Source organism: Haemorhous mexicanus, chromosome 1, assembly GCF_027477595.1.
Source record: "Haemorhous mexicanus isolate bHaeMex1 chromosome 1, bHaeMex1.pri, whole genome shotgun sequence".
NCBI lineage: Eukaryota > Metazoa > Chordata > Aves > Passeriformes > Fringillidae > Haemorhous > Haemorhous mexicanus.
The window spans coordinates 1,435,761-1,501,026 of NC_082341.1; the positions used below are offsets into that span (position 1 = coordinate 1,435,761).

Consider the following 65,266-nt stretch of genomic DNA (forward strand, 5'->3'; position numbering starts at 1 on the left):
TATGGATGGATGGATGGATGGATGGTGGATGGATGGTGGATGGATGGAGGAATGGAGGGATCCATGGATGGGTGATTAGTGGATGGATGGATGGATCGATGGTAGATGGATGGATGGATGGATGGATGGATGGATGGATGGATGGATGGATGGATGGAGGAATGGAGGGATCCATGGATGGGTGGATAGTGGATGGATGGATGGATCAATGGTAGATGGATGGATGGATGGATGGATGGATGGATGGATGGATGGATGGATGGATGGATGGGGCAGGAGGGCTTTCTTTAAACCAGGAGTGGGAGATTTTCCCAGTGGTAGCTGAGCTGTCACATCCCAGGGCTGGGATTTGCCAGGATCTGCAGGACTCCCCCTGGATAAAACCTCCCACTATCCCAGGGTGATTCAGCCTGGCCTTGGGCACTTCCAGGGATCCAGAGGCAGCCCCAGCTGCTCTGGGAATTCCATCCCAGCCCCTCCCCACCCTCCCAGGGAAGGATTTTTCCTGGTACGAAATTTCCTTGGTTAAGTTTTATTTTGCTGCATTTTCCCTGTTTGTCCCCCTTTTTTTTTCCCTGTCACCTTTTTTTATTCCATGTCCATCCAAAAAGGAATCCTCCCACCTTGGGACTGGAGAGCTCCACAAACGGATTTATATCCAAAATGCCCAAACATCTGAGTTTTTCCATTTCCTTACATGAAAAAGAGTTGCAAACAGCTCAAAGGATGTTCTGGGAGTTTTATAGGATAACCCCGTTCTCTCCAGGCAGGAGGAACATTCCCTTCTGCTGGCTCCTTGTCCATTTTCCAATCCCGTATTTAATTGCTGGGGAGCCCAGATAAGATCAGGTGGAGCTGGGAGGGCTTGATTTTATGGGAATTTCCAAACCAGGACTGTTCTGCTTCCAGGTTTGGAAGATAAGGGATATTTCTGGACGTTTCATTCCAATCCCTGGCGTTCCGTGTGCCTGGACAGGAGCGCATGGACTGGGAGATGCTCTGCACACACTCAGAGGATTTATCTGAGCATGGGAAAATTGAGGAGTATTTTCCTCTGCCAGCACTTTGGAGGAGACATTCCCAAAGCTGGATCCCAGCTCCCCAGTGCCCCATCCAGTCTCTTTTTCCCTGGTTTAGTCCTTTTCCCATGGATCCCATCCGTGGGTGGGATTCTGGCAGCTCAGTTATGATACGGGAACAAAATGTTTTGGGACAAAGTTACCAAAAAGAAAAATTCCCTGTGCTCTTCATCATTCCCTGCTGCCATCCCAGGCTGAATTGCCCCATTCCTGAGTTTTGACAGGGACAAAGAACTTTCCAGGGATTTGGAGTTTGGGAAATTCGGACCACTATCCTCAAAGTTATTTATGGAAAGTTTATTTATTTATTCATTATTTATTCTTATATATCTATATCTATATCTAGATATAAATAAAGAAAATATTTTAAATACTATAATGTAATTATAATGATACAATTATATAACTATATTATTTTAATTATTAATTATATAATGTGATGTATAGTATATTTACATTATTTTATACTATTTCTATATATATAATTTATTTATTTGAACATTTATTTACTTATTTATTTATTAATTTATTAAATAAACACCTAATATTTCCAAGGAATGCTCCCTTCGGTTCATACCCATTCCCTACTTTTGACAAAAATAAAACCAGGGAAAATTAAGTGGAATCACTGAGGGGAATTGGGATGAGGGCAAAGGATTCAGGATCCAATCCCTCAATTCCTAAAACTGGCTAAAAGGTGCCTTTGAATTCTTCAATGTGGGAATGTCCCACAGGAATATGAGGTTTTTCACTGATTATTAACAGCTCAAACACTTGAGGATGTGAAAAATGAGGGTAGAAATCCATGGAAAACTCCCTGTTTCCAACTATCTGTGGAAAGCCACTCCAGCTTGAGCTTTTTGTTGTCCCAAAAAGGGAATATTGCACTTTTCCACCTCATTCTGAGCAGGATTTTGGGAATGCTCAGGGGAACCATGCAGACACCTTCAAATGTGATCCCAGAGCAACAATCAGCTCCTTCCTATGGGATCTGCTGGCAGATGGGAAGGAAAAACCAGGAAAGGGTCAAACTCAGCGGTTTTTCCTTTTTTTCTCCTCTTTTTCCTTTTCTCCCTGTTTTTCTTCCTCCTCAGCACTGACAGTTGGTGCTGCTGAAGGGAAAACGCTGAATTTGGGGGAATTTGATCCTGTTCTTCTCCAAGACCCAAAGCTCCACCCCCAATCCAAGGTTTCTCAAGGATTATTGGGAACAGGCCACCCTTTATGGACCAATCCCTAGAAATGTCCAAGGCCAGGCTGGACAGGGTTTGGAGCAACCTGGGATGGAGGGAGGTGTCCCTGCCCATGGCACTGGAATGAGAGAATCTTTCAAGTCCCTTCCAACCCAAAATATTCTGGAATTCTCTGCTTTTCCATGTGTTTTCTGTAAAGGCTTTGTTGGAGCGTTTTCCCGTGTTCTTTGTGCTGATGGATCTGTTGTTGCTTCCAAAGCCAAGGCAGAGTCCTGGGACTCCCGAGTTCCAAGGAATTTTCCTTTTGCCAGGAGCTGCAGTGGGAGGAAGCCAGTCAGGTTCTGACCCTCCCACTCCAATCCCCCCCGGATACCCTGGGAAAAATCCTTGGAAGTGTGACATGGAGTTTTGGAGGTCACCTCTAGATTTCTGCTCTTATGGAGTCACAAGAAGAAACAAACCCCCTGTGTTAGACACCACAAATCCATGGAAAAAGGAATTATCACCCTCAGGATCCTGCACATGCCATGGATAATTTCCCAGGTGAATTTCCACTGCTTCCCATTCACTGCTCCCTATTGGAATCTGGGCAGTTTCTTGCCTGCAAGGTCTTTAAGTGGTTTTCCTCAATAGGTTTAATGGCAAAATGTGCCAATAAAAAAGATAATTCCAAAAGATATTCCCTGTCTTTATTCCCTGTTTATTTCCACACGTTTTTTCTTTACCCTGCTCTGTAGCTCCATGGTGCCACTTGTCATCTGGGAGTCCTGCAGCCTCAGGATTTGCGGCTGGAAAAAACCAGGATCCAAACCAGGATTTAGGCAGGGAGGGAGAGAAAACAACTGTTTAATGAAATCTGGGATCTTGCAGAAGGAAAAGGAACTTCAGGATGTGTGGGCAGAGGAGGGGAGAAAAGAGAAGGAGGAAGGAAAACAGAAAGAAAACTTATTCCAGGCCCAGGTAAAATATTTTTCCTGCTGGAACTTCTTGGAAGGAACAATGCTAGGCCAGGTCCAGTTCCAAACCAGAAATTAAGGGATCAGTTAGGGATAAAACCAGAGGAATGTTGTCTGGAAAAGTCCCATGTGGCATTTCCCTGTGGATGCTCCAGGCTGACCAGGGCCAGGCCGGGTCCTGCAGGAGATGGAGGCAGGGTGACAGCCCCACGTCCCTGCCAGCCACTCACACAGGGACACTCTGTGAATTCCTGGCAGCCCTGGAATGCCCTTGGGAACTGCTCTGGCCACTCCACTCCATTTAAATCCAGGTGATGGCCTGGTTTTCCCTACCCTCATTGTTCCCGGTGTTTTCTTTCCGTGCCTGGGCTGTTTACCAGGCTTGAGGGCTTGACCAGCCCAGGGGGTGCTGGGCCAAGCAGGAGTTATTTTGGAGATCCACCCTGCTGGCTTCAGGAATCCAGAGGGAAATTCCATGCTCTGGTTTTAACTCGTCCCCGGGGATGGCTCCATTTGCACAGGTGGGACTCTGGGATTTTGGGGAGCTCAGGGGGAAAACAGGGATCACCCACCCAGGGAGCACTGAGAGGCATCAGTAGGGTCTGGGAATTCCTGGTTTTTATAAGGATTGGGATATTCTTTGGCCCTGTGCATCATGGAGGGATCTCCTCAGGATCAGTGGGATCTCTTCAGGGATTGGGAGAGCTGGAACATCTCCAAACCTTGGTGTGATCCAGGCAAGATGGCTTTGGAAATATCCATCCTTTTGTTCCTGGTTCCTCCACAACTTCTCACTCCTCTGGGGAGGAACAAGCCCTGCTCTCCTTGGAAAGAAATTCCTCTGGATTCTGCAGGACCCGGGGACAGCTAAACCCTTAAAGCCCCCGAACGCTGAGAGCTGGGAGATAAAAGATAAGAAACTGAGGACAGGAGTGATTTGTGTGGCTTAGGATGGGCACAGATTTATGGAGTGCCAGGAAAGATTCCTGAAATCCCCTCCCCAGTCTCCCCAAGCAGCGGGGATTTGGATGGGGACATTTTTATCTGGATTTGGATGGGGACGTTTCTATCTGGATTTGGATGAGGACATTTCCATTTGGATTTAGATGAGGACATTGTAGCTGGATTTGGATGAGGACACCTCTGTCTGGATTTGGACGAGGACATCTTTGTCTGGATTTGGATTGGAACATTTCCATTTGGATTTGGATAGGGACGTTTCCATTTGGATTTGGATGGGGACATCTTTATCTGGATTTGGATTGGGACATTTCCATCTGAATTTGGATGAGGACGTTTTTATCTGGATTTGGATAAGGACACTTGTACCTGGATTTGGATGAGGACACCTCTGTCTGGATTTGGATTGGAACATTTCCATTTGGATTTGGATTGGGACATTTCCATCTGAATTTGGATGAGGATATCTTTATCTGGATTTGGATTGGAACATTTCCATTTGGATTTGGATTGGGACATTTCCATCTGAATTTGGATGAGGACACCTCTGTCTGGATTTGGATGAGGACATTTTTATCTGGATTTGGATGCGGACATTTCCATTTGGATTTGGACTGGGACATTTCTATTTTGAGCTTGGCCCAGCCCAGGTAAAAACCCTTTGAATTCCCCTTTATGTGATGGAATTTTTGAGACTCCCTGGCTGGGAATAACCCTGAAGTGAGGAGAGAGTTTATCCAACCTGGAATGAGGAGGGAAGGCCCCAGGCTGGCTCCGAAGTCAGGTTCTGTTCCTTCCCACTGCTCTTTCTGGAATGCCTTGGAATAGTCCCAGCTTGGGCCAAAATAATGTGTGAGTCTCAACTCCCCTGAGGCTGGGAGAAGGATTCGGGGGAGCCTGGAGGAAGGCAGGAAAATCCAACACAATCCTCCTTGAAAAAAATAATCCTGAGTGGATTTGTGCATAATAAAGAAATCTAAATATAACAAATAAGAAATATCAGAAATGTAGCAGGAGAAGCGAATTAAAAAAAATAAACATAAATTAAAAATATAAATAATAAAAATGTAAGTAAAAATGTAAATAATAAAAATTTTAAAAATCACAAAATACAAATGCAAATACAAATAATTTTAAAAAATATAAATCATGTAAAGGGTTTTTAGATGTTGCACCAAAGAATGTCCCTGTTTTATTTATGGCTTTCCAGCTGCTGGGGCATGGAGCAGAGGATTTATCTGCTCTAAATTTAGCCCCCCAAATGTTGGCCAGCCGGAATCCCAGCTATTCCAGGGATTAGCCTGGATAAATTGTGTTTGATATGTGCTTGAGACAAGCAAAATATTCCCAGAGATAATTCCTAATCATAATGGAGGATCTGGAGGCTCAGACTTGACTTCAGAAGAGCAAAGGGAGAAATAAATCCCTGTGGCAGAACGTTCCTTGCCACCCAAGGGTCTGGGAAAGGAGCTTGTTCCATGCCTGGGTTCATTTCCCACCAACATTCCCAGAGAGGCAACCAAGAAATGTCCTGGTTTTTCACTCAAAGGGAGAAAACTTCATGCTCTTTCCACACGGCAGCAGAACAGGAAAGAAATCCTTGGATCAAAATTCAAAGCCTGAGGAACTGAGGTTATGCAAAAGCCTTTGGTTGACATCTGTTGGAAAGGGTCTGGAAAATCCAGATCCAACTGGGAATGGTGTCTGATCAAACTGGGATGTGGCCACTGGTGAGGGCAGGATATTAACAGGGATCTCTTTTCTTTTCCAAGGGCCTCCACCCACACTGGGACAATCCCTGGAATCAGCATGACCAGGGGGATGAAGGGATTGGGAAAAACCCCTGGAGAAGGGCTGGGACTGCTGGTGGGGGAGGGATGAACACGCCCTGACCTTGGGCTCCAGCAGTCCCAAAATCTGGAGGTGTCATGGGCTGATCCCACAGTTTGGGAAGCAGGAAAAGGGGAATTCTGTCCCTCTGCCCCTCAGGTGAGACCCCACCTGCAGAGCTGCCCCTGATCCAACAGCACAGGGACCTGGAGCTGCTGCAGGGCTGGAGCCAGGCTGGCAGAGCTGGGAATGTTCCCGTGGAGAGGAGAAGGCTCCAGGGAGAGCTCAGAGCCCTGGCAGGGCCTGAAGGGGCTCCAGGAGAGCTGGAGAGGGACTGGGGACAAGGCATGGAGGGACAGGACACAGGGAATGGCTCCCACTACCAGAGGGCAGGGATGGATGGGAGATTGGGAATTGGGAATTGTTCTCTGGCAGGGTGGGGAGGGGCTGGGATGGAATTCCCAGAGCAGCTGTGGCTGTTCCTGGATCCTGGGAGTGTCCAAGGCCAGGCTGGAGCAGCCTGGGACAGTGGGAAGTGTCCCTGCCATGGCAGGGGTGGCACTGGATGGGCTTTAGGATCTTTTCCAGCCCAAACCATTCCATGATTCCTTGTCATTTCTATCCCTTAAAGTGCCTCAGTGGCCACATTCCCAAAGCAGGAAGGAGAAGCTCTGAAATTCCAGAGTTCCATGGGAATATCTGTGAGACCAAAGGTGAACCAAAGCCTGGGGAGCTGCTGGGGCTTTTCTGGAAGATTCTCCTCATTTGTCATATCCAGACTTCGTATTCAGCCCAGGAGGGTGCTCTGGCATGCCCAATATTTGGGATTTAGGAATTATATCCATCTCACCATTCCTGGTGCCTCAGGGAGTGGAAGGATCTCAAGGGCAGCACAGGGATCTCATTCCTGCTTTATGGACAGCACCTGGAATTTCACTTTTCCCATCTGTTGTATCCATACCATGGAGGCCCCAGTCATGTTTTTCAATTTTCTTCCCTTTAGGAAAGCCCCAATTCCAAGAATTCCCTTTTCTCCTATGGAAGAATAGTCAATAAATAAAACTTGCCCACTTTCTCCTTGTTTTTGTGGAACTTGGATTCTTATTCCAGCATTATCCATGCTCTCTCATCCTGATAATGCAACTTTTAATTAAAATTGCTTAATTAAAGTCTCCTCCACAGATACGAAAATGGGGTGTTTGGCCTTTATTAATGTGTTCTATTCCCAGGAAATGCCGAGGGAGGGAATCCTTCACCTTCCCACAAGGAATCCTGGATAGACTTCATGAAAATATCTCCCATCCCATCATTCCCTTACGGACTGTGCAGGCAACTTGGAAATTAACGGGAATTCTCCGAGATTTTCTGGAAATCCAAACGGATTTCCCTTCATCCTGAGGTGTTTCCATCTTCATCCCTGTCCTCCACCCCCCTGATTCCTTTTAGAGTTTCCTGGTTTGTGTCCTAAAAAAGGATCCACCTCGGCTTTTCCCAACGTTTCAGTGGGGTTTGAGGCATCCCAAGGAAGGGAAGATGGGGGAAATTCAGGGAAGGGAAGATGGAACAATCCAGGGATGGGAAGATGGGGAATTCAGGGAAAGGAGGATGGGGAAATTCAGGGATGGGAAGATATAGGGGGAATCCAGGGATGGGAAGGTATAGGGGGGAATTCAGGGATGGTAAGATGGAACAGTCCAGGGATGGGAAGATGGGGAATTCAGGGATGGGAAAACAGAGGAATTTAGGGATGGGAAGATATAGGAGGTATCCAGGGAAGGCAAGATGGGGGAAATTCAGGGATGAGAAGATACAGGGGGGATCCAGGGATGGGAAGATATAGGGGGGAATTCAGGGATGGGAAGATGGGGGGAATTCAGGGATGGGAAGATATAGGAGGGATCCAGGGATGGGAAGATGGGGGGAATTCAGGGATGGGAAGATATAGGGGGGATTCAGGGATGGGAAGATATAGGAGGTATCCAGGGAAGGGAAGGGAATACGGGGGAAATTCAGGGATGGGAAGATGGGGGGATTCAGGGATAGGAAGATGGGGAATTTAGGGATGGGAAGATGGGGGAATTGAGGGAAGGGAAGATGGGGGAAATTCAGGAATGAGGAGGTGGGGGGATTCAGGGATGGGAAGATGGGATTCAGGCAAGGGAAGATGGGGGGAATTCAGGGAAGGGAAGACAGGGGGATCCAGGGATGGGAAGATACAGGGGGGATGCAGGGAAGGGAAAATGGGAAATTCAGGGAACCAATATGGGGGAAATTCAGGGCAGGGAATATGAGGGGAATTCCGGGAAGATCAGGGTCTGATCCCTCAGTTTCACCCTTCCATTTCCCATCCCCAGGGCTTTATCCCGAGTTCGTTGATTATCAGGAGCCAATCCCAGGGAACATCCATCGGCTTGTCCCCTTGAGACAGGCACGGCTGAGCTTTGTTCCTTGACAGCTCAGCCTGGATTAAGGAGCCGTTAATCCTGCGGGGGGGATTTGTGAGCAGAGCCCCAGGACGTGATCCCTTGTAAACAGCTCATTAAGGACTTTACATCTCCCAGGTTTTTTTCCCTCTGGCTTTTCCCTCCCACACTCCCAGCACGGGTAATTCCCTCCATCCCAGGCGTTGTAAGAGGATCCCGAGGGCATGCCCGGGATATTTTTAAGCCTCCACAGCTGCCAGCCCATTTTAAAGTCCTGTTTTAAGGCTGGTTCATCCTTGGCCTTCATAACTTTGCATAACCTGTGGCCGGAATTCTCTGCTGTTCCCTCTGGGATATGAGAGAGACACGGAACTGATCCAAGGGCTGGAGCCCCTCTGCTCTGGAGCCAGGCTGGCAGAGCTGGGAATGTTCCCCTGGAGAGGAGAAGGCTCCAGGGAGAGCTCAGAGCCCTGCCAGGGCCTGAAGGGGCTCCAGGAGAGCTGGAGAGGGACTGGGGACAAGGGATGGAGGGACAGGACACAGGGAATGGCTCCCACTGCCAGAGGGCAGGGATGGATGGGAGACTGGGAATTGGGAATTCCTGCCTGGCAGGGTGGGGAGGGGCTGGGATGGAATTCCCAGAGCAGCTGTGGCTGCCCCTGGATCCCTGGGAGTGCCCAAGGCCAGGCTGGATCACCCTGGGACAGTGGGAGTGTCCCTGTTGTTCTGATCCGTGGTTGGAACCAGCTGACTTTTGACCTTCCAAGCCAAACCATTCCCTGGTTCCACAATAAAATCCCACAATGAAATGGATAATCCAGCAATTCTCACTCATTCCTCTGGTGGTGTCACTCTGGGGTCACACCAGGGCTGGGAATTTTGTCCTTGCCCAGCTGGACTTTTCCATCCCTGGATTTTCCTCTCTTGGAAGGAGCTGCTGAGCTTTTCTAGGCACAACCAGGCTGCCTGCAGCGGGAATAACGTGTTTTATGGAAGTTAACTGCCTTAAATAAACACTCCCTGGGATCCAGGAGCTCCCAGCAGAGTCTCTTTCCCAAAAAACAACACTGAGGCAAAAAGAGAGCAGGAAACACTCTGGAAAAATGGGATAAACACTGTGAAAATTGATTTTCCTCCTGTTTGATTGAGGGAATGGGTGGGGATATTGCCCAGCTCAAACTGCTTCCCATCCCTCCCCTCCATTTTTCTGCAGCTGGGATTTCCTTCCACGGGATTCTGGGGAATTCCTGCTATGCTAAGTGCTCTCCTGGAGTAGAAAAGAGGAATCCCAGGGGGATTTTTGTTTGCAAACATTCCCAGGCTGTTGGAATAACGTTACAGTGATGGATTTCTGCCAGGTGTGAAAAAATGCCTGGCACAGCTGGAATTCCATGTGGAACTCCACGTGTTTCTCCCTGCCTTGGACTATTCCAGCACAAGCTGAAAGGATGATTTTTAAATATTTTTTTTTCAGGAATATCCTCTGGAATAACCCAGGCCTTCACCAGGAATTTTAATGGCTTTGCCTGGATAATGCCAACGTTATCCCAGCCGTGATGCAGGGAGGTGAACTTCAAAGTGGGGACAGAAACAGCTGGATGCACTTTTATCCCAAAGGAATTCCAGTCCCACCGACAGCCAAACTCTCCCAGGACGTGGTGACTCTCCAGGGCTTCCTCTTGTTGGAGCCCTGGTTACTGAGAATTTTAGTTTAAATACTAAAATTTCTGGAATTTTAAACTTTCGGTGCTCACAGATGCTGACCCTCAAGAAAACAGAAAATTTACCTTAAAGTTGTAAATAAACCTTCCAAAATTAAATAAAGAACTAAGATTGTAAGTGTGGAGTTTAAATTAAAGTATATCATATCACATAGCAGCAGAAAACTTAAAATTTGAAGTTTTAGGATATGGTAATATATATAAACCAAGAGAGAAGTTTAAAAACAGAATCTAGTACTTCTTCACAAGTTTAAATTGTATTATATAATTAAATAAAAAAGTCCACATTAAGAACCACAAGTAGTTAGTTATTAAGTTAAAAGTAAAAATAATTGAAGTATCAGTTCTTAATTAGATAATTTATCCTTAAAAAACTTTATAAAGAAAAAAGTACATCTCCATTCTTTAATTAGTTAAAGTACTATAAAACTCCCAATTTGTAAAACTGTAACATAAGTAAAAACTAATAAACATCCAAGTCCAAACCAAAAATACCAAAACCGCAACCAAAAAACCACACATACTCTAAAAAACTGACCCAAAGAGAGGCCACGCAAAATAATTCCTAAAATATGCAAACTGATTTCCAGAAAAATATGAATGTACTTAAAAGTCTATGAATATGCAGCAAGATAATGTCATAAAAGAAATATTTAAAGAATATCTCCAAAGATCCCAGCGTGCTCCTGGCTGAATGCCGAGCACCCGGCCCTCTTAACCCTTTGCTTTAGTTTTGTCTCCTGCTGCCTTTTCATTCAACTTTTTAAATCTTACCGAGGAAATAAATCTCGTTTTTCACACTTGCATAGTGTGAATGCAGCATCATGCAGATTGTTGGGAAAATTAATCCCCAAACACCAGAGGCTGATGTCCAAAAGGGAGACAGAAAAGTCCTGGAATTCTATTCCAATCAAGGCAGAGGCCATGGGGCATTCCCTGGGGTCTCTCACATTTTTGGAGGTTGCAGCCTCCTTTTTATCCCAATTTCCAGCCACATTTCCCTTCTCTCTTTCCCCATTCCTGAGGTACTGGACAGGTTCAGACTTCCCAGAACACCTGATCCCAAAGATTCCCCTCTAATGTACAACCCTCCCTTTTCATTTTTAATTCTTATGGAATTCAGGGGTTCTTCTTCCCCATTGTTTCTTTCATCCTTCAATGTCTAATTTCATTTATCAGCAAACCCAAAGTTTATTTGTAAAAGCAAATCTTTTTTTCCATCCATCACTCAGTGGAGTCCTTCCCATGGTTTCTTTTCTCTCCCAGAGCTGGTTTTATCCCCCAGCAGCCCCACAGCTGGTTTGGAAAGACAAATCCCCCGCTCCTCTCAAGGTCAATGCCACTCCAAAGGTACAAACGGGGAGCCCCTGCAGAGAAACTTCCAGAGAGGCACCAGCAGTGGCAGTGACTCAACCGCCCAAAATCTCTGCAAAGACAAAACACTCCAAGTGTCAGAGCCCAGGACATCCCTCTGGCTGCCCTGGGTGATTCCAGACCCTGGCAGGGGGCTCAGAGACCTTGGCACGGAGTCAGAAACACCTGAGCCTTGGATTTTAGCCATGGAAACAATTCCCAACTTTGTGTGAGGAGGTACAAGGCACAAGGGTTTGAGTAGAATGACAGTGAATTTGTCACAGGGTGAAAAAGTAGAATTTTGGGGATTTAGAATGGGGGTTCAAGAGGCGAGATGGAGCAATCTGGGCGTGTCCTGTCCTTCTCTTTCTTCTTCTTGTCCTCCATCTTCTGGTGATGGTGGCACTTCTGGATTGGTTTAGAGCAGAGACAGACTGTCTAACACAGGGGATGGGGATTGGGAAATCATTGTAAATAGAGCACAGGTGGTTTTTAGTATAAAAAGCCAACAGCACCCCAAGGGTGGTCAGTGTGCCACAACCCGACCTGCTGGGCAGACCTCAGCAGGGCAGAGACAGAATGTTATAAATAACACAGAATAAACAGCCTTGAAAAGCAGAACCAACCAATCTCGACTTCTTCTTCTTGGGAAAAAGAGACTTTCAAACACCTCGGGAGCCATTCCAGTCACAGAAACCCAAGGTCCAAGAGCTTCAATCGGATCCGCACACCCGAGCCCAGCTCGGTTTCAGGATCACCAGATCCTCGGGATCAGATGGCAAGAGCTGCCCCCACTGCATCCCAAACTCTGCCTCTCATCAGAGGGAAATGTCTGGAACGCTCCATCCTCGTGCTCCACAGGGATGGGATTGCACTGCAGGGATCCAATAAACCCGGATGTGTCACAGTCACATTTTCTGAACAATCCCTTTGTCCAGGATTTTTCTCCTGGGAAGCTGAGAAACCTCAGAGAAAAAGGAAAACAATTCTTATCTCATTGCTTCTCCTGTGTTTTGGTGCTTTGGAATGTGCTTGGAGATTGTTTATCCAACAGGTGATTGTTTAATTTGAGAGGAATGGGGAATTTGTCTTTCCAAACCAGCTCTGGGAGAGAAAAGAAACAATGGGAAGGATTCCACTGATTGATGAATGGAAAAAGAGATTTGCTTTTATTAATGAACTTTGGGTTTGCTGATAAATGAAATTAGACATTGAAGGATGAAAGAAACAATGGGGGAGAAAACCCGCTGAATTCCATAAGAATTAAAAATTAAAAAAGAGGGTTGTACATTGGAGGGGAATCTTTGGGATCAGGTGTTCTGGGAAGTCTGAACCTGTCCAGTACCTCAGGAATGGGGAAAGAGAGAAGGGAAATGTGGCTGGAAATTGGGATAAAAAGGAGGCTGCAACCTCCAAAAATGTGAGAGACCCCAGGGAATGCCCCATGGCCTCTGCCTTGGTTGGAATAGAGTTCCAGGACTTTTCTGTCTCCTTTTTGGACATCAGCCTCTGGTGTTTGGGGGTTAATTTCCCTAACACATTGGTTTTTGGTGTGAGTTGTTTTCACTCTTTGGCCAATCAGGGCCAGGCTGTGTTGGACTCTGGAGAGAGTCACAAGTTTCATTATTATCCTTTTAGCCCTCTGCCTGTATCCTGTCTGCATTCTTTAGTAGAGTTTAGTATTGTTTAATATAATATAGAATCATCAAACACTAAATGAGCCTTCTGAGCACACGGAGTCAGATCCATCATCCCCTCCTTCATCTGGGAACCCCACAAATACATTAGGGACGGATTTTGGCAGCTCCGTGGCCCCTGCCAGAAATCCCTGCTCCGATTCCTTTGGGATGGCTGCCTTGGGACAATGCTAATTAAACCCAGCTGGCCCTGACTATATTTAGGGATATTATTTTGGGGGGTTTTGTGCTTTTTGGGTTTTTTCCCTTCTGTTTCATCCATACGGCTGTAAGGAATTTCCAGCCAAGGAGCAACAGGTGTGTTTGGATCAGGTAATGGGAACAAGGGCTGGAAAATCAATGGAAGGGGCTGAAATCCCAAAAAACTGACCAGGGCAATGTGGGGATTTATCTGTTGTAGGGCTGTGACTGGAAAGGAAAGCCCCAAATTTTCACAGCTGTGGGAATGAGAGGTGGGATTAGTTCTGACTCCTAGTGGGAATTTTAACATCCTGAGTGTCCATCCAATCCCAAGGCGGGAATAACGACATCCCTGCTTCTCCTGACAGCAGTTTATGTAAACCCAGCTTAAAGCTTTCCAGCAGGCCCAAGTTTTCCATCAGACAGATTCCAGCAGCCGGGATTCATCCCAACACGGAGTTTTCCCAAACATTTCAGCAGGAAGATGAAGTGCAGGTTAAGCTCTTCTCACAACCACTGGGAACGGAGTTTTGTGCGCTTTGAGCCACAGAGAGGGAATTTTTATAGGGATAGGCAGTGATGGGATAGGAAGGGATGGCTTCAAACAGAAGGAGAGTGGGTTTGGATGGATATTGGGAAGGAATTCCTTACTCTGAGGGTGGTGAGGGTCTGGCACAGTTTTCCAGAGAAGATCTGATGCTCTTTCCCAGCCATCCAGCTGGGCCAAATGATGGCATTGCAGTTTCCTTGGCAAAGCCAGAGGGGCACGATTGGTGGATCCATTGGAAAAGAGCCCCTGGGATCGTTGATTCCAGGTAAATCAAAAAACTCCATCCATCTGGGAATAACAGTGAGGATTGTGGGGATGAGGGAAGAGTCCTGGAGATGTGTTCTCCGGGTGAGGGGTGTCCATGGTTATCCCTGCTGTCCTCGGGCCAAAGGAAAAGGTTTAAATGATCCCTGGAGAGGGCAGGGATCCTCCCTGGCTTCCCTGGGGAAAATGCACATCAAGAATGGAATCAGAGAATTCCAGGATGGTTTGGGTTGGAAAAGAACTTAAGGATCATCCAATTCCATCCCCTGCCATGGGTAGGGACAGCTTTCACCATCCCAGGTTGCTCCAAGCCCTGTCCAACCTCGCCTTGGGCACTTCCAGGGGGCATCCAGAGCTGCTCTGGGAATTCCATCCCAGCCAGAAACCCCTTCCCAACCTCCCATCCATCCCTGCCCTCTGGCAGTGGGAGCCATTCCCTGCGTCCTGTCCCTCCATGCCTTGTCCCCAGTCCCTCTCCAGCTCTCCTGGAGCCCCTTCGGGCCCTGGCAGGGCTCTGAGCTCTCCCTGGAGCTTTTCTCCAGGTGAACATTCCCAATTTTCCCAGCTTTTCCTTATGGGGAAGCTGCTCCCTCCCTGGGATCACCCAGAACTGGCTCACAACAAGCAGCTTTCCAGCTCCCATGAATCTCTGCCCTTCTCGTCCCAAATGAAATTCCATGGATGTTAAAGGTGGATCAGCTGAGCTGTCACAGACCTCATGCAGTCCTCAGTCCTTGGACATGTATCCAAATCTTGTTCCAGCTCCTGGAGTCTGGATGTGGGAAATCTCTCCTGGAAGAAAGGGGAAAGAGAGGGGGAAAATCTATTTAAAAAGGGGGAAAGGATGGGTTTGAAGGACAATGAAATTTTAATTGGATGTCAAGACTAAAATGCTGGGTTTGGCGAGAGCCTTGTTAAAAAAGATCCCAAAATCTTTCAGAAATGGAATAAGAGGATAAGGCGGGAACTGAGGCAGAGAAATAAAAAGTAACTTGAAGTCCAGCCTGGGGCAAATCCTGGGTGTGAATTCCCGACCGCAGGATCCCATTCCCTGCTCAGAGGCTGAGCCGTGTCTGTCCCAGACAGATCCAGGGTGCCTTTGGATGTTCCCTTTGACCCATAATCCTCTTCCAGAGCTCAGCTCTGCTCACACCTCCCAGGCTTCTCCAGCCAAGCCGGGCAGAGCATTCCCAGGATTTCAGGAGCTCAGCCCTCAGCCCTTGATCCCAGGACATTCCTGGCATTCCTACGTGTCCATTGTTCCCGAGCCGGTGGCTCGGGTTGGGTTACAGCCCCACAGGGAAGGGGGGGCAGTGTCACAACCAGAGCCCAAATTCCAGCCCGTGAAAAAGGCAGGAGAGTATTTTGGGAAGTGACATCGATGTTCCACCTGTGGCATCCCAAAAAAAGGCTCCGTGTTCCCTTTGGATCTCCTCTCTCATTGTTAAAACACGGAAGAGCATCAACACCAAGGAAAATAAGGAAATTCACTTTTAAAGCATTCCTGTGGAAGTTTTCCCCATCCTCCTTTCCTCCTCTTCCCGCTTATATTTAGGCTTCATTTTGATGTTTTATTCCTTGTTCCCTCCTAATTTGAAAATTCCTTCCCCCCCATGTCTAATTGTGATAAAAGCTGGAATTGTGGTTCCTGCTGCAACTTCAAGGGAATCCCAGGATTCAAATCCCAATAAAAAATGATGGCAAGGTGCAAATTCCTTGGATCACCACTGTGAAGGGATCCGTGTTTATGGATACAGCTGGAATTTTAAATATCTCTCAGAAAAAACAGGAGGAGGACTGGGATAATTTTCCAAAGGGAACAGAAGTCTGTCATTAACAGAAATAGATTATCATGAAGTCTGCAGAAATAATTTTTAATTATTCCTTTTAATGATTTAATTAATCCTTTTTTTTTATTTTCCAAAACCCCTGAAGGATCCTGCTGATTTTTTTTTTTTTCCCAGGCTTTTGGAATATTTTACTGGCTTTGCAGCAATGGAATGCCCAAAACCAGATCCCTTCTGCTCCTTGTCCCGTGGTGCCTCCACATCCAAGGATCCATCAGAAACTCGTTTTCCATTGAATCCCACACGGCTTCGTGAGGAAGAGCAGGTTCTCCCTTGGATTGTGCTGCTTGGGATCTTTAACGTTCCATTTTCTGTAGAAAAGATACTTTTGATTCTGATTTTTGATCCGTCTTTTCTTGTCCTAGGGAGGAGCCAACATGTGCTGTCCTGATCCCAGAAGTTGGGAGGAATGGATGGATCCTGCTCCCTATCCACAGCTGGGATAAATCAGCATTTTTCCCTTGAAGTTTTGGAAGTGGCTGACTTAGAGCAGCTGAAGAGTTGGGCCAAAAGTGGGAGTTTGCTTTTTTTGGGAGCTGGAATTCCTGTAGGAAACAGGGATAACGCTGGGCAAGGACCTCACGGGATTTGGGAGCGGGAATTTTCATCCAGGTGGAAATTCCCATTTTTCCCATATTTCTGTGCCCCCCAGCATCTTCTCAGCAGGCCAATCCCCTCTCATGGTCCCACCTCATCCCTTTTTCCGTGTGGATCCAACACCTTCCCGTCTCCCTTCCCTTCCAGCTTTATCCACTCTGGAGTTGATGGAAAACCTGGAAGATCTGGCAAAAAAATTGGGAGACAAATTGAGATTTCCTCTAAATAATTCCCCATCTGGCTTTTCTTTTTTTTTCTTTTATTTTTTTTTTTTTAATGAATAATTTTCCTTTTATTTTTAAACTGCTTTGTATTTTTCTTTCATAAATATCTTGGAAATGCCAAAGCCTTTTGGAAAGCTTGGAATTTCTGTTTTAAGCTGGGTTCGCTAAAGGGTGAGGAGCAGATGTGGTTTGGAGCTGGTTTTCCTCATCCAACATCTGTCAGGAACATCTGGGCCTGAGAAGCCCCAAAAAATTCCTCATTTTTGGGTCACAAATCTTCTAAAAACACTTTTTTAATGCTCTCCGGGGAAGGCCTCAAGCTGTGGCCATCTCCCAGTTCCAAGGGCAGAATTCCTTAGTGGGAAAAGTTGCACAACAATTTCTGGTTGGAATGGGAACATCTTTGACGCGTTTAAAGACATCTGGAGCCCTTCCAGGGATGTTTTGGAAGTGAAAATTGGAGTTTAAAATCCCAAATTTGTTTGATTTTTATTTTGAACAGAAATCCCAAAACGTTCCAGAGGGGGACAAATCACACATCTGGAAATGGATACATTTTTTCTCCCCCAAATAATTGAATTTTAACAGCCCACAACAATATTCCATGGGAATTGGTTCCTTCTCCCAGGTTTTTGTTTTCCTTGGAAAAGGGGGGTTCATGTTTCCTTTCCAGTCTCCTTTACCTGAGGGGGAATGTGGCAAAATGCAGGAAAAGGAGGGAAACTGGGAGATAACCTCGTCCAGGTCCCTTTTCCATGAAACGTGGCTCCAGATATTTTGTGTTCCCTTCCAAGCTGATTCCAGCAGACATTCCAGCATTCCATTCCATAGGACAGCCAGACTTATCAAGGATCATGAGGCACTGGGGCAGCATTCCCAAATTTCAGTCATCCAGATTTTGGCTGGAATGTTTTGTTTTCACTTCAATCCCGCTTTTCTGGTCCTTAAATCCAGTTGGTTTTGGGTTTTTGGGTTTATTTTTCGATTTTGTGGGAAATGTCTTGCTGAGTCCTGGAGAAACTTACCCTACCCTGAGAATCCAGGGAATTTTAGACAATTCCCAGCTATCCCATTTTCTCTTACGGGACTCTGGAATGACTGCTTGGCACAGAAAAGTTGAGGAGGAATCTCCACCCTCTGCCCCAAATCCATTCGTAGGAAAAGCAGTTTTTGGGCAGGTTTGGGGTTTTTGGGAGCTGCTGGGATTCCAGGGATCTTCTTGGAAGAGCTGGATGAAGGATTTAGGAAAAGATTTGGCTGTTGGCAGAAGGATTTGCAGGGCATTGGAATGTCTTGAATCCATGGAATTTTTCCAAGCAGGGGTTTGGTTCCTGCAGGGATTGAAAATCCATCAGGTGCTTCCCTGGTTTGGGTGGATTTTGGATATTTAAAATAAAGATGAACTCAAGAAATCTTGGGATCCTGGAATGGTTTGGCTTAGAAAGGACCATCAGATCATCCTCTTCCAATCTGTGGGCTCCAAGCTTTGTTCAACCTGGCTTTGGACACTTCCAGGGATCCAGGGGCAGCCTCAGCTCCTCTGGGAATTCCATCCCAGCCCCTCCCCACCCTCCCAGCCAGGAATTCCTTCCCAAAATCCCATCCATCCCTGCCCTCTGACTGTTTCCTGGAAAATCCACCTGATCTGCTCAGGGATTTTGGCCATCCACAGATCCTCACCAACGAACTCCCAAAAATCCGTGGATTTACCCTGGGTTTAGAGGAGGAGCAGGCAGGAGGAAACGGAATCAAATCCCAAAGGATTTAACTGGGATTTTAGTCCAGAATTTTCCAATCCAAGCAGAAGTGACTTCCCATAAAATGTCAGGAAACGAGAACTTTTTGATGTTCACAGAAGTGCAAAGGATCATTCCTGAATATTCCTTACCATAAATGTATAAAAATATTGTGGAGAAAATCTTGGATAATCCAGAACTTTGCCTGAAAATCCAACTGAGGTGATTTCCAGCCCTTTTTCCTGACCATTTTTTCCTGTTATTTTTTATTTTTAGTAGGAAAAAAGCTGAGGAGGAAAAGAAGAAAATCCCAAAAAACCAGCCAATTTCCCAAATGTGGCTGATTTGTGGGATTTGGGAGAGAAGGCAAATCCATCTTTCCTGGTTTTTCTGGGCTCTTCTTATCTGGCAGAGGTGGAGGCGATGATCCCAAGCTGCTGCTGAGATCCTGCTGGCATCTTAATGGCCTGATATTTTCCAGGGCTGTTTTCCATCCAGGAATGCAGCCTGGTGGCTTTGTAAATGTGTGAAACCTGCCCCTGTGGCTGCAGCTGATCCCAAATCCCAAATTAATTTTCACTGGAATTTTGCAGCTTGAAATGAGCAGAATTCAAAATTCCCTGGATCTGTGCTGATCCCAGAAATGTGGATTGAGGAATTTATAGTGAACGTGGTGAAATAAATTCCTGGGATTTCTCGGGATCTGTAAAAGCTCCCCCAGTTCTCCAGGCACGACTCATTCCAATGCAGGAATTAAAGAGGGAAAAGCTTTTCCAGAACATGAAAACAAGGAATGATTCCTGTTATTTCTGTTATTTTTCCCAGTTCCTGGGAGTTTTCCAGGCCAGGCTGGAATACCCTGATCTAATGGAAGGTGTCCATTATATAAATGGGATAAGTGGGATAAATGGGATGAATGGGATAAATGGGATGAATGGGATAAATGGGAAAAATGATCTTCCAGGTGCTTTCCAACCCAAACCATTCTATGGATTCAGTGATCCCATGGTTCTGTTTCTTCCTCGGGATATCTCCAGCGTGCAGAGTTTGTAGGGATTCCTTCTGATCCCAGAAACCTCCCTGTCCTAATTCCTGTTGGGACAGAAAATGGGGAAATGGGAAGGAGAAACCTGCAGGAAAACATTTCCAGTGGGGCTTTGCCACCTGAAGGAAATCCGGGAAGAGGGAGGATCCAGGAAAAGCATGGAAGGGGTTTGGATTGTGGATATCCAGGATGACACCAAAAGGAGCTCCAAGAGATTCATCAATCCACTGATATTTATTGGAATTCCAGCCTGGATCCCCTGACAAGTACACTGTGACTTAGTGGGTGGCTGCTTTGTTCCAGGTTTTTGGGAAAATACAAATAATCCAAGGAATGTGCAAGTGCCCCTGTGTCAAAGGGTTCTCCTGGTAAAGAAAAAATGACCTGGAAATGGAAAACATCCTGGAAAAACGACATGAATCTGGGAATTATTCCCTGCATTTTGCTTTGAGGGGAAGTGTTCTCCAAGCAAAGTGAGTCTGGGATTAGGAAAGCTCCAAAGGGACGGTCTTATCTCAGCCCTTGGGACAGGAATTTGGCACTCGAGTCCCTAAAAAGGGCTGGAAAATCCAGGGTGGGGATGCACTTCCAGCGCTGCCCCTTTCCCTGTGGGGCTGTGTTCTCCCTGCTCCTGGATGCATTTTCCTCAAAGCCATCCTGGTTTTTGGGCCCCTTCCCAGGAGAAGGGCAGTGTGTGATCCGAGACGGGAATTCTCTCTGTGCCAGCTGACACCCCGTGGATGCTTCAGCTTCCCTAAATCCCCATCCTCAGCTCTAAATATAAACCTGGGCTTATCTCTGCATGACAAAGGCCAGGGGGGCCATCCAGCCTGGAAAAGCGAGCTGGGAATGTCACTCAGGAGCTGGGAATGTCACTCGGGATGGGCCTGGCAAGCACCAAACCCATCGGAGCACCTGGATCGTAACCCAGCCTCCCCCTTGTCCCTGCCCAGGGAAAATGTTTGAGCCGGCGCCAGGCTCGGCCTAAACCCCCCAAAATCTCTTTTCCATGGAAGTGTTAATTGGGAACAATGCTGGATCCAAGGGCAGGATCCAAAATAGCCGGGGCCAGTCTTGTCCTTTTATAGCCGTGGCCCCATTGTGAGCGGTGGCATGTGACAGGTCTGGGAGGGACAATGTGGCACTTCCCGAGGGGATAAAGGCCCACTCCAGCCCGGAATTTTTCCTGCAGCAGCTCCTCTTTCCTGCCTTTCCCACCCTCTCCTTCTCTCCTTCCCAAATCAGCCATGGCTCCCAAGAAGCCCGAGCCTAAGAAGGCTGAGCCTAAGAAGGAGGAACCCAAACCAGCGCCTAAGCCAGCGGAACCAGAGCCCAAAAAAGAAGTGGAGTTTAACCCAGCTTCAGTCAAAGTAGGTGGATCGATCCTGGAGTGGCGTTGGAGCTGCTGGAGGAGTTGGATACTGGGAATTGATATCCTCAAAAATTAGCTGGGAATTGGGTTTGGGCCAAAATTTGAATGTTCCAGGAGGGATAAGCTCTGCAAGGCACAGGAGGATTTCTTCGTGGGGCTTTGTCCTTTGGGAATTGTCCTTTGGGGAAAAAGAATGTCCTTTGGGAATTGTCTTTTGGGGAAAAGGATTGTCCTTTGGGAATTGTCCTTTGGGGAAAAAGAATGTCCTTTGGGAATTGTCTTTTGGGGAAAAGGATTGTTCTTTGGGAATTGTCCTTTGGGGGAAAGGATTGTCCTTTGGATATTGTCCTTTGGGAATTGTCCTTTTGGGGAAAGGATTGTCCTTTGGGAATAGTCCTTTGGGAATTGTCCTCTGGGGGAAAGGGTTTGCCCTTTGGGAATTGTCCTTTGGGAATTATCCTTTGAGAGAGGGCATTGCCTTTGGAAAAAGAAGAGGAGCTTTGCAGGATCTCTTTTTAGTGGGAATTTGGAGCAGACAATCACAGGATCAGGGAATCCCAGAATCCTGGAATGGTTTGGATTAGGACAGACCTTCAATCCCATCCAGTCCCATTCCATAGGCAGGGACCTCCCACTGTCCCAGGTGCTCCAAGCCTCAGTGTCCAGCCTGGTCTGGGACACTGCCAGGGATCCAGGGGCAGCCACAGCTGCTCTGGGAATTCCATCCCAGCCCCTCCTCACCCTCCCAGACAGGAATCCCTTCCCAGTATCCCATCTCTCTCACTTTGAAGCCATTCCCTGTGTCCTGTCCCTCCATGCCTTGTCCCCAGTCCCTCTCCAGCTCTCCTGGAGCCCCTTCAGGCCCTGGCAGGGCTCTGAGCTCTCCCTGGAGCCTTCTCCTCTCCAGGGGAACATTCCCAACTAATAAATATCCCCGGAGGGATATTCCCTCAGGAAAACATGGGAATTATGTGAGAAAGGGAATAAGCTGCTTTGTCTCCTCATGGATCAAATCCTTCCCCTCTTCCACATGGCACCAAGTCCCACAGCTCAGGATTCGGGACAAATCCTGGAACGACGTTTTCCTGCCTTGAATCCCCAATTCCCTGTAAATCTTTATATACTGGTGAAAAGGAGCAATGATTTGTAACATACCAAGAAATCAAGTCCCAAGGAATTCGTTTTTGGGGAATTTTTGAAGGGAATAACTCCAGAACAATTCCATGACCTTGAAAGAGAGGTTTGTGATGGGATCCAGCTCCCTCCAACAGCTCCGTGCTCAACATTCCAGAGCTGGAAAAGGACAGGGACAAAGGGAATTGCTTCCCTTGGAGGCACAGGGAGCTCCAGCCAGGACACCGTGACTTTGTGGGAATATCCACTGGGATTCTGGGACATTGTGGGATCAGGGGCAGCAGGGATGAGTTGTCATTAAAAAAAACCCCAAACCCAAATTGGCATCACTCATAAAATCTTTATTGTTTAATCAAAACAATTCCACACTCCACATGTATTTTTTATCTTGGAAAAAAAAAAATTAATTCCTGCATTTTTTTTTAATTACTCTGCACAGTGGTTTGGGAAAATTCTTATTTTTCATGGAAATGTTTATTTTTCCTTTTGGCACAATTTGGAATTTTGAAGGTTACATATATGATAAATATTAAATAAATTACAGAGTTCTTATCCCATTTTGAAGGTGCTAAAAAATTGTCTGGAATTCCCAAATAATAAACAAATCCCAATTTCTGCAGGGAATATCCCATTCCCAAATACTGGATCAGGGAAATTGGGAAATACAGAGTTGGAGTCTGGGGCATTTTTTTCCCAACCTCATAGGAAGGGGAGGGGATATTTCCCAGAGAAGTTTTCCTGGGAATTCTTTAATTTGATCAGGAATACCCTTGTCTGTTGGTGCAAATTCCTGCTCCATAAATCCAGCTCTCCTGGAGCCCAGAATCCCTTCCCAATGTTTGGGAAAAATGCTTTAATAAGGGCTGGAATTCTCCAAATATCCCAATTTCTACACTGCAGGATGAAATCCATTCCATTTCCACAAACTGTGGATAAAAAAAAAAAAGTGGGAAAAACAACCTTGTATCCAAACAAAATGTTCAAAGTTCTTCCTTTTATGGGAATGTCTCAAATTATTTCTATTTATTCCCAGATTTTATTGGTTGTGTTTGGAATTTTGAGAGGTTTTTTTTTTTTAACCACTAAAAAGTCTCAAAACCAAAATATTCCTGTGGTAGGGCAAGGTGCTCCTTGTTGGAATTTTCCCACCTCTCCCAGTCCTGATAATGATCCCAGGATCTTATTTGGCACCTGGAATTATGCCAGATTTTCCCTTTTTTTTTTTCCTCTCACCTTTGGATGCTCCTGGTCTGGTTTTTGGTGTGTGTTGGGATGCCAGTTCCAGGGGCCTAAATGTGGGATCCATCCCTTACCTGTAACCATGATCCCAAATTTCTGGAGTTTCTCTCATGCACGTTCCCATTGGATTTGAGCCAACGCTCCGAAATTTTCGACGTTCCAAAGATTCCCCAAATTTCCAAGAGTGGGTGCAATTGGATGCTGTTTACAGCCCATCCAAAAGAGGTTCTGGGGGATTTATTTTCCAGAAGAGTTGGGCTCATTCCTTGGAAAATATATTTTTAAGGAAGTGTTTTTCTGTGATGATCCCTGAACTTTTTATTTTGAGGAATAAATTGTCCTACAAAGATTTGGTAGCAAAAAATTGTCATTTCCTTACATTTAATTAATTCCCACCCGGAAGCTTTTTAATAGGGAGGTGCATTTTCCCAGGAATATGTTTTGCTTCCATGAAAAATAATCAGAAAAATTGGATTAATTTATGATTTTTGAGGACATGGAAAGTGGAAATGGCTCCTAGAGCTTTAACCATGGGAAAATGGATCATTGGATTTAAATCCTCAATAATGGACAGGGAGAAAATCTCTGGAAGTCCATCCTTTGGGATGGTGCCAAATTCCTATATCTGGCTGGGCTGAGTCACCCTTGGGAGACGCTGAGCTGGGATAAAGGGAGATGAGAGGGGAATTTGGGAATCTGGGGGCCGGCATTCCAGTGGCTAAAGTTGGATGAGGTGACGTTGCTCCAGGTCTGGTGACTGGGATCAAAATCCACGTGGAGACAGCTGGGATACGTGAGGACCTGGAAGGGACACGGTTTTCCATAGAGAGTTTTCCATGTTTTCCATGTTTTCCATGCTTTCCCGGGGGAAAAGCAGCCAGGAATTATTTTTGGGGGAGCTCTGGGATCTCAAGGCCGTGTGGAATCCATTGTCCCTGCAAGGCCCTGCTGGGATACTGGAATGAAAAAAGTTTTTTCCCTTTTTCTGCATGGAAAAGCATCCAGGGTGGGAGCAGCCAGGGAAAACAGGGATAGTGCAGCGCCAGGAATGGGGAATCCTGCTGGATTTGCCTGTTCAGCTCCAGAGCTTGGAGTGTTCCATAGGCAGAGGGGCTGCACGTGAGGCTGGGAAAAGGGAAACTTCCCTTGGGATGAAGGGGCTGATTCTGGGAGAGATGGAATGAACTATTCAGTTTAATCCCACCCCAGGGATGGGACAATTCCAACTGCTCGGCCCCAGCAAGTCCTTCCATCCTTGGGCACTTCCAGCTCCTTAAATATCCAGCTCCGGGAGCTGGAGCTCTTTGAAATGTCCCGGCCTTTGCCCTGGAACTGTCCTGGAAAATGAACAGGAATGAGCTGCCCAGGAGGCACTGGGATACCAGGATAGTGGGATAACGGGATAATGTGGTGACAGGAGAGCTCTGCTTTTGTTTCCCATCTCTGGCAGGCTCAGCATTCCCAAAATAATCCCTCTCTAACCCAGGCCCACTTCCAAAGGGGCCAAAAACTTCCCTGTGGCAAGTGAGAGAATCCCAGAAGTTTTGGGTTGGAAGGGACCTTAGGGATCATCCCAATCCACCCCTGCCATGGGCAGGGACACCTCCCACTGTCCCAGGCTGCTCCAAACCCCAATATCCAGCCTGGCCTTGGACACTTCCAGGGATCCAGGGGCAGCCACAGCTTCCCTGGGAAATCCTTTCCAGTTCCTCCCCACCCCCCCCAGCCAGGAATTCTTTCCCAATCTCCCATCCATCCTTGCCCTCCGGAATTTTAAGAGCAAACAGGAAAAAAAAGGGAATAATTTTGTGGGGATTTCATGCAGCAGCAACCTCTGCATGACCTTGACAGAGATTCTGCTTCGTATTCCTGTTCCTGAAGTGGAATTTTGCTGTGGAATTAAAGCTGGAATTAAGGGTTGGTTCCTGTTTTTGCTTCCCTTTCCTTCGGAGGGCTGGAGCTGTTGGAGACCGGATCAATGTTGGTCCCAGGGCACTGGAGGAGTTTATATCCATCATAATTACTGTGGAAAGTGATGGGAGAGGGGATGATGGGAATGTTGTGCATTAACAGGATTAAAAAGGTTTTAGTGGAAGAAAAAGCCCCACATGATGGTGAAATCCAAATGTAACCTCAACCCCAGGATGCTGATCTTGATGGTTTTCCTGGCCTCTTTCCAGCTCCTGCATTTCTGTCTCCTGAAGCAGTGTCCCACAGGAACAGTAAAAAAACCCCAAAACAACAACAACCAAAAAACCCCAAACAAACAACTGCTCGTCAAAAACCCCCCAAAAAACCCCAAGCACCCCCAAAACCCCAGTGAAATAAATAAATTTTAAAAAACCTGAAATCCAACCTCCTCTTCCTCCCAAACTATCCTGCAAGTCCTGCTGTTCATCCCCGGATTCCTCGGTGTCCTATGAAAAACCAGGAATGTTGTTTCACTCTTGGAAGGGCTCCATTGTCTGAATGCTTCCCCCGGCTCAGCTCCTGACTGCTGGGTGACAGCAGATTTATTCATAGGACTGATGTCAGGCTTAGCTGTGCCTGGCTTAGTGCGGAGTGACGGGGTTTATTTGGATTGATAAAAATTCCAGGAGATTGGAAGCTGTGAATGGCGTCAGCAGGGCCAAGGGTGGAGTTAATCTCTCCTGGAGCCTCCAGGACAAAACCAGGGAAAGAATCCAGCAGGATCAGGATGCAGCTGATGCCATCAGGTGATGATTCCCTGAAGCCAGGAGTGCTGGAGATGAGGAAAGCTGGAATCACGCTGGTGGAAAGGTTTGGATTTGGAGGTTTGATATCCTCATGGAATGTGTAGCCTTGTCTACACGTCGGGGCAGGACAAAAATGGGAACTTCTCTGTCTCCCATATGGGTTTGGAGCAAACCTCAGCACTGGGAGCCTTGTGGAGAGGGAAGCCTGGATGGGAATGTCCCGGCTTTAAAACCTCCATTTCCAATGGAAAAAATGCCAGGGAAAACTCAGTTCTGAAGAAGAAGATTCCTTTTGCCAGGATATTTCCCACAAAAAATAAATCCCAAGGGAAACCATCCTGGTGTCCTTCCAAGGAAAAGAGGAATGAGTCATGGACTCATTTAGGATGGAGATCCTCAAAGACAGTCCGATCCGACAATTAATCCAGCGCTGCCAAGGCCATCACTGTCCCCAAGTGCCACATCCACATGGATCTCAAATCCCTCCAGGAATGGGGCCTCCAGCTCTGCCATGGGCAGCTGTGCCAGGCTTTTTCTGGGAAGTTTTTTTCCCAATATCCAATCTGAACATCTCCTGTGACCAAGTGTCCCAGGCCAGGTTGGGCAGGGCTTGGAGCAACCTGGGGTAACGGGAGGTGAATCCTCCCAAACCCCCAGGATCATAAAACTGAGACTAAACCAATTTATTCTTATCTGAGTCATTTCCCCCCTTCTTATCAGTTTTCTTATCTTGTTTTTGTCTCGTCCAGGTGGAATTCAGCCCCGACCAGATCGAAGGTGAGGAAGGTTCTTCTCTTCTGGGCTCAGTAAATCCATCCCTGGGAAGTGCCGAGATGAGCAGGGCTGGGATATTGGAACAACTTTGGAAAGGCTGAGCTTTAATTCCTGACTTTTCTTCCTCTCCTTCTCAAAATCCTCCCCTCCAAAAAAAATCAGGGAATTCGTGTCCCATTTCCAGGAGTTATCCCCCCTCAAAAAAGCCCAAATACAGGTTTTGCTTTAGGGAAAAACCACCAGTACCAATCTTTTCAAAGGAAAACCCTCAACCCTGCTTCAGATAATTTTTCCTGCCTTCCATCAGAACTTAATGTGTTCCAGCTCTCCCAAATCCAGCAAATAACACCAGGCATGGAATTTCTTTATCCTTTCAAAGCCAAACATCAGCATCAGTTTCCAAACCCTTTGTCCCAGCTCAAGAAACTGATCCCAAACCCTCCTGCCTGCAGTCCTGGGAACGCTGGGACTGCAGCTGTCTCCTTTCTCCTCAAAAACCAGCCTGGCTTTTATGGGATAACTGATGGATGGAATCAAACATCTGGCAGGATTTGCCTTTGGTCTTTAAATCCTCGGGAGAGCCCCTAAAAGTCGGGATTAGGGAAGGGGTTAATTAGAGCAGGGGAAAATCAATCAGAGAGATGTTTAATTATCACCTCCCTTGGTCACTCTCTGCTGACCCTGGAGGATCCAGGGGTCTCAGGAAGATTGGATGTTTCCCAACTTGTCAGCTGATCCCAAAGCTGACAAATTCCTTTGGAATTCCGAAATTCCATCCTCTGGGTTGGATATTCCTGGTCTATCACCACCGACTGGGGTTCTGGCAGCTGATTCCAAATGGAGGTGGTGGGGAGAAACAGAAGCTGCAGCACCTCGAGGGCTTTTGGAACTCCTCAAATTCCTTCTTTTTGCCGAGGAAAAGGCTGTGTGGAGCAAAGGATTCCCTGAAAGGATCCATGGGTGGTTTGGTCCCCAGAATGTGGCTCCAGGAGAAGAACTGATGGTCTGGGGCGAAGCTTTGTGGAAAACCCCCATTTTTAGGTGTTGTGCTCCTCAGTAATGAGTGAAACCCATCCCTGGTGGCAATGTCTGCTTCGAACCCTGGGTTTGGGCCTCCTCAGCTCCCAGAATTGCTGGAAAAGGGGGAAAAGGAGCTGTTCCAGATGGGCAGAGAGGAATTAGGAATCTGAAAATATCCAGGGGGGTCCTGGCCAGAGGGAGAGCAAAGGACACCGAGGTGGTTTTGGTGCATGGGTGGGAATTTCATGGAGTCAGCAAATGCAAATGAAAAGATTAAAATAGGAGGGGAAAAAAAAACCACAAAGAAACCAAAAAAACAACCCGAAGCCTTGGAAATCTGAGCTGTCAGGAATTTTGCTGGATTGGGAATCTTCAGGAGATGGTGCTCAGCACTTGGTCCCAGGGAGTCAGAGAGAGGTGATGGAGGAGGAGCTGAGGGAGGTGGGAATAATCTCCAGTTTTCCTCACCCTCCTTGCCTGTGAGAGCCCCGGGAAAGGAGCTGGGAAGGGGTCTCTGCCCCCATTCCACGGTCAGCAAGGAGCCCAGGAAAACCCACGATTGCCCTCTGCTGGAATGAGGGGCTGGAAAGGGATCGGGGCTCTGACAGGGACAGGGGGGAAAATCAGGAGAGAGAGGTCGGGAGAGGAGGGAAGAGAGGAGAGTGGAAAAAGGAAAACGAGGGGATATTAATTAGTCCCAAATGAGGAGGTTCAGTGTTGTTTGGAAGTGCTGGATGAAGAAGGAAATGAGGAAAATTGGAGTGGAATGATCAAAATGGAAAGGGAGGGAGAAAGGAGGAGAGGAAAATCCAGCAAAAGTCAAAGAAGGAAGGGCAGAGGGAAAGAGGCAAAGGAAAAGAAAGAAAAAAAGGGGGAGATGGAATGAAGAGAAGGAATTGGGGAAGATGGAGAAAATCTGGGGTGCAGAGTGTGTGGCTGAATGTTTGAATGCATCAGGATTTAGGGAAAAGAGGAGAAATTCCCAGAGTTTGGAAATGTGGGAGGGAAATAAAGGTGGAAAAGTAACAGCAGCACCAGGGCCAGATCCAGGGATTTAAAGCCAAAGGGAATTTTGGGATCAGTTGTGGATGGTGCACTGGGAAGTCAAGGATAACAGTGAAGTTAAAGGATCAAGGATAAAGTTAAAGGATAAAAGATGAAGTTAAAAGATAAAGGATAAAATCAAAGGACAAAGGATGAAGTTAAAGGATAACAGTAAAGGATAACAGCCTGTTACTGCTGCTCCCTGGGATCCTCCTCTGACCCTGCAATTCCAGCAGGGAAAGGAGAGCCTGAGGAACTGGAGTGTCTGGGGAAGTGTCTGCTGGATCCTGCATGAGAATCATGGAACCACTCCATTTGGAAAAGATCCTTAAGACCATTGATCCCCTGCCACTGCCAATTCCCTCGAGCACCACATCCACATTAAACCAGTGGTGGAAAGGAGAACCTCTCCCACGGGAATGCTCTTACCAGGATCCTGCTCCTCACAGTAGTGAGGGATTCCATTTAGGGAGATGGGAAACCTCTGAACCTCGCAGGACATCCGGCCAGTTCCCGGTTCCTGAGGGAACAGCAAACCCTAGATCCTCTCCTGGGGGCACCTCTGGGTGCTGTGTCCAGCTCTGGATCCTCAGCACAGCAGGGACAGGAGCTCCTGGAGCTGAGCAAGGGCCTGGAGCATCTCGGTGCCCGGGAAAGGCTGAGGGAGCTGGGGCTGCTCAGCCTGGAGAGGAGCCCCAGCTGAGAGGGGCCCTCAGCCGTGGGTGTCCCTGGGTGTCCCTGGGTGTCCCTGTGTGCAGGGAGGGTCAGAGCAGGGCCAGGCTCTGCTCCGGGGCCCAGTGTTGGCACCAGAGGAATGGGCAGGGACTGATCCCAGCAATTCCCCTGGCACAGGAGGCAGAAATTCTGCCCTGGGCAGTGCCCAGCCCTGAGCAGAGACCAGAGAGGCTGTGGGATCTCCCTCACCGGGGATATTCCAGACCTGTCAGGATGCAATCCTGTGCTCTGGGATGGCCCTGCTGGAGCAGGGAAGTGCCACCAGTGACCCACTGTGGTCCCTTCCAACCCATCCTGGGATTCTGGGATAAGGTTTTCCATACACCTTCACCCTCCCCCACCAATACACAGCTTGTTGGGTGACAATCCCAGTATTTTTTTCCTGGCTTAGCTCATTTCCAGCTCCTAGAGGTGCTCCTGGAGCTCCGGGCACGGGCTCAGGGCTCTCAAAGTATCCAACGTTTAATCCAAGATCCGGTTCTCCCATCAGCAGAGCTGCTGGTGAATCCTGGGCCTTCCTGAGTGCTCCTGAGCAGCTGGGAAGCTCCCAAGGCAATGATTTCTCCTGTTTTCCAAACTTTCTGATGTTAACTGAGACGGAAATACCACGGGAGAAGCGTTTGACCTCTCCCATTCCATCCCGCGGCGGAACCGGAAAGCGCAGGGAAGGAGGAACACAAACATTGGAGATAACAAAGCTCATCCACATTTTTCCCAAACCACAAAATGAAACGGTCAGGCAGAGTTAGCAAGGGAAAGGTTTCGGCTGGATTTATCTCTCATCCGAGGGAGCATGGAATGAATGTCTCCTGACCTTTTTCCCTTCCAGAATTTAAGGAAGCGTTTTCCCTTTTCGACCGGACCCCCAAGTCGGAGATGAAAATCACCTACGCCCAATGTGGAGACGTCCTGAGGGCTTTGGGGCAGAACCCAACCCAGGCCGAGGTCATGAAACTGCTTGGCAGGCCCAAACCTGAAGGTTGGTGGCCTGCTCTGTTTGTTTTCCCAGAATTATTCCTGGAGAGGGTGAGGTCTCCATTTTCGAAGTGCGGCAAAACTCAGGATATGGAGCAGGAAATTGCCAGCAGGGAGGGAGGAAAAATTGGTCTGGGAGTCGAGATAATTGTCCCAAATTGAGGGGAATTAATTAATTTAACAGCCCTGGCCATCAGTGGGTTTTAAAAGGACAAATTTTTTGCCATTTAGAATTGCATTTATGGAGGGATTCAAGTGTTTTTCCTAAAAACACATCCAGAGAAACAAAGGGATAACCTGGATGTAAGGACATGGATTATTCCACAAAAGATGGGTGGGAAGGCCTGTAATGATTGCAGTGACATCCTTCTGTATTCCACATTTCCATGTTCTCCTCTCCCTTTTATCCAGTGTTTATCCCCACATTGTGCTGGATATCCCATGGTTATTCCCAGCTCTCCCAGAATCCCCTCAAACTTCCATTTCCAGGCTCTTTTCTCCCTTTATCCAACATTTATCACCACAGATCTTCCCCTCATGGTGGGTATCCCATCATTATTCCCATCTCTCCCAGAATCCCCCCAAAATTCCATTTCCAGGCTCTTTTCTCCCTTTATCCAACATTTTTCACCACAGATCTTCCACCCCACCGTGGGTATCCCATTGTTATTCCCAGAATCCCTCTCAAACTTCCATTTCCCCTGGGTTTTCCAGAGATGAATTCCAAGATGATCGACTTTGAGACCTTCCTGCCCATGCTCCAGCACATTGCCAAGACCAAGGACACGGGAACCTACGAGGATTTCGTGGAAGGGCTCCGGGTGTTCGACAAGGAGGGGAACGGGACCGTCATGGGGGCCGAGCTCCGCCACGTCCTGGCCACGCTGGGTGAGGAAAACCTTCCCTTGGGAATTTCCATCCCTCTTTACCCTTCATGTTTTAGTTCTTCTATAAATATCTCCTTCCCATCACCAAAAAATTATCCCAGGATTTCCAACCCCACCTATTCCCTCGGTTTGTTCCCATTTTTCTGGGCTTCCAAGGGGTGCTTCCATCCCTCCCTTCTCCTCTCCCTCCCTCCTTCCCATTGTGTTGGATTTCTCCAATGATTATTAAATTCCCATAAATCATCCCAAAATTGCCAATCCCAACAATTCCCTTGGTTTGTCTCCGTTCTGCTTCCCCAAAATGAAGACTTACAAACCAATAGGCACCAAATATTTAAATAAAAAAATTAAATTTCATTAACTCCATCACTGATCCATACCAAAGATCCCAAATTTGACCTTGGAATCTTCCGGAACCTCAAACTCAGATGGGAACTGAGTTTCCATTGAGAGTTTTTTTTTGTCAGGAAATGAGTTGTGCCCATAATATCCATAATATTTTCCCTGTCTTCCTGGATTCAGGATCAAATTTTCTCTCAAATTTGGATCCAGATTTGGGTCAAGTTTGGAATTTGGATCAAGTCCGCAACTCCAAAATGAGCTTTTCCAACAGTCAGCACCCCAAATTTCTCCCAGGAGAAATGTCCCCTTCTCCTCTCTCACTCCCATTTGTCTTCTTCAGGAGCTTCCTAAATTCCTAAACTGGGGATTTTGATCCAGGGATTTTGTTTTCCATGCAGGGGAGAGGCTGACTGAGGAGGAAGTGGATAAATTGATGGCTGGGCAGGAAGATGCCAATGGCTGCATCAACTACGAAGGTGGGTGGGACCCCTGAAAGCCTTCTTAAAATATTCCCAAGAAAGTTGGAATCCATGGAAAATCTGGAGCAAAATTTCCAAATTTTAGACAATTCTAAGTCCATAACTGATAAACCCCATCCATGAAAGGTTAATTATGTTTTCCACAGGATAACTGATCCTTCTTTCCCTCTTTTTTTCCAGCTTTTGTGAAACACATCATGGCTAACTGAGCCCAGGTGAGTCTCGTCTGCCTTTCTCCTGGATTTCCAAGTCCTCGTTCCTTTAGGATTGACTGGAAACTTCCAAGAAAAAAATATTTTCTGTGTGAATTTACAAATCCCTGCTCCCAAACTCCTAAAAAGCAAGGAAATAGAACTGAGCTAACAAGAGAGGGGGGAAAAAAATAAAAGGAAAAAAGATAAGAAGGAATCAGGAATGTTCACACCCCTGGCAGTATAATTAGTGGCTTTCCATAAATCTTGCTCCCACCATCTCCTGACAATGGATTGGGTTTCCAGGAAGAGGCTGGAGCTTTGTCCAACACATCCAAACCACGGCACCACCGAGGGCATCTCTGTCTCACCCTCACAAAGGAGCTGGGCTTTGTTTCCAGGATTTCCTGGGCAGGGTTTATCCCAGTTTTACTGGAAAAGGTGCCTGCTGCCTTTGTCTGGCATTCCCTGGGTTTTCTCCCTGCTCAGCTCTTGGAGTAGGGGTTGACCAATCCATCTAATCTGATATCCCGGGAAAAGCTGCACTCCAATTTGGTCTGGGTGTTTTGGGTTTCCTTTGTTTGTTTTTAGTCTTTTCCAGTGGCTCTGGTTTATTTTTAGGCCTGGTTTTGGTTTGGTTTTGAAGCTGACCTGGCTGTGCTGTGGTGACTTTTGTTTCTGGGTTAAGTAGGAGTCACATCCAGGTTATTCGGGAATTATGTTCCAAGATTTAATTTAACAAAATATAAACAAGCTTAAAATACCCAGATTTGGTTTGGGTTTTCTTTTTTTTTTCTCCTTTATTTCTATTTTAACCCTATTAGAATCCTTTTTTTTTTCTTTAAAGCATTTACCTTTGAACTTGGACTTTTCCAAGTGGTTCCAGGTTTTGATCCCAAAGATCAGGAGCCTTGGTGAAATCCCAATCCATGGTCCCTGCCTGCTGTTCAGGGATGTTTTCAATCCTTAATCCAAACCCACTGCCCTGGAAAATTCCCATTCCAATGGGAACCAAGGTCAGCCACCAGAAAAGACAAGTGAGCATGGAAAGCTTGGTTTGCCACAGGAAAAAAAGTTCCAGTTCCACAGGGAAGCTGGAAAACTGGAACAGGACTGGGAAGTAATTCCGAGGGTCTTTGATGGGTTTGGAAAGGGAACTGGGAGCTTGTGATTCCCAGGAAATCAACATTCCTGGGATTCGCCAGCGAGCTTTGGTGATGTCATCCAGTGGTGGCCCTCCCACCCCTGCTGTGGGGCTCTTGGAATGTTTGGGGAAAAACAAATGGAATTAATGAGTTGTTCAGGCTGAGCTAGAGCAGAGGCTGGACAGAGTCACAGAATAAAGCAGGGATTGATTCCAAGGATCTCCTCCATGGACCCACCTTGGGCAGCACCAGAGCCCAGCCAGGGCTGCACCCAAGATGACCCAAAATGGCCCCAAAATGCACGAGCGCTCCCGGGGTCTCTCCCTGGGATCAGCTCTGCTCCATTTGCACCTTGCAGTTCATTGTCCCAGCCCAGCTTTAGCCCAGGCACTCCCACCCTGCTTGTTTTTCTCTCTCCAGCCCACGGGGTTTGTGCTCCTGGGCTGAGATTGGGATCATTTGTCCTTGGTGCCCAGCTGGAGCAGGAATTGTTTTGTCTCCCTGCTCCGTGCACAGAGCTCACCATGCCCTGATGTGAAGCTCAGCCCCACACACTGAAGCAGCACAGAATCTGAAAATATAAAAGCTAAACCTGAGGCATCAGGATGTCCACCCTGGAAGGAGCAAAGATCCTTTGCCACAGGATCTGAACTCGATGGGAATCTGGAGCTGAGCCCAAAAATTCAGGAACGGCTCCGTCCCTTGGCCATTCCCGTGGGAGGGAGGGAAGATAAAGCTGCATCTCCGGATCAGGATGAAACTGGGCCTTTCCTTTTCTCCTATTTCCTGAGGGAGTTGGGACTGTTTTATATGGAATTTTCTTACCTGGATCAGCTCCAGGTGTTAGGGACTGCTTCCCGTGTTTTCTCCATCGCTGAGCATGGGATGGTGGGACTGGGATCATTCCTGGTGTTTTGGCAGCTCTTGTTGTTGATAAGATGAGAATGATTCCTGATGGAATTGTTTGTTCCTTCTTTTTTCCTCTAATTCTTAAAAAATATCTTTATCTTTCAGGACAAGATAAGCACTGAGAATTCTGGATGCAGGCCTTGGATTCCCATGTGCTGGAATTTCTCCTTGTTTTCAGCCCAGACTCCCATTCCAGAGCTCCAAAATGTGCCTAAATCACTAAAGATATTTGGATATTTTTGTTTAGTTTCCCTTCTTCCTCCGTGGGAAGAGGGTGGATCCTGTGGAAATCCAGCAGAAGAAACTGGAATGTGAATTATGAATCCCTGGGAATTTCTTTAGGAAGAAGGATATAAACAAAAATACAAAGCTGAGGAAAAGGGAGGAATTATTCCCATTAATAAATCGATCAAAAAATGATTGATCCTTTTTCCATCCCAAACTCCACATTTTCCCTGTGTTTATGGGACACCAGTATAAATCCCAAGAATGTCCTTCAGTCTATGGGAAAAACTGTGGGATTCCCAGAAATTAGCAACAAATAGAGCCTTGCTGATGTTTTTCCCTCTGCTTTGGATGATGGAAAATTAAGGATATAAAGCTAAAAATCCCAAATTAAAGCAAAATTTGCTAAAATCCATATTTTTTTTCCATGAAGATTCCTTCCCATTCCAATAATTTCCCTAGGAAACAAGGAAAAATCTTCCCCAAAGTAAAACTGGAAGTTGTTCTAATAAACACACCTTGGTCCTGGAGTTTTTGCAGTAAAAAATGGGATTTTCTGGGTCTTTGTTTCCTCGTTGTTTCTGTGTCTGTGTGAGGGAAGGGGAAAAGGGAAAGAAATCCTGAGAAAAACCTCAGCAGAGCCAAGGAAAGTTGAGAAGCATGGAAAATCCCATGGATTAGGAGGGCTCATTTTCTGGGGAATAATAATTGAAAAAGTAAGGGGAAAAAAAATCCTCTGGGGCTGGAAAAAGGAGAGGCCAGGAGCTGGAAGAGTTTTTTAGGGAATGCCAAAGAACCCGGATATGCAAAAGTCCAAGAGCAGAAGGGGTTGTTAAAACCTGGAAATTCCGATTTTGATGGAGGGAAGCTCAGTGGGGCATCAGAATTCTGGGACACAAATGGGTGGGAATGACTGAGCTGGTCAGGTCATTCCCACAGAGGATGGAAAAAAGAGCACAGACTGTCCCAGGATGTGCCAGGGAATAACCAGAAAGGAAAATCAGCAGGGAGAGCGGATTGCAATAAATAAGGAATGTCCCTTCCCTTCCCTTCCCTTCCCTTCCCTTCCCTTCCCTTCCCTTCCCTTCCCTTCCCTTCCCTTCCCTTCCCTTCCCTTCCCTTCCCTTCCCTTCCCTTCCCTTCCCTTCCCTTCCCTTCCCTTCCCTTCCCTTCCCTTCCCTTCCCTTCCCTTCCCTTCCCTTCCCTTCCCTTCCCTTCCCTTCCCTTCCCTTCCCTTCCCTTCCCTTCCCTTCCCTTCCCTTCCCTTCCCTTCCCTTCCCTTCCCTTCCCTTCCCTTCCCTTCCCTTCCCTTCCCTTCCCTTCCCTTCCCTTCCCTTCCCTTCCCTTCCCTTCCCTTCCCTTCCCTTCCCTTCCCTTCCCTTCCCTTCCCTTCCCTTCCCTTCCCTTCCCTTCCCTTCCCTTCCCTTCCCTTCCCTTCCCTTCCCTTCCCTTCCCTTCCCTTCCCTTCCCTTCCCTTCCCTTCCCTTCCCTTCCCTTCCCTTCCCTTCCCTTCCCTTCCCTTCCCTTCCCTTCCCTTCCCTTCCCTTCCCTTCCCTTCCCTTCCCTTCCCTTCCCTTCCCTTCCCTTCCCTTCCCTTCCCTTCCCTTCCCTTCCCTTCCCTTCCCTTCCCTTCCCTTCCCTTCCCTTCCCTTCCCTTCCCTTCCCTTCCCTTCCCTTCCCTTCCCTTCCCTTCCCTTCCCTTCCCTTCCCTTCCCTTCCCTTCCCTTCCCTTCCCTTCCCTTCCCTTCCCTTCCCTTCCCTTCCCTTCCCTTCCCTTCCCTTCCCTTCCCTTCCCTTCCCTTCCCTTCCCTTCCCTTCCCTTCCCTTCCCTTCCCTTCCCTTCCCTTCCCTTCCCTTCCCTTCCCTTCCCTTCCCTTCCCTTCCCTTCCCTTCCCTTCCCTTCCCTTCCCTTCCCTTCCCTTCCCTTCCCTTCCCTTCCCTTCCCTTCCCTTCCCTTCCCTTCCCTTCCCTTCCCTTCCCCTTCCCTTCCCTTCCCCTTCCCCTTCCCTTCCCTTCCCCTTCCCCTCCCCTTCCCCTTCCCCTTCCCCTTCCCCTTCCCCTTCCCCTTCCCCTTCCCCTTCCCCTTCCTTTTCCCCTTCCCCTTCCCCTTCCCCTTCCCCTTCCCCTTCCCCTTCCCCTTCCCCTTCCCCTTCCCCTTCCCCTTCCCCTTCCCCTTCCCCTTCCCCTTCCCCTTCCCCTTCCCAAACCTTCCCTTCCCAAACCTTCCCAAACCTTCCCGAACCTGAACCTTCCCAAACCTTCCCTTCCCCTCACATTCCAGCAGGAATTTCCATTCCCACCCCACTCCTGCATGGAGATGGAGCCAGGAATATTGGCTGGAATTTCATTGCCCTCTCCTTGATCCCATCCCAGCCTGGATTCCAGCAGGGAGTGAAGTTTGGGAATTTTTTTATCCAGGAGAAAGTGAATGTTTTAATATTTTTCCGGTGCTATACACAGGAAATAAATTAATTAATAAAAATCCTCAATTTAATTAATTCTTAATTAAAAATTCTTTGTCCCCAAGGTCAACATTTGTATTTATTCATCCCTTGGAAAGCTGTTTTTAATTAATTAATTAATCAACCTGCACCTCCTTGAAATTTAATATTTTAACTTTTCCAGCAGTTTCCTCTGACAGTGACATTTTTAGTAATTTTTTAAAAAAAATTATTGCCAAAATTGCCCCCGATTTTAAACCCAAATTTTCTCCAGAACTGATCTCAGGATTAATTCTTCTCAGCTGCCCTATTCCATTTTCCGTGTTTTTTTTACTCAGGGATTAATCATCCCTTAGAATCCCTCTTTTTCCCTCCACTGTGGATAAAACAACTTTAGGAATCAGCGATTTGAGCTCAATTCCCAGTTTTATTTAACACAGAAATTCCTGGAATTCCCTGAAGTTCCTTACGCAGCTCTGTCCACCTCTCCTGCTTTAAAGCAAAGTGGCAAAAAGAACTTGCCTGTATCCCATAAAATCCCATAAAACCCCATCTATCCCAGGAACTGCTGCAGGATAACAGGGTGCTGGAATTTCCCAAGGAGCTGCATAGTGGAGCAGGGACCTCCAGGCTGGATTTTCCTCCATTCCCTCCCCTTCTGCTGACTCCAGCAAGCCCCAATTCCCTGGGGGAACTTCAATTCTCACACAGATAATCCATAAATTACCCCAAAACCTCGTGAAGAGGGGAAGAGTCTGGAGCCAGGGCGGCACAGCCAAGGAAAACAGCTCCTGAAGATCCCAAAATGCTTCTCCAGCCCGTCCCCAGTGCCACCAGCAGGGCTGGGCTGGGAATTGTTGCCAGAGGGGAACGTTCTCAGCCCATCCCAACCTTCCCTGGATAATCACAGGACAGATCCCTTTCCCTGGGACTTCCCACAAATCCCTCCAGGAGCAAAAGGAACAGCAAACAATGGGGATAAACCAGGAAAAGCCCGTGGGGATGTGGTCAGAGGGACGAGCACAGAGTGTCCCCAAGGCTGGATAAACAGTCCAGACTTGGAGGGAATTTTTGCAATCCCATTTTACCTCTGGGCTTCCTTTAACGAAGAAATCCCAAAAAACCCCTCTGGAAGCCCCTCCTGGTCAGGGTTCCTGTGGGATAAACACAAACAGGAAATTCTGGTTTCATTTGTAGCTCCTACAGACAATTCCTTATTCCAGGTTTCCCCCCCAAAAAAAGTCCACGTGTGACAGTCCCAGCCAAAATATCCCAAAAAGCCCTGCCAGGTTCAGCTCCTGCCTTTCCCACCTTTAGAGCCTCATGGTCCTCTCTCTCCATGTCCATGGATTCCAAGGATCAGGTGCAGCTCCTGGGCTTCCAAGGATCCATTTCCATGTTACTGGCTCCATCTCCCAACCACTCTTGATGAGCCAGGGATTCCCAGAATTGTTTGGGTTGGAAGGGAGCCTAAAGATCCTGGAATTCAGTCACCAGGGGTGTCCCTCAGGGCTCTGTGCTGGGGCCAGCTCTGGTCGATGTCTTTATTGACCACATGGATGAGGGATTGAGGCTTTCATCAGTGAATCTGCAGATGACCGAGCTGGGAGCTGTGTCCATCTGTGGGAGGGCAGGATGGCTCTGCAGGGAGACCTGGAATGGTTTCAGGGATTGGCAGAGTCTAACAAGGTGAAGCTGAATAAGTCCAAGTGCCCAGTCCTGCATTTTGGCCTCAACAACCCCTGCAGTGCTCTAGGCTGGGGACAGTGTGGCTGGACAGTGGCACAAAGGGACCTGGGGGCACTGGTCAGCAGAGACTGACCATGAGCCAGCAGAGTGCCCTGGGCCAAGAAGGCCAATGGCTCCTGGCCTGGGTCAGCAATGGAGTGGCCAGCAGGAGCAGGGAGGTCATTCTGCCCTGCCCTGGGCACTGCTGGGGTCACACCTGGAGTGCTGTGCCCAGCTCTGGGCCCTCAGCTTGGGAAGGACCTTGGGACACTGAGCACATCCAGAGGGGACAGCGAGGCTGGAGAGGGGCTGGGAACACAAACCCTGAGAGGAACCCCTGAGGGAGCTGGGGGTGCTCAGCCTGGAGAAAAGGAGACTCAGGGGTGCCCTCATCACTCTCACAGCTCCTGAAAGGTGCCTGTGCTCAGCTGGGGCTGGGCTCTGTCTCCAGCAGCACTGACACACCCAGAGCTCACAGCCTCCAGCTGCACCAAGGGAAATACAGGCTGGATAGCAGGGAAAAGTTTTTCCCAGAAAGAGTGATAAAGTTCTGGAATGGCTGCCCAGGGAGGTGGTGGAGTCCCCATCCCTGGGTGTGTTTGACAAAGCCTGGATGTGGCACTGGGTGCCAGGGGTGAGTTGAGCTGTTGGGGCTGGGTTGGACTGGATGACCTTGAAGGTCTCTTCCAACCTGGTCATTCCGGGAATTCTGGGAATTCCAGCATCTGAGGGACACCTGCCACAATCCCAGGTTGCTCCAATCCTTGTCCAGGGATAAGGGCTGAGCTCCAGTCTGGAAATGACCCCAGGACAAAGAGGTTTGTGTATATTCCCATAAAACCCAGGCTGGAATCTGTGAATGGAGTCCTGCAGAATTCAGCCAATCCTTCCTGGATTAACAATTCCCAGAAATCCTGCAGCATCCCACAGGAGATACTTTCCCACTCTACCTCCCTGAATCTGGGACAATTCCCAGCACTGAATCCCACGGCACTGACAGAGCCCCCAGTGCAGTGGCTCAGGTGACATTTTTATGGGATCCCACATTTCCTTCCCACGGATCAGCTGCAGAATGGAATTGGATTCCAAACTTGGATATTTGCCACCCCATGGATGTGCTGAGGATTCTTTCCCTGCATCATTTGGATCCCCCCCAGCGTAAATTGAGAGCCTGAGCTGCATCCCTGAAATCCAGCTCCCATTTTTAGGGATTCAATGGAACCACCCGATTCCCCCTTCACAGCTGAGGGAGTTTTATGTCCTCTCCCAGCATTTTTTCCACATTTCCCTCCTCCTATTTTTTTTCCTAGTGGAAAATCGCTCTCAAAGTGCTCTGAGAGCAAAACCCATCAATTAAAACCCCCTCATAACCAAGGGTGGAACTCCACAGCCTCGAGTTTGCAGCTGGAGAGGAGAGGGAAAAAAAAAAGGGATTTTTGAATTCCTTGTTTTTGAAATTCCAGGGTGATCCAACTCCCAGGTTGCTCCATCCTTAACGGGCCATTAAAAGGAATGTTCAAAAAACAAAGGACATCATCCCCTCAGGAAAGTTAATGGAGCAGAACGTTCAGCTCCGAGTTTTCCTCGTGTCTGCCCCGGGAATGTTTGTTTGGAGAGGCTTTTAATGGAGAACAGGTGCTGGAGGCAGAAATTTGGGAATAAATGGAGTGGAAAAAAGGCCCAAAATGGAGCAGGCAGAGAGCAGGTTGCAAATTCCAGGGAATATTAATGCCGTTGCTTGGGTTTGAGGGAGAAATGGTGTTTTTGTGATTTCCTGAGGTTTTGAAGCTCCTGGGATTAGGCTGGGATTGGGCATGAGCATCATTCCCTGGAATCAGTGTGGGTTTTTTCCTTGCAAACGGTTCAAAAAATGAAAATGTTCTTTCCAAAGGGAGTATTTCAGTGTTCTGTGTTCACATCCTTATTTCTCTTTTTGGTCTCGAGAACAAATGGAATTTTCTTTCCCAGTTTTTTCTCCTTTCCCCACGTTTTTCTCCTCCAGTGCCAGCAAAAGAAATCGGTGGCAGGAAAGCTGGAAAAAGGCAAAAGGAGGAATATTTATTTTTTAATCTGTTATTAGATTAGTCAAAACTGATAGGGCAACATCAGGAATTGTTAAGGAATTATGAAAAACCTTCTTTATTCTGGGAAAATCCTCCATAGGATGAAATTCTGGGTAGAGCTGGAGGAATACCAAGGACAGCAAAGCAAAAAAGCTGCAGATTTTGGCCCAAAAATCCCCTCTTGTTACAAAAGCATCACCAAGGGATGGATCCTGCCTGGATCCAGAGGATCCAGACCTGTTTATTCCAGGAATTTGAGGAGCAAACCTCAGAGCACTTCTTGGAATATCTTTTTTTCCCCAACTCATTAACAGTTTGCAGACAAATTTGGGATGGTGAGAGGGCAGGGAAGAGAGACTTTGGCAAAGCAAAGCCTTGTGGATTATCTGGGATCTCTTTGCAACTTGGCTCTTTCCCGGAATATTATTAAGGACCAAATTGTTTGGAATTTAAACCAAAAAATTCAGACAGGAATTAGAAGTAATTTTCATTTTCCAGAATTTTTTGCCTTTTCTACTCCCAGGGAAGAATTAAGATAAGTTTGGGATGCACATTCTGCCTTCTCCCAGAAAACTTTGAATTTCTTGTAAATAAAAACCCCTCGGCTGTGGCGTTAATTCCCCACTCCAACCCTAAACCTTGGGAACAGCGCCAATTTTCCAAGGGTCTGGGAGGAGGAGTTTGGAGCAGAGGTTCTGGCACGGCCTCATAAATCTCCGCCTGGGAAAGAACCACAGCTCATTCCCTGAGCTCATCCCGGCCTCCCGAATTCCAAGTGTCCGTGGGTGACGTCAGCTCCGTGTGCTCGGATCCAGTTTGGCTCCCTGAGCTGCCCTGGCCCAGCAGCACCTTGGCTCCTTTGGGAATTTTCACACTTCCATGCACTTGACCTTTGCATTGCAACACTTGGCCCCAACTCTTTTATTTTTCCCTTTATTTTATTTTTTTTTTTTTTTAAGGATTTTGCTTGTTGAAGGAAAAAAAAAATCCCAATGCAAGAAAGCTGCCAGGGAAAGGATTGGGAAAAAACAAAATTATATTAAAAAAAAATATTTGTGATGAGTTGTTGACATTCCTGGGAACTCCAGAGGTTCCTCCTGTGTTGGGAAGCAGATTTTTCCCAACAGAAAACACAAGGATGTCCAAATCCCAGGAAAAGAAGGGGAGGAACAAGGGGAGAGGAGTAGGAAAAGCAATTCCTGATGGGAAGGTTTCCAGCTTGGCTGTGGAGTTGTGCTGAAGGTGGTGATGGCTCTCCTTGGATCCCCATCCCTGGAAGTGTCCAAGGCCAGGTCGGATGGGGCTTGGAGCAACCTGGGATAGTGGGAGGTGCCCCTGCCCATGGGGCTGGAATGGACGGATCCTGATTATTGGAGGATGGAGAACTGATGGAGATGGGAGCTGTGAACTGGAATAAAAGGGGATACTCATCATGAGGATTTACACAGGAGAGGTGGAATTAGGGAAGGGCAAATTCCAAATAATTCCAGCCTGGGATCGTGGAAGGTGTCCCTGCCAAGGCAGGAGTGGGAAGAATGGTCCTTAAAATCCCTTCAATCCAGCCCATTCCAGAGTTCCCTGCCCCAGGCTCAGGAGAGGTCATTTATCTCCAGGGATCACAAGGAGCCATCCCGTTTTCCAGCCACACCCTTCCCTCGCCTGCTGACGCCGAAATTCCAGGTGCAATTCCCTGCTCTCCCTACACCACAATTCCAGGTGCAATTCCCTGTTCTCCCCACAATTCCAGGCACAATTCCCTGCTCCCCCTGCAATTCCAGGTGCCATTCCAGGTGCAATTCCAGGTGCATTTCCCTCCCCACAATTCCAGGTGCAATTCCAGGTGTAATTCCAGGTGCAATTCCCTGTTCTCCCTGCAATTCCAGGTGCAATTCCAGGTGCAATTCCAGGTGCAATTCCAGGTGTAATTCCAGGTGCAATTCCCTCCTCTTCCCGCAATTCCAGGTGCAATTCCCTCCTCTTCCCACAATTCCAGGTGCAATTCCAGGTGTAATTCCAGGTACAATTCCCTCCTCTTCCCACAATTCCAGGTGTAATTCCAGATGCAATTCCCTGCTCTCCCAGCTGGCTGTTTCTTTCCTCAGACATCCACCTCAGCTAAAAATTCCTACAGGGATCAGCCAAGGGAAAATGGCCTCAAACCACGCCGGGATGCCAAAGGAGAAGTTTTGGTTTCCCCCCCTTTTTTGTATCTTTCTACCCCCGAACTGACAGCAATGGATTTTCCAACCATTCCCACTCCCTTCCATTTCCTGGATGATCCTAACACATTATTCCTGCTTCCGCAATAACCAGAGTGGGGATAATTGTCCCTCTCCATTCCCAAAAAACACACATGCAAAACTGGGGGTGTGCTTTGGGCTTGTTGTTTTTTCCGGATAAAAAAGTTTGGAATGTACTTTTCCATTATTCCCGGTGGCATCAACATCAGGATACCAGAGCAGAAATGAAGAATCCATATGGAGAAGCTTGGAATATGGAGAGGAAAACATTCCCAGCACATGCTTTGTGCAGCTCCAACAGCCGCACCAAAGGTGGAGGTGGTGACATCAAAACCCTTCGGAAGTGGGGCCTGGGATTTGAGCTTCCTGCAGGTAAAATTCCATCTAATCCTGGAATGGTTTGGGTGGAAAGGACAGTGGAAAATATCCAAGGGAGCAGGGACACCTCCCACTATCCCAGGTGGATCCAAGCCCCAATGTCCAGCCTGGCCTCGGGCACTTCCAAGGATCCAAGGGCAGCCACAGCTTCTCTTGGAATTCCATCCCAGCTTCTCCCCACCCTCCCAGGGAACAATTTCTTCCCAACATCCCATGGAAATTCCCCCTCTTTCAGTTGAAATCAGTTTCCCTTGTCCTCTCCTTCTCTTCCCACACAAAACCCACCCTCTCTCCTCAAACCCTGGAATTCGGAATGTTCTCCGCTTCCCAAACCCTCCCTTTCTGCAGTGACAGTTTGGGACCTGTGGCAAACACAGGAATTCCCGAGTGCCCCTGAATCGGGATTCTGGGACCAGCAGCTTCCGTTAAGAATGGAGAACATCAGTGGCTCCTTAAAAAATCCCTTTGGGAGGGCTGAGGAGGAGCAGGGATCAGCCTGAGCTCCTCCTTCCCGAGCTGGCCGGAGCAGCCAAGGCCTGGCTGCCCCCGGTGACTTTAATCTGTCCTATCTCGTGTTCTTGGCTGCAGCACAGGCCTAAAATAATCCAAAATTGACTCCCTGAGAGCCATAAAAACGTCGTTCCCAAAAGCACGATGGAAAAGGACCAAAGTTATTTATTCCTCACAAATATTCCTGCAATTCTTCCATTTCTGGGCTGAGGGAGAAGTTTCAGGCAGGAGAAAAATGATGGGGAATTCAAAATGTAAAGCCTGAAGGTTTAAACCCAGGTGGGATATTCCAAACGTTCCCTAAGGTGTTAAAAACACTTTGGGATGTGGGGTTTGTTTAAAAAAAAGGGTCATGAAATATTCCAGCCCCGGGACTCTCCCACTTAAAACCACTTTTCCTGTCTGATCCAAAATGTGCTGCCAAAAAAGAAAATTCTTGATTGATCCTAAATGGTCTCTGGGGTCAAATTTGAGTTTCTACAGAAAAATTGATTGAAATTAATTTATTTAAATCAGATAGGAATGGGATCCCACAATTTCTTGGGAATAAAGCTCCCATGCACAAGAGGAAAAATCTCATTTCTGTCCTGCCTAGGAAATATTTTAAAGAATATAATTAAAGAAATGAAATGGAATTAAATAAATAGTAAATATGTGAATGGGTAGAAATGATTAATTAAATAGTAAATACCTGAATGGATAGAAATAATAAATCTAAATAAAGAAACATTAAATACTTTAATGAATACAAATAATAAATTTAATGAAAGAAATATTAATTATTTTAATGAATATCATCTAATCAGACAAATTTCCAGCTTGGAGAGGTTCCCAGCAGCCTTGGCCCAGAGGGAAGGAAGAATTCCTTAGGCTGGTGAGAAATGAAAGAAAAGGAGAGGAAACTTCCAGGGGTGGAGATACTTTGGAGAACCTCCAAACACAGGGTCTGTGTTTGGGAGCTCCCAGGGAATTTTGTTTCCCTCTAAAAGTTGGGAAAGTTGAGTTTTCCAGGAAAGCCAGGCTAGTGCCACAGCTCCTGGCTGGTGGCTGGGATTCATCCAAAGTTCTGGAATGGAGAACTCTCCACAGGAGGGGAATTCTGGGAGCATCTTCTGGGGTAATTTGTTGGAGCCCTAGCTGCTGAGAGTTTCAGATTTCTGTGCTGCCAGGCACTGACCCCCAAGAGAACACTGCACTGACCTGAGGCCGTGGAGGAGCTTCCAGAATGGAATGACAGAACTGGGATTGTGGGTGTGGAGTTTGGATAGAAGTGTGTGATATCACAGGGTGGGAAACTCAGAGTTTGAGGGTTTGGAATACAGTGATGGATATAGAGCAAGGTGGGGGTTTTGGGGAGGGGGCTGGTCCTGCTTCTTCTTCTTCTTCTTCTTCTTCTTCTTCTTCTTCTTCTTCTTCTTCTTCTTCTTCTTCTTCTTCTTCTTCTTCTTCTTCTTCTTCTTCTTCTTCTCCTTCTTCTTCTTCTTCTTCTTCTTGTCCTCCTCCTCCTCCACCTCCTCCTTCTTCTCCTTCTTCTTCTCCTTCTTCTTCACCTTCTTACCTTTCTCCTTCTTCACCTCCCTCTCCACGGGTTTGGATGGTTTTGTGTCATTGGATAAAAAGTCCCCATTGCAGCCACGGGTGGTTGGTTATTGGGTTAAAAGTGAAAATAATTGAGGTGTCATTTCTTAATTGGGCAGTTGATCCTTCAAAGGCCCTTGTAGAGAGAGATGGGGCTCCATTTTTAGTTTGTGGGAGTGAAGTGCTGCAGAGCTCAGGGTCTGTGAGACTGTGACAGAGATAAGAACTGATAAACATCTGAGTCCAACAAGAAATTCCATCTCACACATTTAATCCCAACCCTGGTAAAAAAGAAGCAAAGACTTGGTAGAAATTTAGCCAGGAAGAGCGAGCAGGGCTGTGTTCCCACATCCCAATTTTCAGCTGGAACAACAGCCAATGGCCTGGTGGGCTGAGGATCCATGGACTGGGAAAAGCTTGACTTCAGTCTGTCCAAATAGCCTCAAATCCCAGGATGAGTTGGGTTGGAAGGGATCTTTAGGATCATCCCATTCCCATCCCTGCCATTCCCACCATCCCAGGCTGCTCCAAGCCCCATCCAACATTTGGACATTTCCAGGGACCCAGGGCCATTGGCACATTTTGGGGGAATAACCCCTGAAGTGGGATTGGTTGCAAACTTCCCGTTATTTCTGCCGGTCCTGTGGGTGAGGGAGGAGAACAAAACGGGAATCTCCATCCCAAACAAGCCTGGGCACCTCCTGCTCTGACAGACACTCAGCTGAGGGGACGTGGCACCAAATTCCCAAGTATTTGTGTGGATCCTGGTGTCCAGAAATGATATCCCATGGGATTGTGCCATGGCAGACAGCCTGGGGCTCCAGGACATCATTCCAGGTGTTGCTTCCAGCGGCCTCATGGAAACAAAACTGCTCTTGAGAGGAGCAGGTTTTCCTTGGCTCTGTCTGGCCTAAGGCATCCCAGGAGCCAGGCCTGGCTTAGCCATCCTTATGGGAATGCTGGGGCTGATCCAGAGCCTCCCAAGTCAAAGGGAATCTCTCCACTGACTCCAGCAAAGCTTGGATCTCAGCCCAAGTGCAGGAGCACCCTTGTCCATGTGGGAATACTGTTTTCCTTTAATTCCTTCGTGTAGAACAATTCCAAAGTTCCTGCTTTTTAATTTCTCCCTCCCCTCCACTTTTTAACTTTTCTTCCTTGTTTTTTCTCCCTCCTTTGGCAGCAGCTGCTCTGGAAAAGTCACAGAAGAAACATGATCAGGATGTTTTCCTCACTCGTGGCTGCCCTTGGCGTTATCCTGAGGAACTGGGCTGCTCCCTATTATCCATCATTCCCTATTTCATGTGGAATTGTTATCTGGAGCTCCAGGTTCATCGGGAAAGGCTTTTGATTGGATTGCTGGGATTTATTTCCCTTTTTAAAGCCGGCTGATATTGAAACCCGGGCCCAAATCACTGTAGTATTCCGCAGATTTCCATAGCTGGAAGCATCCAGGAGTTGTTATGGATAAACACGGGGTGGATTCCATCAGCATCCAGCAGGTGCTCAACGAACTCTCCTTGGTTCCACATTCCTCACCCTTCCAACAAGGAATGGGAAGCCAAGGAAGTGTTTCCTTCCCAGATCTCCTTGGGAATTAAGAGGGATTGGGAAGGGAGATCCGACCCCCTTTGGATGCTGAGCTCGGCCTCATTATTTGTGAAAAGGTGTTAAAGAAATTCCGGAGGGGAGTGGCCTCCTCTCCTCAGGTTTTTGGGAATTCTGTGGTATTCCAGGTGGGATTTAGGACCTGGGCTGGAAAACTGAGCTAAATAAAACTTCCAAGCTGCCTTGCACCTATTCAATCCAAAAATCCACTTATCCATCAGATTTCTTGGAAATCCTTGGCTTACAGCCCCTGATAATTAATGGGAATTAATTTATGGCAATTAAACAACACCCACAACCTTCTCTCCTGGAATTACCTTTCAGTATTTTATGGAAAATCAGAGATGGTTCCTTATCAAATTCTTATCCCCCGGGATGAACATCCCTGGATAAGTTCAGGCTCTGGAAATAAACCACAAATGGGTTCTTATTTATCTCAGGGAGCATCCCAAATTCTCAGCTCTGCATAGAGGAATCCTGACAAGTTTTAGGATTCACTTCTTCTTTGCTATCTTTTTCTCCCCGAAAATAATAATAATAATAATAATAATAATAATAATAATAATAATAATAATAATAATAATAATAATAGTAAAAACTGTGTTTTCTAGAATTCCAGGAGGGTTTTGGTGGGAAAGAATCTTAAAGATGATCCCATTTTACCCCTGGATGGTCAAGGACACCTTCCACTATCCCAGGTTGCTTCAAGCCCCATCCAACCTGGCCTTGGACACTTCCAGGGATCCAGGGGCACCCAAAACTTCACAGGGAAGAATTCCTTCCCTATTTCCCATCTAAACCCACTCTCCTTCAGCTTAAAGCCATTCCCTCTTTTAGTCCATGTTTACATTACAACTATTTATGGGGGAAAAGAATCCAGCCCAATTCCCATCTTTACCAAAAATTTCCTGAGATATTTGGGGGCATCAGACAGCTCCTTTCTGTTGGAAAAAGCAACAAAATAGTCCTTCCATTGTTCAGGGGGAATGGTGTGAATCCCTAGGGAAAAATCCATTCCAGCCCATGGATCACTTGGCATTATTGTCATTTAGTGACTTCTGCAGCAGAGATTTGGAAATTTCCGTCTTTTTGCTTGGAGCCACGGTCATCCCAAAACATCGAGTCTTTGCCATGTTTTTTTTTTTTTTTTGTGGGATAAAAACCATGAGGAATTCCATGAAAAATCTCCCACTGCTTTGTCTCCATAATTCACTGGAGGAGGAACATTTTAACCTCCCTGAAATTAAAATGTCCTACTTTGACTTGTTGAAATAGGGCTTTGTTCGGGGTTTTTTCCTCATCAGACTCTGGTTCTCTGATGTGGTGTGGGAGAGCCGGAGCCTCCGACGGCATTGGAATCTTGTCTCTTTTGTAGGATGAAAGTTTTATGGCCAAATTACACCTCTGGTCATGCCCCAAATCAATCCCTGTGAAAGAATCCGTGCCTTAGAATGAGCGCGTGGGGAGCAAAGGCTTCCAGGCCGCTCATCCCACAAGATTTCCACTACAATTCCCCAAAAGCTGTGAACTCATAGGACAATGCTATGGAACTGGCTGGGAATTAAATCTCTCACACCAGAGGAGCAAAGTGAAATCTTTAGGATGTGATTTAACAATTCGATATTGATAATTTCCCTCATTCCCCAAGGTAATTCAATTTTACAGAAATTTTCAGTGCAGAAATAACGTAGGTAGAAAATTCCTGAGCATTTCAATCCATTGATCCTTTGGAGCATTGAACTCCCAGGAAAACTGTCAGTGCAGGAATTACATCCAGAAGTTTAGAGAATCTATCTTGTACATATTAGACATTGGATTGTCATGGAATCATGGAATGGTTTGGGATGGATGGGACCTTAAAGCCCATCCAGGGCCACCCCTGCCATGGGCAGGGACACCTCCCACTATCCCAGGTTTCTCCAAGCCCCATCCAACCTGGCCTTGGACACTTCCAGGCATCCCAAATTTCTCTGGACAATTAAATCTGTAGGTTTGTGTTGCACCTGGCAGGAGGAGATCACAGTCCTGAGTGGAAGCCCCAAGAATCCCAGTGAAAAAATGACGGAATACTTGGAAAACCCAACTCCTTCCCCTTTCTGGCCAAGAAGTTGCTCCTTATCCAAGGAATTTGCCTTTGCACCAGGACTGGAGGTGCTTAGGCAGGAAAGATTTCCCTGGGCATGGTGGTGGGATTTGAAGGTTGGACTTTGGAGGTCTTTCCCAAGCATAAAGATCCCAGGATGGAGTCCCAGATCTCTGGGATCACCAGAGCACTGTGTGCCACGTCCAGGAATTCCTGGGACACCTCCAGGGATGGGAACTCCAAAGTTCCCTGGGCAGTTCCAAGGCCTGAGCACCCTTTCCATGCAGAAATTCCTCCTGGTGTCCAACTCTGGCACAGCCTGAGGCTGTTCCCTCTCCTCCTGTCCCTGTTCCCTGGGAGAAGAGGCCAATCCCTGCCTTGCTACAAACCTTCCTTCAGGGAGTTGTGGAGAGTGAAATTTCCATGGAACAGGATGGAAACTCTGTCCCATATTCTGGGTCTTGGATCCTTCAGTCTGTGCCTTGAAGCAGCTTTGAAAGATTTGGAAGCAGTTCTCTTTTAAAGGGAAAAGATTCCTGGTCTGAGGATGGCTACTGGAATTCAGCCTTCACTCTGGGCCGTGTGTGTGGGACAGCAGCACAGCTGGGAATTTTCTCCAGACTTTGTGTCCCAGGCTAACTCCAGCCCCTGCCAGCCTGCCAGGAGCTTGGGAAGCAGGAAAACAGCAGCTCCAGGGAAGTTCCTCTCAGGTCACTCCATGCGGAAAAAACGGGAGGCTGGGAAGGAGGACGGGGGATCCTGGTTCCAGCAGAGCCTGGAGGGTTTCTCCTCAAGCTGTGCCAGGAGCAGGAAAAGGAGCTGGGTCTTGTTCCTGTCACAGAAGTGAGAGCACAAGGCTTGGAATCCCCATGGAATTTCTTAAGGGAAAAAGTCCTGTGCACACAGAGCCGTCCGGGCCTTTTTTTAGGGACTGGAAGTGAGACTTTCATCTGGATCAGATTTCCTCTTGGCTGGAGCTCCCATCCCAACCTGCTGGCCAATGGCAACAAAACTCCAGCCTGACTCCACTCCTAATTGGGCTTCCTTGTTTTCCTGCTGCTGGCTGGGATTGGATTTGCAAACGACACCCGAAATATTCCAGGCCAGCAAATCCACACAAACAGGGCCACGCTTCCTTATGTTTGTCCAAGCCCAGGAATAATAATGATGATTACAATAATAATAAATCCTGGCTGATTTATAAATAGGAGCTGGAGAGCCCTTTGGAATTGACTCCATATCCGCTTCCAGAGGATGGATGCAGTTTATTCTTGCTGGAAGCTAAAAATTTAGGAATATTCCAGGAGCTGCAGCAAAGGAGAGGAAAATGGGAGGAAAGGGGGTCCTGGATGGGGGGAAATATTCTGGGGCTCTTCCAGCTGCTGCTGCCATAGGTGGGAACGCCTGGAAAGAGGGAATGGGGATTTACCAGGGAAGGAGAAGGAAGGAGAGGAGCAGTAGGAGAATGAGAACCCTGAGGAGGCTTCAAGGTGATGGAATCTGAAAGAAGGGGAGATATAATTCCATAATTCCCAAACATCTTGGTACAGGTCTATGCATTCATCCCATACTCAACAATTCCAGAATTCCTTCTCTTTTTAGGGGAGGGGATCTGACATGCAAATAAGGAGAAAGGAGGAGCTTTTCATGCAGAGCAAAGGGAAATGCACTTGGAGAAGAAATTTTTGGGATGTGTTGGGAGCAGGGTGATGTCTCCCAGCACGGAAGAGGGCTCAGGGCAATGGGAAAGAGGAGAAGGAGGATCCCAAAGGCTCAAGGAGGGAATGGGGTAACAACCTGCAGGGCCAGAGGGTCCAGAATTCCTCTGCACTTCCACAGGTGACCCTGGTGGAAAAGGGGAGTGGTGGGATGGCTGTGGAGCCAGGAGAATCTTGGATGCAGCAGCTGCTTCCAGGCAGGATGGACAGAGGGCTGGAAGAGAGGTCACAGGAAAGGTCAGACCTGGAGATCTGCGACCACACCAACACCAAATGCCAGGCCATGGGATTTTGTTCCCATGAAGGATCCCCTTTCCTTCCCTTTCCCAAGAAATTAGACAGCAAATCAAACACTCCAGGCCATGGATTTAGTTCCATACAAGATCCCGTCTCTTTCCCTTTCCCACCTAATTATGGAGCAAATAAAACACTCCAGGCCACGGATTTAGTTCCTACACGAGATTTCCCAATTAATCATGAAACAAATCAAACACTCCAGGCCATGAAATTAGTTCCTACACATGATCCCATCTCTTTCCCTTTTCCAATTAATCATGAAGCAAATCAAACACTCCAGGCCATGGATTTAGTTCCCATCCATGATCATTTCTCTTCCCTTATCCAATTAATTATGGAGCAAATCAAACATTCCAGGTCATGGATTTAGTTCCTACATGAGATTTCCCAATTAATTATGCAGCAAATTAAACGCTCCAGGCCATGGATTTAGTTCCCATCCATGATCCCTTCTCTTTCCCTTTCCCAATTAATCACGGAGCAAATAAAACGCTCCAGGCCATGGATTTAGTTCTCATCCATGATCCCTTCTCTTTCCCTTCCCAATTAATCACGGAGCAAATAAAACACTCCAGGCCATGGATTTAGTTCCCATCCATGATCCTTTTTCTTCCCTTCCTCAATTAATTATGGAGCAAATCAAACACTCCAGGCCATGAAATTAGTTCCCACACATGATCCCTTCTCTTCCCTTTTCCAATTAATTATGGAGCAAATCAAACACTCCAGGCCATGGATTTCCTTCCTACACATGATCCCTTCTCTTTCCCTTCCCAATTAATCATGGAGCAAATCAAACACTCTAGGCCATGGAATTAGTTCCCATCCATGATCCCTTCTCTTTCCCTTCCCAATTAATCATGGAGCAAATCAAACACTCTGGGTGCCGTGTCTGGCCCCAAGGCCCAGTCCCACGTCGTGACTCACATCCACACACAGGAACTCTTTCCCTCCCCACCCTCCTGAGGAGAAAATGTCCAAATCCCAACTTTCCTTTGGGAATTGTCCCTGGCTCCTGCTGCCTCACATTCCAGGGATCTTCCCAAGCTCCCAGGATCCTGGTTTATTTGTAATGGATCTGTGAGCATTTCTGGATTGGAAGGAGCTGGCTGAACCCTGAGACAATCTCCCAGTTATTCCAACTCAGAGGTGTTCCAGTGTTCCAAAAACAAGGAATGAAGGAATGGAATTGTCTTTATTCCATGGCTGGAATCCACCGAGGGCAGAGGGATTGAGAAACTTGAGCCAAATAAAAGGATAGTGATGGAGCAACGCTCGACTCCTGGATAAATCTTTATTTGGGAAGTGTGTAAGAACTTCTGTCAGCTCCGTGATTCCCTTCCAGCTTCAATAAATATCCAGGCTGAAATCCCAGACCTCCTCTTTTTTTTATTTTCCCTAAAAAAATGCTTCTCAGCCTACACCCCTCATATGAGTGAAGGTAAATATTCCCACATTTATATCTGGTGGAGAAAATTCCAGGCAGCAAATTCAGGATTAGCAATTTCTGACACTGCCCTAAATCTTTACTGTGTGCAGTCCGTGTAAATATTTTAAAAATCTTAAATAAAGATGAATGAATTATAAATTCATATTTAATATCATGGTTTTCTGAGGATGACCAGCCCATTCCCTAGGGATCAGATAACACTGAAGAACCTGATAAGCAGCTGGGACAAAATGCTTGATGGCGGAAAAAACATCTCCAAAGCCAGCAAGGAGTAAAGAAATCCCAGTGACCCAAAGGATCTGCAGGAAGCCAATTCTTGGAATGTCTGCAACAGGGCAGAACCACAAAGCTGTATTTTTTTTTGGAATTATGAGAGATGAGAGCGGCTCAAGAAAAGCACTGAAAGATGGATTTCTTTTGGGAGAACATCCATTGATTTTTATCTCCCCCCAGCTTGAATTTCCCTGGATTTTCCGTGGGCTGGCTGACAGCTTTGTCTGAAGCTGTGTCAGACCAGCCCCGGAGCTGTTCCTGGGCATGGAACCACAGGAAATATCCCGGGAAGAGCGTGGCCCCCCTGACACCCCCTCCTGCTGTCATTTATCTGCTGATTAAAATCTTCATGTCCTTTCCGTCTCTCCCAAAAGCTCCATGGCTCGGAGCCCGCCCCTCGCCAGGGTTCCTGAATTTTCTGTCTTTTCCTCCACATTTTAGGAGGCTCCAAACCTTGAGGGTGGGAAGGTCCTGGAGCAGTTTTCCCACAAAAGCTGTGGCTTCCCCTGGATCCCTGGAAGTGTCCAAGGCCAGGTTGGATGGGGCTTGGAGCAGCCCGGGATAGTGGGATTTCCCCTTGCCCATGGAATGGGATGATCCTGAAGGTCCTCTCCAATCCATTAACCGAGACGGAATTTCATGTCACAAAACTTTTCCTCATTTTCCTGATTTTTCCCCCCACTGGAAGTGGTTCCATTTCTCCCAAGTGCTCCCAAAATTAGGGATTGATGCCCTGGACTGTCATCCTGACCGGAGCTGGACACATTTATCACATTCCACGTGTTTCTCATGGAAAGTTTTCTCTTTGCTTGAGACCAGCAGGAGATTAAGTTTTACAAAATGCTGGGAAAATTGGGGAAATTTTCTGTCTTTTTGCCTTCTCTGGAAAGGCAGAGGGATTGGGGACAAGGCCTGGAGTGCCAGGACAAGAGGGAATGGCTTTAAACTGAAACTGAGTAGGGATAGATGGGATTTTGGAAAGGAATTCCTGCTGGGAGGGTGGGGAGGGGCTGGGATGGAATTCCCAGAGCAGCTGGGGCTGCCCCTGGATCCCTGGCAGCGTCCAAGGCCAGGCTGGACAGGGCTTGGAGCAGCCTGGGACAGTGGGAGGTGTCCCTGCCATGCCAGGGGTGGCACTGGATGGGCTGTGAGGTCTTTTCCAATCCAAACCATTCCAGGATTCTCTGGAGATAAGGAAGGGCTCCAAACGGGACCCTCCGGCTCCAGAACTGACGTTTCATTCGTTGCCTGCACTTTGACCACGTCCACCGTTCCAGGACTGCTGAAGGTCCCACTCCTGCTGCAGCCGTTCCTCTGAAGCTCTCCAGAGGAGACAGGTGAAGCAAATCATGGACATCAGGACAGCAGAGGAAAATTATTTCCCCAAAACCGCAAAGCGGGAGAGGAAAATATCAAAATCAGAGAATCTCCTGGGTTCCAGGGAAGCACAAGGATCATCCAGCTCCTATGTATCAGTTCCTCCATGGCCCAAATTTCTTTGGGGAATGGCCTTGGGATCTTCCAATCCTTCATTTAGACCTGTGAGCATCGGCTCAGCTCCAAAACAAAGCTGCTGCTGTATTTTCTCCTTTAACCACACAATTCCAGTGCTCTGGAGAAGCTGAGCAGAGCAGGAAGGGAAGAGCAGCAGGAATATCCCGGGAAATCAAGTACATGGATCTTTTTTACAGCTCTGGAGAGAAGATGATTCAAAATCCTGATATTGTCCAAAAATAAAATCATTTAAAAGGCCACTACACCCAGAGCTCTCAGCGTCCTTGCTCCAAGTCTGGGTGTGTGTCATTCCCACCTCCCTGTTTGTCTGGAAACAACAAACTCTGGAATTGGAAAGGGATGACACGATGAGGTAGAAAACCTCAATCCATGGGGAAAAGTCAGGGATAACTTTTAGCTGCTGGGGTGACGTGAGAGAATTTTATTAAGGAATACAAAAAACTTGGAGCAACCAGGAAATGCATAAGACACCAACAACAGTCCTGCAATTCCCAAACAAGGCCTGGAAAGATCCCTGATGTTCCCAGCATGGATTAGTCACCCTGCTGGGAAGGCCTTGGCAGCTCCTCTTGGTGGGCAGTCCAACAGGTGGGGCTGAAATTCCAGGGACTTTAATTCATCTGCCGCTCTGCCAACGCTGGGAACATCCTTCCTGGGAAATGGGGGGGTAAGTCACACAAATATCCAATAAATATCCCAAAATTCTGTGTCCAGGGTGTGAAAAAACCCCTCTGACCCTCCTGCAGCCTGGCAAATATTCCTTCATTTCTCTGCTTATTGGGGATTTTGGCTCCCCAACTTCTGTATTATTTTGTCAAAGAATGGATGATAATTCCCATTCTTTTGGTTGAATTCCAAATTTTTCTTACTCCTCTTATTGCCATTTGCCAGAATCCTTTTTTTTTCCCCCCTTAAAATTACTTTTAAAGATTCCATTGGGCATTCCAGCAGGGAGCAACGAGGAGACAAATTCTAAACTCTAAAACTAGAAGGCGAACACAGGGAGCCAAATTTCGTTTTTTGGGAGCAGGTGTCCAATCCGTGACTTCGTTCCCATCTTTGTGCAAAGGAGACACCAAACTCCTGCAGACCAGGAAATCCTAGGAAAAAACTGTCCTAAGACAAAAAAAAAATCCTCAAAAATTGTTAGGATGGGAAATCCTTCAGGAAAACATCACTCACAGCCTGCCTGTCCCCTGCTAATGATGTCACGACCCCTCAATTGGGATTTTCCAGGTGTTTCGTGGCAAAGAGAGATTCCGGGAGCCAAACCTCCCGAAAATAGGAACAAGCAGCGGTGTCACATTCCCAATCCGTGTTTTGGAGGAGCATCAGGTCCCTCCTGTTCCAAAGAGGGAAATTCCAGACTCCATAGGCACGGAGTTGGAACAGACCTCAGAGCCCAACCTTCGGCTTCTTGATGCAATCTGTGGAGATTCTGGAAGGAGTCAAAGGTGGAAAATCTTCTCCTCTTGTGATGGGACAGTGGGAACACCTCGGATATCCCTGTCCTATTCCAGCCAGGAATTTTGGTTTAGGACTGAGGATACTGACATTTTTCCTTCCCTCTTTGTGGCCGTGTCCATGCAGAATCCTCTGTAGTGCTTCATTTATCCAGCCAAAATCCGGGATGAACATCACCTGTCCCACAGGTTTCAGCTTTTCCTGGATTCCTAAAAAACGCCTCTTTCCTGGCCCCCCGACTTCTGTCCATTCCTGTGTTCACATCCTCCATTTTCCCTCTCCATCCTTCCCCTCCCGACCTTTGTAAAGCACAGTAATTAATGACAATTGGATTTGAGGTGCTGCCTCAGATTCCCGGGAAATTTTGCAGCCAAAGCTCCCAAAACAAGGGACAGAAAATTATATATAACTCCCCAAAACAAGGAAAAAGAACTTTACATCCTGGAACCATCCAGCCCCTGCAAACCAGAATTCCTTCATTTTCCTGCTGCTCCAAGCTCGGCCTTTCCAAATTCCAGCAGGGCCCCGTTGTTAATCCCAATCCTGGAAGCCATCAACACGCTGGGATAATTTTTCACCACATTCCATCACCTCCTCATCCATAATTTTCCTCTTTGAGAGCTTTCAAGTGCAGCAATTTCAGATCCAACCTCCTCCCCCTCCTTCCCTGGTGAGGCTCTTTGGGGGAACCTTCCCCACTCTGACATTCCCAGAGCCACTGGGAAACCTGAACTCCTGGAAAGAGCTTTGGCACCTCATGAAAATTTCACTCCATCCCATGGAATTACATCCAAGAAAACCAGAACAATCCTATGGACCTTTTTCCTGCTGCTGTAGCCAATTAAATCAGAATATTTTGAGTTTTTTCAGCTTTCCAGCTTCTGAACGGTGCCGGTGTTGTTTTTTCTCCTTTTCCCCAGTATTTTCTTTGTAATTCCAGAGCTTTTAAAATCCATTCATGGGCTTGAGGAGTTATTTTTATTCTGGGGCTTCTTCAGGGCCAAACCCTGAGAAAACAATGCTGGGCTTTGAGAGGGAATAGAAAATTGCCAGGGAAATATTCGGGTTCATTTTTTATTAGTTTAAAAATTGTTATTCTCTCTAAATATTATAGCAAGAAATATTAACAACAATAATTTATGACATGAATGAGAATCTTTTATTGCAATTAGGTACTTTCTTGGTAACAAAAAAATGCAGTTTTTAGTTATTTTACTATTTCTGACTAAAATTAGAGGTGTATTTCCTGTCCTTTCTGAACTGCTGAAGCAAGAGGAGGAAAATGTCATCCAAATCCTTTTAAAAAAGGCTCCTTTTTTCCCTCCTTTTCTCTCTCACATTGGTTTAACTCTTCCCAAATAATTGCTGATGCCATTAGTTAATTAATCACCATCACCTTTAAGGCAAATTAATTCTCATTGTATGCAAATGAGTTTTTATTCCTGTGTGTTGGATTCTAAGGAATGGCATTCCCTCCTTTTCCTCTATTTTATTCATTAATTAATTACTTTTGAAATTATAATAATTATATTTACATTTCTTATACTATTATAATTTATATTTATATTTATAATTTAGTAAATTGTTATTGTAACTATTTTAATCATGCTTTTTAAATAGTTATTTTTGGCTTGAGATCTCCAGCCTGGGAAACAGCATAAAACTTTGGAACAATTAAAGATTAATTAAATTTTAAATAAAATTAATTTCAAAGGACATTCAGAATGGGAATGAGCATCCTGATATTTTAATTCCTCCTGGTTTTCATTTTTTTGTGATTTTTGGGATACAGAAACACCCAGAGAGGAATGGATGGGCTTCAAGCAGGACTAAAAAATGCCAAAATTTTCAAGGAAGAGCCTGAAATCCCGACAGAAACTTTCCATGCTGAGAGATCCAAAGCTCCTGGAAAAAAATCTGGATCCTTGGATTTTTCCATCTGAGTCAACGCCTCCGTCCGATCCTTTGGAGATTCTGGAGCAAGAGGAGGAAAATGTCACCCAAATCCTTTAAAAAAGGCTCCTTTTCCCCTCCTTTTCTCACTCACTTCTTTTTCCCCTTCAGCACTGATTTTACTCCTCCCAAATAATTGCTGATGCCATTAATTAATTAATTAATTAACTCATCTGATTCAACACCTCTGTCTAATCCTTTGGAGATTCTGGAGCAAGAGGAGGAAAACGTCACCCAAATCCTTTAAAAAAGGCTCCTTTTCCCCCTCCTTTTCTCTCTCATTTCCCTTTCCCCTTCAGCACTGATTTTACTTCTACCAAATAATTGCTGATGCCCTTAATTAATTAATTAATTAATTAATTAATTAATTAACTCATCTGAGTCAACACCTCTGTCCAATCCTTCGGAGATTCTCCCATGTTTTGTAACAAAGTCTGCTTCAAAGGGAGCTTCCTCTTCTGGATCAATCCAAGGAATCCTACGGATCCTGCACCTCTTTCCAGCCTGGGGAACTCATCCCAGCTGGAATTCGCCCAAGGAGCTCCTTGCTGGAGGACAAGTGGTTGGCAGCGATCCCGGGAATGGCTCTGCCTGGCAGCGTTCCTTGGATGGCGGGAGCAGCAGGATAATCAGAGCACGGGAAGGAGGAGGGAGCTCCCACTGGATTGTTATTCCCTTGGAGGAAAATTAATCCCAATCCCTAGATTTCATTCTCATGGATCTGTGTCCTGTGCAAATAAACCAATAGGGAAATAAAATCTGTCTTGGTTTGGGAAGACAGGTGCCTGCTAAGGAAGGCAGGTGCCTCCCCTGGAATGGAAAATGGAAAATGCAAACACCCCCCCGGAAATTGCTATAAATTTGAAATTAAGGGGCTCTGAGGTAAAAAATATGGGAGCAGGGAACAGCAGTTCTTTAATTGCAAAGGAAATAAAAGGATAAAATAAACACTGCAGTGAACCAAACCAACCCTGCCAGAGCCAGAGCACAGCCTGACACCTGTGGGTCAGGGGGCTGGCAGCAGTCCCATTGGAATTGTGGCTCAGCCCTCCTGCAGTGCCAGAGGTGGTTCTCCTGGAACAGGGATCCTGGAGAAGGATGGAGTCTTCCTCTGAAGATCCATGGGAAGAGGCAGCTGCTGCTCCTCTGGGAAATCCAGTGGAGAAGCTGTGCTGGTGTTCCAGAATCTCCAGATTCTACCCGGGTAGGAATGCCTGGCTCCTCCCCCTGGGCTCACATCTCCCAGTGGGATGCTGCAGTTCTTATCAGCCATGCAGGGACATTCCATGGCCTGTTATCAGCAGGTGTCCCCCTGAGGGAGGATTGGGTGTGGAAGAGATAAGGAAATCTGCCCCCTGAACAGAAGACAGCTGCCACACAGATGTGATGGAATACATCTTGCCCTGCAGTCTGGGACAATATGATAAATCAATCAATAAATATCTGCCTTGCTCCATCTTTACACCTCTGCAAGACAAGCACTTCTCAAAAAAAATTTGGAAGAGAGGCAGTGAGACTACAATTAACAGGAAAATAATAGAATTTTTTTTTAATTATCCTTTCTTTCTGTCCAGAAAAAACAGCAGGATGAGGGCAGATTCCAGGGCAGCCCTCAAAGGACAACATTAGATTTAACAAACTGGCCGACTAAACAACCATAATTGAGATTATTTGTTAAAATTTGCATCCCAACTCCCTTAACTAATTATTTAAATTTAATTAATTTACATCAATTAAAGTAAATGGAAATTAATTAAATTTTTGCAACGTTGAGCCTGCCTGTATTTGATATTTTTGTATCCAATTAAAACTGATCTCTCAGCTCTACCCTTCTTTACACAGGATTAGGGGAGTATTTGGATAATCGGGATCATGTCACGGATTAAATGGCATTTGGTGTTAATCACATCCAAATAATCATCCTGGAGCATTCCCAAAAACCCACAAACCAACAGGAAAAGCCAGGCATGGACTGACCATCCCTGACAAATTCCAGCTCTCCAGATGTTCTGTAATTGTTCAGCAAATCAACGGTGGCAGCAGGCCAGGGAGAGAAGTCTGGGAATGAGAATATTCCTGCTGAGTGTCTGAATTTTGTGGATATTTTCCTGCTTATCCTTCCTATTCTTCTGGAGCCAGGAAAGTGATGGGTGGGAATCTTCAGGGAGAGGAGACGATGGGGCCCTGGAGCTGTGAAACCCCTCAGGTAAAGGAGGGCACCTGGAACAGGTCAGGATAAGGTGCCATGTCCAGGTATCCCAGAATCACTTAATTCCTAAATTTCTGCATGGAAAGTGTGCTCAGGCCTTGGAACTGCCCAGGGAACTTTGGAGTTCCCATCCCTGGAGGTGTCCCAGGAATTCCTGGACGTGGCACTCAGTGCTCTGGTGATCCCAGAGATCTGGGATTCCATCCTGGAATCTTTATGCTTGGGAAAGACCTCCAAAGTCCAACCTTCAAATCCCACCACCATGCCCAAGGAAATCTTTCCTGCCTAAGCACCTCCAGTCCTGGTGCAAAGGCAAATTCCTTGGATAAGGAGCAACTTCTTGGCCAGAAAGGGGAAGGAGTTGGGTTTTCTAATTATTCCGTCATTTTTTTTCACTGGGATTCTTGGGGCTTCCACTCAGGACTGTGATCTCCTCCTGCCAGGTGCAACACAAACCTACAGATTTAATTGTCTAGAGAAATTTGGGATGCCTGGAAGTGTCCAAGGCCAGGTTGGATGGGGCTTGGAGAAACCTGGGATAGTGGGAGGTGTCCCTGCCCATGGCAGGGGTGGCCCTGGATGGGCTTTAAGGTCCCATCCATCCCAAACCATTCCAGGACTCCATGACAATCCAATGTCTAATATGTACAAGACAGGTTCTCTAAACTTCTGGATGTAATTCCTGCACTGACAATTTTCCTGGGAGTTCAATGCTCCAAAGGATCAATGGATTGAAATGCTCAGGATTTTCCTACTTTTAATTATTTGATGACCTCGGAAGTATTTCCAACCTTAATAATTCCTTCATTCCATGGCTAGAACCACATCCCAAAGCTACTCCTTCATTCCTAAACCTGCAGGGAAGGGCACTGTGGGAATCCGCTATGAGTATATTGGGATAATCCCACTGAACTCTGGCAATAAGGATATCCCTGGATAGAGGCACAGAAATTTGGGAAAATCTGAGCACTGCTGGCCAACTGGCAGCTCCTGAGCTTCACCAGTAGCACAAGGAGCTCCAATCGAGCATTGGATGAAGCTCAGCTGGCACAGGGAGCACAAATCACTGGATAAGGTGGAATTAAGCTGGGAAAGGTCTTACCATGGAGACACCCTGAAGTCACCTCCTCTTGTCCCACCACACCAGATCCTGGTGAACAATCCATGTCCCACATGGGAGCCCTTCCCTTCCCTTCCCTTCCCTTCCCTTCCCTTCCCTTCCCTTCCCTTCCCTTCCCTTCCCTTCCCTTCCCTTCCCTTCCCTTCCCTTCCCTTCCCTTCCCTTCCCTTCCCTTCCCTTCCCTTCCCTTCCCTTCCCTTCCCTTCCCTTCCCTTCCCTTCCCTTCCCTTCCCTTCCCTTCCCTTCCCTTCCCTTCCCTTCCCTTCCCTTCCCTTCCCTTCCCTTCCCTTCCCTTCCCTTCCCTTCCCTTCCCTTCCCTTCCCTTCCCTTCCCTTCCCTTCCCTTCCCTTCCCTTCCCTTCCCTTCCCTTCCCTTCCCTTCCCTTCCCTTCCCTTCCCTTCCCTTCCCTTCCCTTCCCTTCCCTTCCCTTCCCTTCCCTTCCCTTCCCTTCCCTTCCCTTCCCTTCCCTTCCCTTCCCTTCCCTTCCCTTCCCTTCCCTTCCCTTCCCTTCCCCTTCCCCTTCCCCTTCCCCTTCCCCTTCCCCTTCCCCTTCCCCTTCCCCTTCCCCTTCCCCTTCCCCTTCCCCTTCCCCTTCCCCTTCCCCTTCCCCTTCCCCTTCCCCTTCCCCTTCCCCTTCCCCTTCCCCTTCCCCTTCCCCTTCCCCTTCCCCTTCCCCTTCCCCTTCCCCTTCCCCTTCCCCTTCCCCTTCCCCCCTTCCCCTTACCCCCTTCCCCTTCCCCCCTTCCCCTTCCCCCCTTCCCCCCTTCCCCCCTTCCCCCCTTCCCCTTCCCCTTCCCCTTCCCCTTCCCCTTCCCCTTCCCCTTCCCCTTCCCCTTCCCTCTGGCACAGGTTGAGTCATTCTTGGCAAATCCAAATAACTTTTGGCAAATCCGGCTTTTAGGCTCAGCCTTAGGCTTGGCTTTGTCCCCAGCCCAACCAGGAGCAAGGGGAGGTCATGAAGGACAACCTCCAGCCCTTCCACCCTGATCCATCCGGAGCACTTCTGGAAAGCCCTGGAGAAAATCCAACACGTCCATTTTCGACTGGGAGCTGCCAAACCAAACAAAGCTCTCGTAGCCACATGAATGAACTCCACATGTTTTTATGGAGCGTTCCCTTTGGATGGATCCACACGCGGTGGAAAGCAGAGGAATTGTGCTGATTTTGAAGGAAAACCATCCGTGAAGGAGCTGCCAGATCTCCTTATTGCAAAACGCTTTTTGCACAAAAAAAATTTCCTTTTTTTCCCTTTTCCTCTTTTTTTTCTCCCTAAATGAGAAGAAGGGGAAAAAAGAAATCCCTATAAATAACTCCACTGTACTGCTCTGTCTGAAAACTCAGGGAATATTTTACAAGCTGGATTCAGAGCCAGAATTTGGGACCTGCAAATGGGAGCCCTTTCTGCCGTGGTTTGAAAATGTGGGGAAATAATAAAATGAGGAATGTCTCAGCTTTAAAAAAAAAAAAAACTGAAAAAGGGAATCCAAACCCTCTGGTCCGTATTCCTGTTTTTTAATGGATTAAGTACAGGGGAAGCATTCTTCAATTTGGGGGTGCTTGGAAGGGCCAGGGAAGGATTTGAGCATTAATTAAATGCAGCTGAAAAATAATCAAATTAAAAATGAGGGCTGGGGGGAATTGGAATGTCCAAATAATGTTATTACATTTTACTCCAATCTTTTTTTTGCTGAGGATGACCGAGGATGAAGGATAACCTTGAATCTCTTGTGGATGTGGACCAGTTCTTCAGAGACCTGAAAAACCATGGAATTCCAGAGTGGTTTGGGTTCCAATGGACCTTCAATCCCATCCCATTCCATAGGCAGGGACACCTCCCACTGTCCCAGGGTGCTCCAGCCTGGCCTTGGGCACTTCCAGGGATCCAGCGGCAGCCACAGCTGCTCTGGGAATTCCATCCCAGCCCCTCCCCACCCTCCCAGACAGGAATTCTCAATTCCCAATCTCCCATCCATCCCTGCCCTCTGGCAGTGGGAGCCATTCCCTGTGTCTTGTCCCTCCATGCCTTGTCCAAAGTCTCTCTCCATCTTTCCTGGAGCTCCTTCAGATCTGCAAGGTCACACTGAGCTCACCCTAAAGCTTCTCCTCTCCAGGTGAACATTCCCAGTTCTCCCAGCCTTTCCTCCAGCAGAGCTGCTCCATCCCTGGGATCATCCTGGTGCCTCCTCTGCAGCAGCTCCAGCTCCTTCCCGTGCTGGATCCAGGGCTGGGGCAGCTCTGCAGGTGGGGCCTCACCTGAGCACAAGGGCAGGATGGATTGACACCGTCATGGAGCTTTGTTATGTGCTTCCACAGAATTCCAAAATTCCACCCCTGCTGGAATTCCCCACTGCCCAATTCACCAGTCTGGAGACCATGGAATGACCTCATTCAACCTGAGGAGGGCAAAACAAATCCTGGAAGGGTTTGGGTGGGAAGGGACTTTAAAGCTCATCCCATTCCATGGGCAGGGACACTTCCCACTATCCCAGGTTGCTCCAAGCTGTGCCCAGCCAAATCCAACCACCAGAGCACTTTGGGGCAGATTTGTCCTCTCCTTGCGATATCAATAAAATTAACAAAATGAACAAAATCAACAAAATCCTGAAGTGATGCCGGTGGTTTTTTATGGATCTGCTGATCCTTGCCATGCTTTGCATTCCAATGCCCAGGAATTTGCCAGGTGTTTCTTGATGGATCTGCTGATCCTTACAGCACTTTGCATTTTTTTTGAGGCAGATTTGTCCTTCCCTTGCACTGTCAACAAAACGGACAAAATTAACAAAATCAACAAAATCCCAAAGTAATGCTGGTGGTTTTTGATGGATCCTCTGATCCTTGATGTGCTTTGCATGCCAATGACCAGGAATTGCAGCCCTGGGAGCGATTATCATGGATTGGCATGCCTGGAATCGCTTTCCTACTGAGGAATAACCAGGAAAAAAAAGATATTTTCATTTGTGTGAATGATTTGAGCCCCTAAAGCTCTGAGGGGAAGGAGCTGTTCCAGAGCATCTCTGGCAGCTCCGAGGCTGCTAATGAGGGAATCTTTATGGAGCTTCCCGCTGGGAGAAAGGGAAAATCTGGGATTTATTTCTTCGTGCAGTTTGTGCTTGGCAGCCGGAGGTGAAATTAAGACAGCAAAGCAAACAAAAATCAGGCACCGTCAGCAAATTGGAGGCTGTGGAGCAGAGAGGGATGGGAATTTAATGGGAAAAAGAGGGAAAATGAGGGGGAAAAGGGGTTCTGGGAGAGGGGATCCACAATTCTTTCCAAATATTGTCAGCAAATCCAGGTTTCCTTTTCCAGGCTGGAGATTAGAGCCTGAGGGTCCAAAAGCAGGAGGAAGTTACAATATCCCAAATAGCCTTGGGAAAAGTCAAGGAGATAGGCAGGTTGGGGTTACGTGCTCCTAAAGGTTCCTTCCAGTGCAACCCGTTCCAGGATTCTATGGATAGAAGGGATTTAAATCCAGCTGGAGCATTTCCATGGGCTGAGGGAAAGCAAAGGATTTGGGAGGTTTCCATGTCGGCATTTCTTAAGGCAATTCTCCATTTTGAAAGGGAATTCTCCATTTTTTGAAGGGAATTTCCATTCTGAAAGGGAATTCTCCATTTGTAAAGGGAATTCTCCATTTTTAAAGGCAATTCTCCATTTTTAGAAGGGAATTCTCCATTTGTAAAGGGAATTCTCCATTTTGAAAGGGAATTCTCCATTTTGAAAGAGAATTCTCCATTTTTTGAAGGGAATTTCCATTCTGAAAGGGAATTCTCCATTTGTAAAGGGAGTTCTCCATTTTTA

The 65,266-nt window shown here is 47.1% G+C and overlaps 1 protein-coding gene across 1 annotated transcript; it reads left to right on the forward strand.

Annotated features, from left to right (window-relative positions):
* The first annotated feature begins 20,820 nt into the window (after positions 1–20,820).
* MYL3 (myosin light chain 3) lies at positions 20,821–35,258 on the forward strand. The gene is made up of 7 exons (XM_059837981.1): positions 20,821–21,025; positions 26,867–26,894; positions 30,520–30,669; positions 31,380–31,553; positions 32,293–32,370; positions 32,554–32,588; positions 34,724–35,258. Exons 1-6 carry the CDS (start codon positions 20,903–20,905, stop codon positions 32,580–32,582), a joined length of 582 nt encoding a protein of 193 aa, XP_059693964.1. The 5' UTR covers positions 20,821–20,902; the 3' UTR covers positions 32,583–32,588; positions 34,724–35,258.
* Positions 35,259–65,266: the final 30,008 nt, after the last annotated feature.

Coding starts and splice junctions, on each gene's coding strand:
- MYL3 (XM_059837981.1), top strand. CDS start 20,903: ATGGCTCCCAAGAAGCCCGAGCCTAAGAAGGCTGAGCCTAAGAAGGAG. Junction 21,026..26,866: donor TTAACCCAGCTTCAGTCAAA/GTAGGTGGATCG, acceptor TGTCTCGTCCAG/GTGGAATTCAGCCCCGACCA. Junction 26,895..30,519: donor CAGCCCCGACCAGATCGAAG/GTGAGGAAGGTT, acceptor TTTCCCTTCCAG/AATTTAAGGAAGCGTTTTCC.